General features: G+C 42.2%; 1 pseudogene; it reads right to left on the minus strand.

Moving 5' to 3' along the window:
- Positions 1-20,312: 20,312 nt before the first annotated feature.
- On the minus strand, positions 20,313-22,629 carry LOC147429911 (uncharacterized; annotated as a pseudogene).
- Positions 22,630-72,089: the final 49,460 nt, after the last annotated feature.

The raw sequence follows: 72,089 nt of genomic DNA on the forward strand, positions 1-72,089 counted from the left end.
AGTGGCCTCTCTGAGTGCTAACCATGGGGTTCCAGACAAGGGGCTATCTCAGGCGCTCCTCCGTGCAAGTAGGCTGACGCTGCTCCAGGCCTCACTGCGGTTGCTCCCAAGATCGGAGCAAACTCACAGCGAAGCAGTCCTCCAGTCTCCTGCTCAAGCCAAATCTGCACATCTCTGTGAAAATCCATGGAGTCGAGGGTCTCCAGGGGCCTCCACCCTGAGGCACCCTAGCACTAAGCCGTTGAAGCAAGAACTCCTTCCAGGGCTCCTCACCTGGAAGAAGTCCTCTAACGATGAACTTCCCAAGAAGGGCTCTGCTATGCTATGCTGGGTCTATGATCCCCAGCCTTCCTTGAGAACAAGGAAGAGTGATGACGTGCCATGCCACTTTGGCCCGGGCTATCTGAGTGTCACTCCCTGACCAAAGGAAGTTCCACATCAGCCTCTCTACCTGGCTGATACAAGAACTCGAGAAGATCCAACAAGAAGTGATGTACCACATAGTAGCCAACAACACCTGGTTGGCCACTACAACTCTGCCTGCCAAAGAAAGTCGTGCAGAGCTCCAATGCAGTAACTTCCTTTTGATAGATAGGAGGAGGGGAGCAATCTGCTTCTCGAGAGACAAGTCCAAACCAACCTGACAGCCCAAGAATCAAACTACAGTTCTTGGGGGAATCCACTTGAAACCCTCACCTGGCATCCAATCGAGCGTAGGAACACTACCAACCAAGAAAGACACTGTCTTCCTCCAGTTGATCAGTGCACCAGATGCACAATAGAAAGTCTCAAGAGCTTGCTCACACCCATGTAGGTTGGCCTCCTGGCCATCCACGTTCATGGCCGAGTCATCTACAAACTCAGTGTCAAGTAGCTCATCTCCCCGAATAGGGAGCGCTAAGCCACGTAAACCAACCTGCTGTGAAACCAAAAACCTGGTCATCGCCTTAGCATTGAGCAGAAAGAGGAAGGGGGCAAGAGGGTAGCCCTGTCTGACCAAACATGTGAGCATGAAACGATCACCTCTACCTCCTGACAAAAGCACTTGACTGTGTGCCTGTCTGTACAAAGCTGACACCCCTCTGATCCAAGCATCTAAGAGGCCCATCCTGCGTAGAGTGCCCTCCGAAAAATCCCAGTCACCAATAAAAAAATGTTCTCAAGGATACTACACTCCTTGACAAAACCTGTCTGAGTCCCATGTATAAGGCTCTCTAGAAGTGGCTGAATCCTAAAACTCAAAGCCTTGGCAAGAATTTTGTAGGCTAAGTTGAGGATGGTGATGGGGCGCCATTGTTGAATCTCATCCAAGGAGCCACCCTCCTTGGAAGTAAATCAGGCCCTCACTTATGCTGTCAAGCATCTCAACTGTGTGTAGGATGTACTAAAAAGCACTACAGAGATCTGAGCCAAGCAAGTCCCAGTACTCCAAGAAAAAGTTGGGAGTCAAGCCATCCTCACCTGGACAACTACCACGGGGGAGTGCTCTAAGAGCCGTGTGCAGCTCCTTTAGCTGTAGAGGCAGCTCAAGCCTCTGATGCATCTCCTCAGTCACAAGACAAGGCATCTGTGCCCACACATACTCTCTGCATGCATCCCGACGTCTAACTGGGGCTCTGCAGACAGTAAATCACGGTAAAAGTCAGTAGCAATTGCATGCATGTCCTTTGGCTCTGAAGCAACTGACCTGTCAGGCCTCCTCAACTGAATGACCTTGGCATGCGTATGTCGAGGTCCCACTGTCTCAAAGAAAGCGCCTCTCACTCTGTTATCCACCTGGTGATGGGGGCTTTTCACAAGCCAAGCTCCCATACCCCTCTTCTCTCGTCCCCACCCCATGGAAACCTCCTCTTAGGGAGGGAGTGATAAAAGGCATTGGAAAAGTAAGAAAAAAAATAAATTATGATTATGTAAATATATGAGAAAGGTAAAATAGGCCACCTCATGCCTGCGGGGCAGCCCATCCCCACCTTGCCTCCTTTTTCTTCACTGTTGCCCCGCCGTGTGTCCCTTTTCCTCTCCTCCACTCAAAAGGTCAACCCCCTCTCTCTTCCTCTTGTCCTTTCTCCTTTCTCTCTCCCCTCAAGCTACCCCACCTCTCACCAATAATGCATTCTAACTCACCAATAATGCACCCTAACTCACATGCAACTTATCGTATCTTCCAAAATAGTATACCCCACCTCCCCTTTCTCTCTCCTATCATATCCCATGACCCAAATACCCCCCCCTCTCTCTAAAGGGCGCCATGTCTCTTGTCTTGTAGCTAAATAACCTCCCCCACACTCACACACACTCAGTTTCACTGAAAAAGGTGCCCACAGACCCATCCCCACCCGGTGGTTACCTGATTTTTCTTGTGTTCACACACATCTGCACACAGATTCACCTCTGAACACACTCCCCTCTCTCCCCTCTTGTAATTACTTTATTCTCCATGTCACCTCTCACTTTTTTTCATCAACCCATCTCTCTCTCTTAGTCTCTCTCATGAGACTGCTGTTTTGGCACATATACACACAGCCAGACAAGTGGGGCCCACAGTCACATGGCCTATGTAGATAATGATTTCTTCATTTCTAAATTCTAGAATTTCTCCCCCCTCCTCCCCTATATAAAGAGGGGTCACCATCACACTAAATACACACAACATCACCAAAGAGTACACTATGCACTGTGTGTGCCTAATGCACACACACACACACCCACACCATCACCATCACCGCAATCACCATGCTTGTCTTGAGCATGACCTCTACACCCTTGGCTATGGAAGATGAAGGGCAACTAAATGAAGGATGATGGCCATAACCCTCGTGCGAGTCTTCGCCATCAACTCTCACCTATCCGCCATGTGCTCTACCACTCTCTCCCTTCTCATTCCCCTACCCTATGCTCTCCATTTCATCGCCTTATTCTCTAAATAAAGCTTGAGGTTTTGTGAGTATGTTTTCTTGCAATGTTTTTCCCATGTGAGGTCTGCGGAATCGCCACCTAGTCTTGTGTTTGGAGTGAGCTTGTGTATGTGTGAAGGGTGTGCGGATTCGCCATCCTTCTGTGGTGCCTAAGTACTAAGCCGCTATACCCCCTCCCTCACTCTCTCTCTCTCTCTCTCTCTCTCTCTCTCTCTCTCTCTCTCTCTCTCCGTTGATCTCATTTCCCTTCCTCTTCATCATTACTCCCAAGCATCCATCTCTCTTGGATGAAAAATTTGTTATGGTGGTGTGTTGTTTGCGTCCTAGCCGCTCAAGCTAGGTGGTGCCCTCTGTTTGCTTTACCATGACAGGCTCGAGGCGCGCCATTCGGTCCCCGGTGTTTTAGAGGCCGTCGGGGGTTCGGGGTTCGCTTTGCTCCCGTCATTTGGTGCCCCCACTGAGGAATCTTTTCATGAAACCCTTCAGTTTACAAGACTGAAACCCCTAAACTATTGTGAATGGATGAATGGCTAGCAGGATTTGCTAATTGGACGACAGAAGAAGAAGAGCTCCAAGCACAACTAGACGAACTCCGCATCTCCATTGAAGCTCGAGTTCTAGGCGTAACGATAATCGATTTGCAGAGGGAGAGTCAACCAACACGCCAAACCCAGTGGATATACATAGGCCAAGTGCCAAGAAGAAGAAGGAGAAGGTCGAAACCATGTCCGCAACCTACAACCAACCCACAACAACAAAATGGAAGGATCTCTACACAATAGAGAATCAACACTATTCTACTTTGAGAATCGGGTAACTCAAGTCACCGAGGTAATTATCACAGTCAGTTTTCAAGTCGCACCTGATGCTGCAGCACAGATAACGGAAGCATTGGCTCACACTCTCACTAGAGAAACTAGGGATCTACTGAGTTTGTTTCAGGAAAGAACACCACCCTCTCCCACAAGCTTGGACAGTGACTAAGCACCTCTAAGCTTCACATGAATCAGTACAACCTACCTCAAGACAGATCACACATACCAACACATGTCCGCTCAATCAAGGTAATACTGGATTTGAAGGCTCACTACCAGCACGTCATTGACACCATGCCGGGTGGGGAGCGGTTTTTGGAGGTTCTGGCATCAGATCAACCATTTGTCTTACCTTTGGTACAAGGCAATGTACCGTTTGAAGTTTTAATCTATGTCCTAGTATAAGAGGGTATACACGCCTCCTTGTAAAGAAGAAAAAAAACTTTTGCAAGCTAAGCAGTGTGTCTTTCTAGCTCTCTCTCAGTAATCATGGCAAGTGTAGCATTTCCAACATTTAAAGGAAAGAAGGGAGAGGATTTGGTAACAGACTTCCTAGATGACTTTGAAGTAGCATGTGTAGTGAGCAACAAAGATACGGATGAATCCCGGGTTAGAATCTTTAAGCATCTCATGAAGCTAGAAGCTAGATCATGGTACAATGCACTTCCACAAGCAACCAAGGATGACTGGGAACCCTTAAAAACCGCTTTTAAGAGGCGCTTTGGGGGAGGTACCACTTCAGAAAAGTTGTGGGACAAGTTGAGAGACTTGAAGCAGGAGTGTCTTTTAGAATATGCCACCTATGAATCCAAATTTGTGGATTTGTGGGAACGGTGGGTTGAGTCACTGGCTAGGGGGGAAGCTGCACCCGATTTCCTAAAAAAAGATCGGTTCACGCATGGCTTATGGCCGCTTCTCAAGGAGAAGGTGAAAGGTAGATTCCCGGTTACGTACGAGTTAGCCGTTGAGATTGCTCGGCTCAAGGACAAGAAGCTGCGAATGAAAGCCAAAGAAACCGAGTCAACAGAATTAGGAACATCGCGTCGACCAGCAATTATGACAACCACCATTCCACCACCACCACCACCGGCTCTTGGGGTAAGAGATGACCAACAAGATATGTTGGCCCATATTACTGACCAACTGCAGAATTTGTCTGTCCACTTAATACAGCAAGGGAGGAGTCAAGAAAGAGATCAAGACCCTGGAAGAGCACGACGACAAAACAGGGAGTATCACTGCTACAACTGCGGAGAAGATGGTCACGGTATGTACTACTGTCCCAAACCACAACAAAACTATAATAGAGGAGGTAGGAGAAACCAATTTTTACCCCCTAGAGAAAGAACATCCCCACCTCGAGCACCAGCCCCACCAACACAAATTCTACGTCCGCCACAATCACCACTTACAATCATCCTACGCCCACCACCAATTGGTACCCACACACCAAGTATCATTGGTCTTGCAGAAGAGGTCAAGATGAGTGTAACAGAAGAAGGATCAAGTAAGAAGACTATTCAAAGAACTCATGCAGTGGAACAAGAGGTTAAAGAATCAAAAGATGCTACCCAGGTGGGGGAGGTAAGTCAAGAAAATTGTGTTACAAATGTGAGTACATCTTTAACCTTGAATGAAATAAGCACCAAAGCGATGAATCGACAACATTGGGCAGTAAGGATAAGAAGGTGTAAAGTGTTGATTAGGCCTCATCAGAGTAAGAGGAATGCAAAGGGCATGAAAGATACAAGAGAAGAGGAAGACCAGCATGCTAGCAAGGCTTTGCAGAAGGTGGGCAACATATCAAGCAAAGGGGAGGGCTTTGAAAACGGAAGCCTGTGCACCAACATGGACCCAGGACAGTGTAGCAAGCTAAAGGAATCTTGCATCAAGGCAGTTTCACATGAGGACCATAACGAAGAGGTAAGTATGACTGAAGGTTTGGAGTTGGATATTTCTCCAGAGGCTTGGCAGCCGAGCAAGACTTTATTGTGTAGTGTTATAGACTTAGAGATGGGTAATGCCTCTAGTCTACTGAAGGGTGTTATAAACTTGGAGATGGGTAATGCCTCCAGTTTATGTGAGGGTGTTCAGAGTAAGTTTGATGATCAATATGCTGCCAACCTTTTAAGGATGTTCCAAACTCCTCCACAACACAGCATTGTGTTTGCATGGGATGCATCAGACCTATCCCTATGGCTAGCCGCTATAACATATAGAGAGAAGATCGGCATGGAGATAAGAGCAAAGGAGCCATGGATAGACAAAAGCCTGATAGAATGCAAGAATGAAGACCTCCTTCGCAATTTGGTACAATTTTTTACAAATAGTGCATCCTCTCTTTGGAGAAAGGTAAGTGGATTACGCTTGTATTTAAGCCGCAAGGTAGGTGTCTTGCTATTAGCATCAGTAAAGGAAGCTGACATGTTTGAGCACACCCAAAAGAAGCATGATATGCTTGCAGTTTTTTCTAGTCATGGCAGTAAGCAGGATTCTGAAGACAACTTGAGCTCACCACACCAACAAGGCGGCCATATATGGTGGATTCTTGGTACACTCTTTGGAATCATAATTTTCAGTTCTGTCTTTGTAGGAGCCAAGATGCTCATTTCCCCTCTTGCTACTGGTGGTTACAAATTTGGTCCAATTTGGCATGCAAATTTTATTGTTCGGACACTGCAGACAATGATCCTATTTTTCACTTGGGATCCAGGAGGACACTGGCACAAAGTTATGGAAGCCATGGGCTTCCCCTTTAATCAACCGACACTATTCCAAGGAACAAGCTATCACCCGGACCTGTTACAGATTCATGAATATCCCAGAAATCTCACCAATGGCCAAATGGAATGGCTAGTTCAGAAGGCAACTCGATATCGGATCCTACAACTAAGCGGAAGAAGAAACAGAGCTAGATACATGAATGCCTCTAGCCAAAAGGGGAGGGCTAATGATGGGGGCTTTTCACAAGCCAAGCTCCCATACCCCTCTTCTCTCGTCCCCACCCCATGGAAACCTCCTCTTAGGGAGGGAGTGATAAAAGGCATTGGAAAAGTAAGAAAAAAAATAAATTATGATTATGTAAATATATGAGAAAGGTAAAATAGGCCACCTCATGCCTGCGGGGCAGCCCATCCCCACCTTGCCTCCTTTTTCTTCACTGTTGCCCCGCCGTGTGTCCCTTTTCCTCTCCTCCACTCAAAAGGTCAACCCCCTCTCTCTTCCTCTTGTCCTTTCTCCTTTCTCTCTCCCCTCAAGCTACCCCACCTCTCACCAATAATGCATTCTAACTCACCAATAATGCACCCTAACTCACATGCAACTTATCGTATCTTCCAAAATAGTATACCCCACCTCCCCTTTCTCTCTCCTATCATATCCCATGACCCAAATACCCCCCCCTCTCTCTAAAGGGCGCCATGTCTCTTGTCTTGTAGCTAAATAACCTCCCCCACACTCACACACACTCAGTTTCACTGAAAAAGGTGCCCACAGACCCATCCCCACCCGGTGGTTACCTGATTTTTCTTGTGTTCACACACATCTGCACACAGATTCACCTCTGAACACACTCCCCTCTCTCCCCTCTTGTAATTACTTTATTCTCCATGTCACCTCTCACTTTTTTTCATCAACCCATCTCTCTCTCTTAGTCTCTCTCATGAGACTGCTGTTTTGGCACATATACACACAGCCAGACAAGTGGGGCCCACAGTCACATGGCCTATGTAGATAATGATTTCTTCATTTCTAAATTCTAGAATTTCTCCCCCCTCCTCCCCTATATAAAGAGGGGTCACCATCACACTAAATACACACAACATCACCAAAGAGTACACTATGCACTGTGTGTGCCTAATGCACACACACACACACCCACACCATCACCATCACCGCAATCACCATGCTTGTCTTGAGCATGACCTCTACACCCTTGGCTATGGAAGATGAAGGGCAACTAAATGAAGGATGATGGCCATAACCCTCGTGCGAGTCTTCGCCATCAACTCTCACCTATCCGCCATGTGCTCTACCACTCTCTCCCTTCTCATTCCCCTACCCTATGCTCTCCATTTCATCGCCTTATTCTCTAAATAAAGCTTGAGGTTTTGTGAGTATGTTTTCTTGCAATGTTTTTCCCATGTGAGGTCTGCGGAATCGCCACCTAGTCTTGTGTTTGGAGTGAGCTTGTGTATGTGTGAAGGGTGTGCGGATTCGCCATCCTTCTGTGGTGCCTAAGTACTAAGCCGCTATACCCCCTCCCTCACTCTCTCTCTCTCTCTCTCTCTCTCTCTCTCTCTCTCTCTCTCTCTCTCGTTGATCTCATTTCCCTTCCTCTTCATCATTACTCCCAAGCATCCATCTCTCTTGGATGAAAAATTTGTTATGGTGGTGTGTTGTTTGCGTCCTAGCCGCTCAAGCTAGGTGGTGCCCTCTGTTTGCTTTACCATGACAGGCTCGAGGCGCGCCATTCGGTCCCCGGTGTTTTAGAGGCCGTCGGGGGTTCGGGGTTCGCTTTGCTCCCGTCATTTGGTGCCCCCACTGAGGAATCTTTTCATGAAACCCTTCAGTTTACAAGACTGAAACCCCTAAACTATTGTGAATGGATGAATGGCTAGCAGGATTTGCTAATTGGACGACAGAAGAAGAAGAGCTCCAAGCACAACTAGACGAACTCCGCATCTCCATTGAAGCTCGAGTTCTAGGCGTAACGATAATCGATTTGCAGAGGGAGAGTCAACCAACACGCCAAACCCAGTGGATATACATAGGCCAAGTGCCAAGAAGAAGAAGGAGAAGGTCGAAACCATGTCCGCAACCTACAACCAACCCACAACAACAAAATGGAAGGATCTCTACACAATAGAGAATCAACACTATTCTACTTTGAGAATCGGGTAACTCAAGTCACCGAGGTAATTATCACAGTCAGTTTTCAAGTCGCACCTGATGCTGCAGCACAGATAACGGAAGCATTGGCTCACACTCTCACTAGAGAAACTAGGGATCTACTGAGTTTGTTTCAGGAAAGAACACCACCCTCTCCCACAAGCTTGGACAGTGACTAAGCACCTCTAAGCTTCACATGAATCAGTACAACCTACCTCAAGACAGATCACACATACCAACACATGTCCGCTCAATCAAGGTAATACTGGATTTGAAGGCTCACTACCAGCACGTCATTGACACCATGCCGGGTGGGGAGCGGTTTTTGGAGGTTCTGGCATCAGATCAACCATTTGTCTTACCTTTGGTACAAGGCAATGTACCGTTTGAAGTTTTAATCTATGTCCTAGTATAAGAGGGTATACACGCCTCCTTGTAAAGAAGAAAAAAAACTTTTGCAAGCTAAGCAGTGTGTCTTTCTAGCTCTCTCTCAGTAATCATGGCAAGTGTAGCATTTCCAACATTTAAAGGAAAGAAGGGAGAGGATTTGGTAACAGACTTCCTAGATGACTTTGAAGTAGCATGTGTAGTGAGCAACAAAGATACGGATGAATCCCGGGTTAGAATCTTTAAGCATCTCATGAAGCTAGAAGCTAGATCATGGTACAATGCACTTCCACAAGCAACCAAGGATGACTGGGAACCCTTAAAAACCGCTTTTAAGAGGCGCTTTGGGGGAGGTACCACTTCAGAAAAGTTGTGGGACAAGTTGAGAGACTTGAAGCAGGAGTGTCTTTTAGAATATGCCACCTATGAATCCAAATTTGTGGATTTGTGGGAACGGTGGGTTGAGTCACTGGCTAGGGGGGAAGCTGCACCCGATTTCCTAAAAAAAGATCGGTTCACGCATGGCTTATGGCCGCTTCTCAAGGAGAAGGTGAAAGGTAGATTCCCGGTTACGTACGAGTTAGCCGTTGAGATTGCTCGGCTCAAGGACAAGAAGCTGCGAATGAAAGCCAAAGAAACCGAGTCAACAGAATTAGGAACATCGCGTCGACCAGCAATTATGACAACCACCATTCCACCACCACCACCACCGGCTCTTGGGGTAAGAGATGACCAACAAGATATGTTGGCCCATATTACTGACCAACTGCAGAATTTGTCTGTCCACTTAATACAGCAAGGGAGGAGTCAAGAAAGAGATCAAGACCCTGGAAGAGCACGACGACAAAACAGGGAGTATCACTGCTACAACTGCGGAGAAGATGGTCACGGTATGTACTACTGTCCCAAACCACAACAAAACTATAATAGAGGAGGTAGGAGAAACCAATTTTTACCCCCTAGAGAAAGAACATCCCCACCTCGAGCACCAGCCCCACCAACACAAATTCTACGTCCGCCACAATCACCACTTACAATCATCCTACGCCCACCACCAATTGGTACCCACACACCAAGTATCATTGGTCTTGCAGAAGAGGTCAAGATGAGTGTAACAGAAGAAGGATCAAGTAAGAAGACTATTCAAAGAACTCATGCAGTGGAACAAGAGGTTAAAGAATCAAAAGATGCTACCCAGGTGGGGGAGGTAAGTCAAGAAAATTGTGTTACAAATGTGAGTACATCTTTAACCTTGAATGAAATAAGCACCAAAGCGATGAATCGACAACATTGGGCAGTAAGGATAAGAAGGTGTAAAGTGTTGATTAGGCCTCATCAGAGTAAGAGGAATGCAAAGGGCATGAAAGATACAAGAGAAGAGGAAGACCAGCATGCTAGCAAGGCTTTGCAGAAGGTGGGCAACATATCAAGCAAAGGGGAGGGCTTTGAAAACGGAAGCCTGTGCACCAACATGGACCCAGGACAGTGTAGCAAGCTAAAGGAATCTTGCATCAAGGCAGTTTCACATGAGGACCATAACGAAGAGGTAAGTATGACTGAAGGTTTGGAGTTGGATATTTCTCCAGAGGCTTGGCAGCCGAGCAAGACTTTATTGTGTAGTGTTATAGACTTAGAGATGGGTAATGCCTCTAGTCTACTGAAGGGTGTTATAAACTTGGAGATGGGTAATGCCTCCAGTTTATGTGAGGGTGTTCAGAGTAAGTTTGATGATCAATATGCTGCCAACCTTTTAAGGATGTTCCAAACTCCTCCACAACACAGCATTGTGTTTGCATGGGATGCATCAGACCTATCCCTATGGCTAGCCGCTATAACATATAGAGAGAAGATCGGCATGGAGATAAGAGCAAAGGAGCCATGGATAGACAAAAGCCTGATAGAATGCAAGAATGAAGACCTCCTTCGCAATTTGGTACAATTTTTTACAAATAGTGCATCCTCTCTTTGGAGAAAGGTAAGTGGATTACGCTTGTATTTAAGCCGCAAGGTAGGTGTCTTGCTATTAGCATCAGTAAAGGAAGCTGACATGTTTGAGCACACCCAAAAGAAGCATGATATGCTTGCAGTTTTTTCTAGTCATGGCAGTAAGCAGGATTCTGAAGACAACTTGAGCTCACCACACCAACAAGGCGGCCATATATGGTGGATTCTTGGTACACTCTTTGGAATCATAATTTTCAGTTCTGTCTTTGTAGGAGCCAAGATGCTCATTTCCCCTCTTGCTACTGGTGGTTACAAATTTGGTCCAATTTGGCATGCAAATTTTATTGTTCGGACACTGCAGACAATGATCCTATTTTTCACTTGGGATCCAGGAGGACACTGGCACAAAGTTATGGAAGCCATGGGCTTCCCCTTTAATCAACCGACACTATTCCAAGGAACAAGCTATCACCCGGACCTGTTACAGATTCATGAATATCCCAGAAATCTCACCAATGGCCAAATGGAATGGCTAGTTCAGAAGGCAACTCGATATCGGATCCTACAACTAAGCGGAAGAAGAAACAGAGCTAGATACATGAATGCCTCTAGCCAAAAGGGGAGGGCTAATGATGGGGGCTTTTCACAAGCCAAGCTCCCATACCCCTCTTCTCTCGTCCCCACCCCATGGAAACCTCCTCTTAGGGAGGGAGTGATAAAAGGCATTGGAAAAGTAAGAAAAAAAATAAATTATGATTATGTAAATATATGAGAAAGGTAAAATAGGCCACCTCATGCCTGCGGGGCAGCCCATCCCCACCTTGCCTCCTTTTTCTTCACTGTTGCCCCGCCGTGTGTCCCTTTTCCTCTCCTCCACTCAAAAGGTCAACCCCCTCTCTCTTCCTCTTGTCCTTTCTCCTTTCTCTCTCCCCTCAAGCTACCCCACCTCTCACCAATAATGCATTCTAACTCACCAATAATGCACCCTAACTCACATGCAACTTATCGTATCTTCCAAAATAGTATACCCCACCTCCCCTTTCTCTCTCCTATCATATCCCATGACCCAAATACCCCCCCCTCTCTCTAAAGGGCGCCATGTCTCTTGTCTTGTAGCTAAATAACCTCCCCCACACTCACACACACTCAGTTTCACTGAAAAAGGTGCCCACAGACCCATCCCCACCCGGTGGTTACCTGATTTTTCTTGTGTTCACACACATCTGCACACAGATTCACCTCTGAACACACTCCCCTCTCTCCCCTCTTGTAATTACTTTATTCTCCATGTCACCTCTCACTTTTTTTCATCAACCCATCTCTCTCTCTTAGTCTCTCTCATGAGACTGCTGTTTTGGCACATATACACACAGCCAGACAAGTGGGGCCCACAGTCACATGGCCTATGTAGATAATGATTTCTTCATTTCTAAATTCTAGAATTTCTCCCCCCTCCTCCCCTATATAAAGAGGGGTCACCATCACACTAAATACACACAACATCACCAAAGAGTACACTATGCACTGTGTGTGCCTAATGCACACACACACACACCCACACCATCACCATCACCATCACCGCAATCACCATGCTTGTCTTGAGCATGACCTCTACACCCTTGGCTATGGAAGATGAAGGGCAACTAAATGAAGGATGATGGCCATAACCCTCGTGCGAGTCTTCGCCATCAACTCTCACCTATCCGCCATGTGCTCTACCACTCTCTCCCTTCTCATTCCCCTACCCTATGCTCTCCATTTCATCGCCTTATTCTCTAAATAAAACTTGAGGTTTTGTGAGTATGTTTTCTTGCAATGTTTTTCCCATGTGAGGTGTGCGGAATCGCCACCTAGTCTTGTGTTTGGAGTGAGCTTGTGTATGTGTGAAGGGTGTGCGGATTCGCCATCCTTCTGTGGTGCCTAAGTACTAAGCCGCTATACCCCCTCCCTCACTCTCTCTCTCTCTCTCTCTCTCTCTCTCTCCGTTGATCTCATTTCCCTTCCTCTTCATCATTACTCCCAAGCATCCATCTCTCTTGGATGAAAAATTTGTTATGGTGTGTGTTGTTTGCGTCCTAGCCACTCAAGCTAGGTGGTGCCCTCTGTTTGCTTTACCATGACAGGCTCGAGGCGCGCCATTCGGTCCCCGGTGTTTTAGAGGCCGTCAGGGGTTCGGGGTTCGCTTTGCTCCCGTCACTGGGTCCACTGAGATGTCTATCGATAGAAAGCAAACTCATGGTGCCTCTCCTCTGTGCTGACGAATTCCTAACAAGCCTGCTATAACTGCTCCTCCAACCAAGGACTGTCTGGATGCTGCTCCTGCATCCTGTGCAAGGAAGCAACGCCTTGTTGGAGGCGCTCCTCCTCCTCTCTCGCTTCAGCCAGGTAAGCCAAAGACTCCTGAAGAAAGAGTCAACTAAGCTGAGCAAGTCCTTAGGCCACTCTGTCAGCAGGAGACTCCTGCATGTTTAAGATCTCTGTCCAAAGAGCCTCCACTTGCTCTGTAAGCGTTGAGTCCCGCAGGACCCTCTTTGGGATGCGAAGCATCTTGCTCCCCCTCCTCTGGCTATCAGTCACTGTAAGGATCACAGGAGCATGGTCTGAAAAGGAGGTCCCTGCTATAATGCCAACTGTCCCACCCAAGTCATAGAAGTGGTCACTAGTTTAGAAGCGATCTATCTGAGATAGATTCACGCCTCCCACTCTGCGGTCCGAACAAGAGAAGGCCAGGCTGTCTGGGGGCCTCACAAAGCTGGAATGCTACCACACATTTGAAACCCGCAGAGTCATACAAAACCTCTCCCAAGCTGCCAGCTCAACTCCATGCACAGTAATATGGCTACCACCAATCTTGTCAGAAGGTTCCTCCAACATGATGAAGTCACCCCTATGCACCATTGCTCTGCCTGGCAGAGACTCAACAATCTTAGACTAAAACTCTGCACGTGCACTCACCGCATTGGGCGTATAGATGTTCAGGAAGCCCACAAGACAACTCTGAAATTGCATAGTGATCCATTGAGCCTTGCCTAGCACAATAATCCCTCTACCCACAATGGCCTGCTGCAAAGAATCCGCAATAGTCATACATACCCCACCCTAGATGCCTTGAGGTCCAAATGCAGCTGACCAAAAAGTCTCATATCATCCATGCAAAAGCTGACCACAATGTCTAATGCGGCTCTCACACAGATGGTGCTTCTGTAGCATAAGAAGGTCGATCTCTCCTCCCACAAGGCATCACTGAAGCTCCCGACGTAGTCGGCCCCTCTGACATTGAAAATGGGGCCCACCTAATCCCTGCATGTTCCATGAGATGATCCTCATGGGGAGTGAGAGAGAACTGATGCTACTACAGTAGCTTACCGTGCTATCTTTGAGGCTGGCTTGGATGGGGAGTAATCCGCATCCGAGTGTCCTCAAGATAGACGCGATTGTAAAGAGTGCCTAGCCCAAGCCCAAGTAGACCAAGCCGTGCATAAAGCAACCTCCTCTGTCTAGGAGTCCTCATGTATGTGTACATAGCATGACGGGCACTGTGTGTCGGCAAAAAAGTGGACCACAATGTGTCTACATCCTATTGCGTCTGGAGGTGTCACAACAAACTTGGCCAATGGCCAAAGAGTCAGAAGCAAGTCTGTAACCCCTAGGTCTCCCATGTGGTGAGAGAACTCTAGGGCCTATGTCTACAGCCACTTCAACATTGAGTCTATGGTCCACTCAGCGTGGTCTCTGCCGCATAGGGGAAATGAGAAGCCAACCACTGAGTCCAAGGCCTCTATCCCCCTAGCTGCAAGGAACAACACATGAACTCTGAAGCAAGCTGCCTCAAGGTATGGTGAGGGGTCTCCAAGAAACTGTGTAAAGTCGTAGGCAAAGAAATCCCAACGGCGACAAATGTCAAAACTCGTCAGACCACGAGGAACGACTGCAAGGGAGACTTCTGCACCAGAAGAGGGGGTCTCAAGAAAGGTTGTTCCTCTCTTGCTAATCAACTTGTGGCAATGGCGTTGCCAAGAGATGGCCTAGCTACCGAGGTAGGCCCTGCCCCTTGAGACGGCCGTGGGACTGGAGCGGGAGGAGGTGAGGTAGCAAGGGGGGCGAGTGGGATCGACAAAGGTAGGAGGGAGATATGGAGAGGTAGAGGGAGGAGGAGGAGGAGGGGGAGAGGGGGAACTCGGTGGGAGGAGGGGCTGTCAAGGGTGAGGCTGAGGTGGAGGATGGAGCAGGGAACTCATCCTACTGAAGAGGATCGAATCAATTCCCGTGGGAACCCACTGCTACTGGGTAGGAGCCTGAGGACCACTTTGAGTGTCAGACTGGCGCGGTGCCCCTGTCAACGTCAACCACGAACCTGCTACCGACCCTCCTTCGCTTGAGCCCCAGGCTCAGAGGGTGGCTTTGTCTGCGTGCTCTGTGGCTTTGCCTACTACTGGTGGCCAGCCCTTGAGGGCTGGGGTTGGGCCTGTGGTGTAGGTCGGGGTCTCCTCTGTGAATAGGCCTTCGCAAGATGGCCCATCTATCGACAAATGAAGCACTGATTTGGGAGACCCAAATACTCCACACTCTGCCTGAACCAACCCCCACTCACCCAAGGAAGAAGGATAACCTTGCGGAGAGTATGGGTGTCCCTAACCAGAACTCGGACTGATGGAATGCCGGCCGCCTTGGCAGCTATTGAGGCTGCCATGCGAGGTGTCTCCAGGACAATCCCAATCATTGAGCCTATCCTGGACAAAAGTGGTAAGTACTCCCTCCTCAGACCAGGAAAGAAGACGGAGATGGGAAGGTCTGCCTCCTCTACCAAAACATCTGAAGCTGGGTCAAAACCATGTCTCCACTGTCGAAAGTGGGCTTGAACTGTTCGGATTGTTAGAGGGCTCATCGCAATGACCTTGGACACCATATCGGATGTCTCAAACTCTATTTGGTAGTAACCGCGTCCGAGGAACTGAACATCCAAAATGTTGCCCACCTCTGTGGGAAGGCGGGCCTGGAGAAGACCAAGCAGCTCTCCTCTGTTGGGTCTGGTACCGAGAATCTGGTAGATGACGGATGTCGCCTGCAGGCATTCCACCTCTGCGGCTAGGCTCACTTGCTCTTTCGGTCAAAGAGCAATTTGAATGGTGGGCTCAGTGGGGTTGGGTGAGGGGACTTCATTGGAGTTCCTCTGTGTTGGATCATGAGCCTCCATCTGTGTTTGCTGCTGTCAAGAAAAGGCAGAGAAGCGTTGACGAAGGGGGGAATTCCTGTTGGATCAAGCACGTCAAGGATGCTGGCAAGGCCCGACAAGCAAGAGTGGTTGAAGGTAACATGGGGGCGGGAGGGGCAATGGCTAAAGGTAGTGCAAGAAGGAGGGCAAAGCAGGCGGATAGGGCAGCAGTAGCGGGGGATGGCGGGCGGGCAGCAAGAGGGGCTGGCGATGGGCAGCGAGCAAGGAGTGGGCAACGGGTGTGGCTGGCAAAAGGCAGCGGAGGACAGGCGACTAGAGGGGAGGCGAGAAGCAGGTGTGGCAGCAGGCTAGGCAAAACGCGCAGGGGGTGGGCAGGTGGGCTGCGCGCAAGAGGGCAGGCAGGGGAACTATGCGAGGGCAGTGGGGGGGGGAGGGGGGCAGTGATTGCGAGAAGGGCGATGCGAGAAGCAGCACTGAGCGCCAAAACCTGGTCTCATTTTTTCTTAGTTCGCTTAGCAAACAAATAATTTGACTCAAAGCAGTACACACACACACACACACACACACACACACACACACACACACACACACACACACACACACACACACACAGAGAGAGAGAGAGAGAGAGAGAGAGAGAGAGAGAGAGAGAGAGAGAGAGAGAGAGAGAGAGAGTTGACAGTAGACCCAACTTGATACAACATTAGATGCAGTGAATGTTTGAAAGAGACTGAGACTTGGAAACAATTCACTCAAACAATCTATCTTTTTATTAGCTAGATTGCACCCAAGGTTAGCAAGGCTAATCTGCCATGGAATCTTCCAAAAATATCTTAGGTGTCTACCTTCTAGTAGCCCTCCTATCAGTCCACTATCCCCTTTGTTTTTTGAAGGATTACAATATTTCTCAACTAAGAAGCAATGCAACCCAAATCTTGGAGGTAGAGCTCCAATCACATTCGAGGCTTTTTAGCAATTATCTCACAACCTTAACTTTTCTCCCAAGGAGTGCGACCACCTTCGTCTGTGTGTCTGATGCCCCTACGAACCGTTGGCACTACTCAACTTAAAAAGATAACAGAGAGGCTCAAGGTGGCTACAAATCCTTATACCCATGGCTTCACTCCTTCTTTTCTTCTCCATCTTCTCCACCTTGGCTGCCACCTTGGCTACAAGGCTCGGCTACCTCCCTTGAATTTTGCCCTTGAATTATGAGTACAGTGGGCCACTAGGTTTCCCACTTCTTTAATTGTATGGGTGCAGTGGGCCACTGGGTTGTCCGCTTCTTTAATCGTATCCTTGACACCATCAAGAAGCCCTTGACTTGCTGACACACCAACACTGATCATGTGCGAGCTCCCTTGAGTTGCGAACTCACAACGTCTCGCAAAGACGTGGGTGTAGAAAGAGCTTGAGGTTACTTTAAACCATCTCTCCTCAACCCATTGACCCTGCCATCAAACTGTCATTTAAGATGCCTAGCAGCTACTGTCTAATGCATAGCCATCTATTTCGCCCCACTACTCAACTGCATGTTGAGGTGACGACAGTCGAGAGATGGCTCAAGTAGATTGCACATTATTAACTATGATGGATCAAATTGGCACAACCTACAACATGGTATAATTGTAACTAGGCAACAAGCAGAGGGGACCTCTGATCACATCCATGAAGAGAATTGTAGCCAGGTTGTGCCTCTTTCCATTCATGATATAGCCATGGTGCCAACTAGCTTGCAAGGCTTTACAAATTAGAGTTGATTAGGATGGTTGACGTCCCATAAACTAATGTGTGTAGGCGGGCACACAATCAAGAGGACGTGGACTAGCAGATTACATACATAAATATTGACTTGCTTCATGGTACCCTGTGACCAAAGAGTGCATTGCATGCAACTTCGATTGTAATAAGCACCTCATTATCATTGTTCTTGGAGCTTCCATGAAGCATCAGAGTTAAGGGCCAAGGTCAATGAGACAAAGATCTGCCTACACAAAATGGCTAGCGGTTGATTTCTATTATAATCTCTCGAGGCAATTCAATCATAGAAGGGGCAAGATGGCAACTAGAGAGTTTTTATAAGATCCTAGGAACTAGCACATACACATCTCCACCCAACCATGCCATATATTGGCAATTGGCATGCTAAATATTACCTCCTTAATGGCATGTGAGTCATGGCCCTTGGCCTCATATTACTCTCCCCTTGGAGAAGCATTTTTGTCCTTGACAACACAAGTGGTGATATCTTCATAAGAACACTAATGTCGTCATCCTTCACGGATCTAGTTGTCTATTTGACCTCTACACGGTTCAATAGGAGGTTTGATGAAACCAAAACATTTTGATTTTCTACATCGTTGTCCCTTTGCAATTGTTTGTGTAACTAGCTTATATCCAAAAGAGTGTGTAGAAGCTTGATTTATAACACTTGAGCACTTTAAATGAGTTACCACACTAAGAGGTGTTTAAATGAATGACTAGGTTGCACACTTTGTAAATATACTGGAACATGCAAGAATACCTCTTCTCAACTTTCCATGAAAACGACATGCTGACATAACTCGTCAACAAAGATTAAGTCCTTGACGTGCTATCATTTCTCATCAGTAAAAAACCCCACCATAACTGATGATCAGGATTGAGAACCTGATCTAAACATGTAGGAACTAAACCTAGTTGCAACATGTTTTGCATCATGATAAGGAAAGTCCAATTAGAGAGAGGACCTTTCCAATTGGATTGGTTTTGCCTAGCATACGCTCTTAGCATATCCTTTAGCACGAGATTAACAAGAATGACCTTTCCAATTGGATTGCTTTTTGTTAACGTACGCTTGTAGCCTATCCTCTAGCATGAGATTAACACTTATACATTACGAAATGCTTCATAAGCTATAACAGTCTCAACAGTTTGAGCCGATATTATAAGTGCTTTTCACAATCTATACTAGCATGTATACATCACAATTCAACATTGCCATATGTAAAATGTGAGCTTATATCCCTAGTTTTCTAATTCCCAAACATGTGTGCCAGAGCCCTTAATGCAAAGTCAGTTGGCAATAGCTAAGCATGGTTAGAAGCCTTGCTACATAACAAGAAATCTTTTCCAAGTGAAAGGTTAAAACACAAAAAAACAAGAACTTCTTGAAATTTTCTAACCTATTGCCCCTTGGTGGCCAATTGTCCTGAAATCCAAAAGTAAATGCTCACTTAAGAGTGAATTTTCATTATGCTTTTGTCATCCTTATGTTTGAATCTGACTCATAGCCATGTATATTGCTAGGTTGAGAGTTGTTGTATGTACCATGCACGCTTGGATTGGTTTATTTTGGCACTCAATGAAATATCATTCAGACATGTTGCAAAGTCCTCCCAAGTTCATATGTTGATAGCATATTCCAAACTTTGGAAGTTCCTACGCAATATGATTTAAATTGAAGCCATGCTTCACCTAAGGGTAACATAAGAATAAAACATGATGGAGTGTTTGTGGTCATAGCTAATGGATGCTCTTGCTGAACATATTGATGGCATGGCAATAATTGACATTGGTAAGCTTTTATAGAGAATCGGCCGTGTTGAATCGTATTAAAGTACTTTAGATTGCCCAATCTTGGAAAGAGATAGCTTAGCCATCAAACTTCATTGAACTGCAAGCCCCTTCTTGACCAAAGCAACTTTTGCTTGCCAAGATGACTTTGTAAAAAATTGGCAAGATTTAATAAGTGCAAAGTTGTAAACTTGAAAGCTAACTTGCTTAACGACATGCTTGAATGACCACCCTTGGCACTGGAATTCATATCTTCACGCGGTGTGATTTGACTATGTAGGATGCATCACCTATGTAGAAGCCATGCTTCACCATGTAAAATTATCTTGATCGACCGAAGCTCAAAAAAACTTTGCCTAGGAACCATACCCTAGAAAAAATTCAAATCCAAAATTTAGAATAGAGAGAGAGATGCCTCTGCCAGCTCTTGAACAACAAAGAGCTTGCCATGCCGAACATCCTTCACCCTTCATCAAGGCTAACAACAGGGCTTGCCTTTGCATCATTGAAGCCTTGTCATGCTTCAACTTTGGAGAATTATACCAAAATTAATAATAGGAAGAACTTAGAAGTTAAAACTCTAATTTTAACGTACCACCGGCTTAGAAAAGCCCTTGGTACTACTCACTTGAACTAAGGAGTAACTTGTCTCCTTCTTCGGCTATCCTTCATGCTTCGATATAATTTCTTTGTGTATTTCATTGAGATTCCATTGAATTGAGTGGGAACCTCAGAAAATTGGAAGACTTGTGATGCAAGCTCCAGTTGCTTTGAGCATCCTATGGTGCCTTGCCCTTTGGCGGCTTCTGTAGGCAATATTTCCTTGTGGAAAGCAAGCTTCGAAGCCTTGCTGCTGTGAAATTTGGCTATGGAAATGTTGTTAAGTTAGAGATGAGAATAAAAATTATTGTGCCTTGAACTAGAGGCTTTGCAAGATTAATGATGTTAGAAAATTTCTTGTGCCATGAACTAGAGGCTCCACAAGATAACTGATGTAGAAACCCAAAGGCTTATTGTGTGTACCTTTGTTAGTCGGGGGCGGGGGGCTAAAGTGGGTGCCCAATTTAACTCCATATGTGGATGCACCGCAAAACAATAAGAATGGCCATGGAAACTTTGAAGTTAGTGAGCAAAGGGTAGATCGCTGGCCTGTACATACAAAATTTCCTCGCGCCACAAAAATGTCCCATGGTGTAGGCAATCCCACTGACATCCTTTGCAACACAATTTGTGCAAGTCCATGCTACCCACTTCCTCTATACAAGAGTACACTCCCATGCACGATACTTACTACTTCGAGATCGCCATGGAAATTCCCCTTTATAAGGGGGTGCTCATGCTGCCCTGTACTCAACTTACCCCACCATGGAAGAGAGAGAGAGAGAGAGAGAGAGAGAGAGAGAGAGAGAGAGAGAGAGAGAGAGAGAGAGAGAGAGGGAGGTTGAGCATCCAAGCATGCTAGTGCGGCTCGACCATGCTTCTTCCCCTCCTTCCTTGCTACCTTGAGCCATAATACCAATATAAGAGGTTGAGAACTAGAACATGCACATCTCCCCCCAAACATGCCATCTATAAGCCCTTGGTCTGATAAGTATAGTCCCCCCCTTAACCTCATGTGAGTCCTCGCCCTAGGCCTACCCAAGGGCCAGGACTCACAAGCTTATCTCCCCCCAACCATGCCATATATAAGCCCTTGGCCTGTTGAATATAGCCCCTTAATTGCATGAGAGAAGCCATATTATAATTAGGTCTCTTTGTGTTGTTTATAAGTTATGACCTCAAAAAGGGAGAGCAAGGAGCTTTGATATATATATATATATATATATATATATATATATATATATATATATATATATATATATATATATATATATATAGATATATAGATATATAGATATATATATATATATATATATATATATATATATATATATATATATATGTGTGTGTGTGTGTGTGTGTGTGTGTGTGTGTGTGTGTATACACACACACACACACACACACACACACACACACACACACATATATATATATATAGAGAGAGAGAGGGATAGATAGATAGATAGATTCATTATCGTCCACGGAGGTCAGATATGACCTTTGGGACCAAGAAAACATACATGGTTGGACCTCTTACCAGAGGAGTACATGGAGAATCATGGCTAAGGTGGATACAACAAAATTTGTGACATATGTCACTTAGGGGAGAGAGAAGGGGAAGATGGCTTGGGGGTTTTTGGAGCCCGAAATTCTTCAATGGTGGCTTTGCCGCCTCGATAGACGGCCCATTTGTCGGCTGCTCGTGCCTCTCGAACATTTTGGAGTTCTTGTTTCTTGACTTTAAGTTGGTCAGGTGTCAAGGCCTCACTTATCCATACTGTGGTGCCCTTGAGGAGTCGTGCTTGTTGTAGAAGTGTAATGCACGCCTCTTTAGTCTTGAAGACCAAGATGCCTTGGTTGGTGCGGTTGTCCTGGTGAACCCTCTCAATTGTGTTGGGGTCAAACTCGGTTGGGTGGATGGCTTGGTTGAGTTTCACTAGGGTTGTAGTGTAGTCGTCGTTCTCTTCCCACCAAGTAGATGGCAGGCTGCCGATATGAACAGATAGTGCTAGTCCTTCCCGTCTCGACGGCGTTCTTGCATGCACTCTTCTACTTTGGAGGAGACCGCCGCGGTTGCTGCTTGGACTTGGGTGGCAAGTTTGGCCATGCTTGCGGTGAAGGTGCTTTAGACTTCCTTTGCTTTGGCGAGACAATGCTTGCTATCATCTTTCTTTTGAGACTCCAAGGAGGAGAAACGTGCCTCAAGGGCTACAAGATGCGCCTTGAGCTCTGCGTTCTCATCCTTGAGCTCTCAAATTTGAGAGTGAAGGCGGTCCATCCGATCCACCCGTGGGGTGGGCACAAAAAGCCATGTCCGCTTGATTGGGGAGAGAGATCCTCTTCGTTGCATCGTAGGTCTGAGATTTTTTCCATTGTAGTCGAGGGCGTAGATTACCCTTGCAGTGATGAAGCACAGATTTTTTGAGTTTCTGTGGGACGGGTTGCTTAGGTTAGGGCAATGGGTAGAGTATGTTTCCTTGCCCCCTTGGTGAAATGACAAGGTGTCGTGGGACGGCGGCGCGGCTTGGCTTGGCCTGAGCATAGCGCGTGAAGCGCTCGACCTGGCCTGGTTGGGCTGGTAATGCACGGACGCAGGCCCGAACAGAGTGCACGACAACGCACAGAGACAGGCTCGACAGAGCGCAGAGACCTTGCTGGACTGGAGTGGCGCACAAAAAGAGAGAGAGAGAGAGAGAGAGAGAGAGAGAGAGAGAGAGAGAGAGAGAGAGAGAGAGAGAGAGCTAATGGAGAGTGGAGCAGGATAATGGAGACTCTTAGAATTTGCCTATTGAAGGATATGCATAGAAAGAGCTAGCTAAGGGGGCTCTGGACATTGTGATAGAGGAAATAGGGGGCATCCTTTGTATGTGCAATCATTTTGTTTGTATGCTCCATGTGTGTAGATCTATTTTGTAAAAGACCAAATGACTTAAGTCTATGAGAAAAATATCAAATTACATCCATGTTTTATATGATCTCATGAGAGAGAGAGAGAGAGAGAGAGAGAGAGAGAGAGAGAGAGAGAGATATCAATTCTTAATATGAGAACTCTATCTTATTTGACAAAAGTTTGATATTTCTACACAATTATATTTACAAAAGGGATTTTATAATGCAATTTTTGGAAAAACCTCATGAGTTTTGTAAGAAAAAAGGGTTATTTTATTGCTTCAACATGTGAGTTGAGGGTTTCCTAAAGGAATCGTTGAATGCACATTGTATGAAAAATTTCTTTGAAACCCCCAAGTTATTAACCTAATATTGAACCTTGACTTTTTAAAGTATTTGTCTTGGTATCTATCTTATGACACAGACTTGAGCAAAATCTTGAGACTAATATGCTTCTTTCCTTGGTGCAAGACTCTGTAGTAGTTTTGCCTTTTGCCTTTTGTGTTTTGGGCTTGAGTGAAGCGGAGCGACCCTGGTACCGCTCTGGACGATTTGTGAAACCTCTCATGAAAAAGGTGTGATTTGCTACAAAAAGCCTGGGTAGTTTTCCTTTTTGGCAACAAACTTGTTTTGTATAATATCCTTAACTTGGAGTAGACTTTTTGGTGCCCGTTTCCCTTCTATGTGATTGTTTTTTTATTATGTGTGGTCTCTTGTTTTGTCTTAGGCTTTTCATTGTTGCTTAATTTGACCTCCACTAAGGTCTTGATTTGATACTTGAATCAATAGGGTAAAGGAGCCAATTTAGAGATGATTTCTTTTGTGTGGTCCCTTGTTTTGTCTTAGGCTTTTTCTTGTTGGTTGATTTTAGCTCCACTAAGGTCTTGATTATCTACTTGGAACCCCCAGGGTAAAGGAGATAATTTAGAGACAAAAATTTTGAGCCCAAAGTCACGAATGGACCCACCCTGAACTTTCTGAGAATCTTGGTTATGTGTTTTATTGTGATTTGCTAAAAAGTGTTTCTAATGCACCCTCAAAAGTGAATTTTTCCAAATGGAGCATTAAAAAAAATTCTAAAAAATATCAATCTCGGGATCATCTGATTCACCTTTTCATGAGTATTCTGGCGCAATGTCTACATATTCAAAATGATTAGATTTGTAAAGGCCCCCCCCCCCCCCAAAAAAAAATAAAAACCCAAAAAACCCCAAAGAATATTAAAATGGTTAGCATTTTCACAAACTATCTTCAAACTGGCTCCTTCACCCTACTTTGGAAGCCCTTAGCCATCAAAATATCCTTGTGCCTTGGCTTCCAAGACCACTTCCTCGTTGGTTTCCAAAGGATCCAAACTCTCAAGAAAAGGGAAAAGGCCGAGTCCAACCATCACCTTTTGATGGAGCATACCTTGAGGCCTTACATGACCTTCAATACCTAGCAACACGCACTAGCACCCCATTATATGAGGACTCGACTCTTCTAATCCCCTTTGTCAAGCAACTACTCAAGTGAACCTATCAACATGTACCACTTTATGATCTTGTTCACATGGACCAAGGTTAGAAGTGACACACTCTAAGATTAGAAGTGATACACTCACCATTATTTAGTCTTAGTATCCAGGGGGTCACTTGAGTGGGGGGCATCTACGCTTGTGGCCCACAACCAACCATGTGATTAGCTTTGGCCAACATCCCTTAGTGTCTATAGAATCCCCTTGCCTCATGCTCATTGATGGAGCCTCTAGACTTAATTTTATGTCGAATTTCACTATGATAGCTCTTAAACAACCCTACCTCTGCTGCTCATACTCATCTTAGCTTACCAACACACAATGCTCCCAATGGGCATTGTGGAGTGGTTCCCTTTGCTAGTACAAGTAGGCCCCTTTACAAGTACAACTTTGCTTTCAAATTATCTTTTTGATTCTTTTGTCTTCCCTAGGTGGTTTAAGGCTCTCCTCTACTTATCGGCCAACCATGGCTGAGGCACACTAAGGCATTGCATGATTGGGAGATGATGCAATGTGGATCACAACTCATAGTCATCAAATGCAACCTATCAAACTTGAAGAGGGAGTTGATGTGAACATCCAATAAAGCTCCATCTCTATGTTTTCTAAGCCAGAGGCACCCTCCACATGATGCTATGGGGGTTCACCTATAAGAAGAAGTCTAAATAAGATGCATTTCAAAAAAGTATTTTAAAACCCCTATATCTATGTGCAATAGGATAATAAAATGACCCTTTTTCTTAAGAAACTAATTGTTTTCCCAAAATGGAATCAAAACCCCCATGGAATCATGTAAATTTCTAATAACTTTGCCAAATAAAATATGGCACCTTATTTTGAGCTTGTGCGATACACTTACAATTTTGGAAATGCACCCCTTGAGTGACGATGCCACAAATGATGGGTTAGAGTAATGGACTCTCTACCCCATTATTTTGAGACCTCACCCCTGACTTCTACACCACTGTGCACAGACCACCATGCAACACACAAATTGAGCCTAGTCCCAAGCCTCCCTCTGTAAGACTAGTTCTTTTTTTTTAGCGAGCATTTTCTAGCAAGCGCTTTTGAAATCCAACACACTGATTCCTAAAAGATTCTAGAGATCTATTCCCTTGACTCTCCCACCCTCTCTCCCCATAGAGAGAGAGAGAGAGAGAGAGAGAGAGAGAGAGAGAGAGAGAGAGAGAGAGAGAGAGAGAGAGATTTTATTATCATCCTTGAAGGTCAAATATGACCTATGGGATCAAAGTTACATGTGATGTAGTATGTGTGTGGATGATGAGTGATTCTCGATGCCCCAACATTGTGGTGATGAGAGTCATAAAGGAGAGCCCACACTATGGCTGGGAGAGGAAAGTGTGTAGGTCTAAGTCATGGCTGAAAATGTGAGAGAAGCAAGTTCAGATGTGACCAAAAGCTGAGCACTCTAATAGTGTATGGTACTCAAACTCTTAAACTTGCAATGAGTATAATGTGCACAATCAGTTTGACTCTTCTCCATTGCCCCAATGCCCTGTCTTGCATCGAAGGGAGTGGAAGCTAAGCCAAATGGTTGCAATAGTGCATATCAATGTCAAAGGGATGGGCTCAAGTGTGTAAGGGTGAGTACGGTTTCCTCTTTCAATAAAGAAAATGTTTTTGTAGTTGGGGACAATATGGGTGGTGTAGTGTATGGAGCATGACCCACCTGATTCCTCTTAAGCCGTAATACATTGGCGTTGTAGAAAAGCTTCATTCACTCGGGAGTCTATTGAAGCAACAAGTGTAATGCATCCCATATCCCAAACCACTTCTTTATGTCTGGCATCCATATGGTGCTCAAGATATTGCTTTTATGCGTCTTTTGACCTTTTTTTCTTGCTTACCATGCAATTGTAGGAAGTTGATGTGAGGGGTTTTGACTCCATTTTGATGCATCTTCATCATGTACTCCACAACCCTTTCCATGTTCATAACCTCAATTGGAAGAGATCCCGACTCAAGAAGTAGGATCATGTATGGTGTTTGTGTTTTAACTTGGATAAAGTTTGTAAGAAAACACTTTTGGACGTTCTTAAACTCTTTTCAAGTAGACTTTGAGATGCTCCCGCGCCACACTTCAACTCCATAAAGGAGAACCGGTGTCACCAATGTGTAAAAAAGGTCCTTCTTGAGAGTCCAACACACTTGATGTTTTTTGCATTACACATGTTCTCAAATGCATAGTATGTTCTCTTTCTGGCTTCCAAATGATGCATAGCAGATTCATGCCACTTGTGATTGGCCGGAACGTCAAGGCCAAGGTACTTAAATCTCTCAACAACCTCAAGCGTCTCATTATTATACGAAATGCATGGCTTCTCGTTATGATTGGCTTTCACAAGCATAACCTTTGTTTTGCATTCATTCACAATCAACTCACTATGCAAGCAAAAGTTCTCAAGGACAACCATAAGCTTTTGTGCATCCTCTATAGTGTGTGTTAGAAGCACTACATCATCCACATACAACAAAATCATGATTACTACAGTGCAGATAGTGACCTCTTCAATGCCTTCTTCTTACATAAAGTCAAGTACCATTTTTTCATATTAATCGATGCATAGAACAAAGAGAGTTGGTGACAACAGACATCCTTGTTTACCCCCAATATTGCTCACAAAAATTTATGAAATTCTCTTCTCATGCACAATTGACCCAACATCTTCTCATAGATTCAATAAACCGCAAGCATAAACTCACTTGGCACTTGGAGTTCTTCCATTCTTCTCCACAAATTGTTATGTGAAATTATATCAAAGGCTTTCATAAAGTCCACAAAGAAACAATACAATCGCTTGCCTTTCAACCAACTTTCTACAAGATGATCAATGATGTTATGGTGTTGATGAAAACATGCTTGTCCTTTTGCACACTTTCCATTCTCTTCAGCCCAATCACTCAATTTTATCGCCATTATGCACCCAAACAACTTTTCAATAAGAGACCCAATCATTATAGTCCGATAGTTATTTACATTCTTTACATCTCCTCCTTTATGCAAAGGTTTGACCCAATGAATGACCCAATCACAAGGCATATCATGTTGAAGTGCAAGGTTGAATATATCACACATCCAATCATGTGTAAAATCTCCCGTCCCTTTTAAGCATTTCCGGCTTGATACCTTGAAGATCTCCCAAAAATCTCAACCCGCTTGTTCCTCAAGTTTCTCCAAAATCTTCCACATGCATGTCCTTTTTTTGGAATTGAAAAAAATTGATGCTTCACTTCCCAAAGTCTTCTCTTCTTTTGAATCAATGCCTTGTATGTATGCAAATGACTTTGATACTTTTCTTTTCCACAGTTGTATCTAGCTTTATTAAGGAATTTCAAGCATCTTGACGTTCTTTATTAAACCACCTTTTTGTGTGATCTATCTTTGTTGATACCATGGACATTCTTTATGGCAAACCATTCTTCGACACAAGAACAAATAAATTTCTTGAAAGCTTTCAATTAGTTTCCAGTTGTACATCATATTGAAGCTTTGCCATCCATAGCATTATTTCAACCATTTCAGTATACATTGGTGCCCATTTGAAATCCATACAAAGTGATAACTTCTCGTCCATTTGGCTAAGATCAGCATGGGTAGTTGTTTCTCCACATGCAAGGTTACTACATAAGGTTCAATGGTCTTATTCTGGGGTCCATTGGTCAAGCATAAAACTTTTTATGTGATACATGATGGGGCTTTAGAGAGTAGCATATAGTCAATCACACTATCCCCATCATGTTTTCTACATGTAAATCCATCGGTTCCACTCCACAAAGAAACACCATTGGTAATGAGCACACCTGTGCTATTGCACGTGGAAAAGTAACTTTCCACAGTGATTGGGCTCTTTCTCATCTATTGAAGTACGATCATACAAGTGAACTTTCTCCAACTCCCTTGAAATGTATGGCATATCAAATTGTTGAGTATCATGTTACAATGTTTTTGTGCAAGCATTCAAATCCTCAAAGACAATAACATCACCTTTGCCTTTAAAATAAGCAATGTCTTCCTCTGAATCAAAAAATGGTTGATCTCTATCCATGCAAGCATAAGGGCTCTTTGGCTAGAAAGGGATAGTTACTTCAAAACTGCAATTGGCTCTGGCATCTAGCCTCTTTATTAAATACAAAATGGTTTGGAAATAATCAGACTCTTTTGAGTTCAATATTTACAACAATGGCGTTGGCAAAAAATAAATGAGTGAAGGAAAAAGGTTTTGCTGGACCATCTGGATAGGCGTGATTGGGCTCCTTTGCTTCAACAAGGATCCATCAACTAGGAGAGACATGAGACTAGCAAAAGCATGGCACTGCAAGGAAAAATATCGACGAGTAGCAACTCTAGGAATGAACAAGACCAAATCTATGTAAACTTTTGTGAAAGAATTCAAAGGCTTATTGATGAATTGGATGATATCAGGTGGACCTTACAAGAGCTTGCTAAGTTTATCAAAAAGAAAAGGAAAAATAAATCTAATGCAATGGTTGTGGATCTATCAAAAATTAAAGATGATGAAGAGACAATCATCTATACCAATTACAAGCTTAGGATACAATGGGAGGGGAATGGGAGCCACTATCCAAAGTGATGCTACATGGTGGGGATGGTATTAACATCCTCAGTAAGCATGTCAAAAGATGGGGATTCAAGAGATTAGACCAACTCCATTCAAAATTAGGATGGTAGATAAGAGGTTTAGGCCAGTGGATTAGTTGAAAACCTACAAATTAAGGCAAAATTAGAGAAATTTAAAACCAGCTTTCTGGTACTAGATGTGCAAGGGACTTTTAGTATTCTATTGAGATGGTCTTTGCTCAAAAGTGCAAGAGCCATTCATAACTATGCATGCCAAACATTAATAATTCAGTGGCCCAATAGGAGAATATATGTACAAAATAATAATATCTGAAGCTAGAAGAGGGAAATGAGGTTAGAGGAGGGTCTAGGAAATATGGCTCAAAGAATATTGAACAAATGCTAGTGTCTATTAACATAATTTCTATAGGAGAGATAAATTTGAATGATGTACTCTTGGATAGGGAGAGAAGAGAGCATCAAGGAAACAATATTTAGAGAATTTTAGGGAGCTGTAAATCTATGTGAAAAACTAGTAAATCTAGATAGTAGGCCACTAAAAGAACTAGATCAGACTGCAAAGCATTTCAAATGAGATGAGAAAAACATGCAACCAAGTGTAGACACATCTAGTTGGAATAGTATATAATCACATAAAGACTAAAAATTAGCAAGATTGGAAAATCCATTCATTGAATATGCAGGCAGGTATAAGGATTGATAAGGAAGTTGAATTGGTAGCAAAATGAAAATGTGGTGGAACAAATTTGTTGTTTCTAGATGATCAAGAAATCAAACAATGGAATCTTGATTCAAAAGAAAATACAAAGATGATCATAATTGTTGGAATTAGGGTTGCAAAGAAACGCACACAGCTTGGAGAAGATGAAGGAAGCTCAAGGCACACAATAGAGAGTGTGTTACTTAGTATGCAATGGAAAGATAGATAGCCCTAGAGTGATGGGCGTCTATACAATGCTCGGGGGGAAAAACCTCCTAAAGAGGGAAAAAATGCCCCAGCGGTCCTAGTCTGTTCACACACATCACTACCACATGTATATGGTAACAAATCCCCCCTGGAGTGATGCGGTGAACAAGAGCTGGCACATGAGTAAAGGGAAGTGCCATGCCCTGAGGACATGATCAGTCCACAAAGGGGAGTAAGCCCAAATCTTTGTGGAAAGCTTCAAGCTTCTCACGAGACAATTCCTTTGTGAAAAGATCTGCAAGGTTGTCCTGTGTTGGCACATAAGCCAAGCTGATCTCCCTTGCTGAGAGCCTCTCCCTGACATAGTGGTAATGCACCTCAATGTGCTTTGTGCGAGCATGAAAAACTAGGTTCCTCGCAACTGCCAATGCGCTCTGATTGCTAGTGTAGATAGTGTTGGCAGTGCCCTGTCCAACACCCAAATCAGCCATAAGGCATCTGAGCCATACACACTCAATTGTAGCTGTGAAGAATGCCCTATTCTCAACCTCACAACTCGAAGTGGCCACAGTAGGTTGCTTCTTGCTCAACCATTATATACATGAAATGCCAAGCATGAAACAAAAACCACTTGTGGACACTTGCGTGTCAAAACAACCAGCCCAATCTGAGTCCGAAAAAGCATGTAAGTCTGGCGGCAATGATCCCCCCTTGGGATAAAACAAGCCAATATGTAAAGTGCCACTAAGATAGCGGAAAATCCTCTTGACAGCCTGCCAATGATTAAACCCTGGGCTATGCATAAATCTGCTGACTTGTGAGACTGCAAAAACTGAATATCTGGCCTCGTGTTGCATACATAAATGAGGTAGCCAACAACAGTTTGGTAAAGAGTGAAATCAGCAGGATTGCCAGCATCATGTAGACTCAACTTCAAACCTGTTTCCATGGGAGTGTCAATAGGTTTGCAATGCTCAAGTCCAAACTTACATAGCAATGTCTCTATGTAACTTTTTTGACACAAGGAAATACCACCATCACACTACGTAAAATGTATACCCAAGTAATGATGCAACAGCCCCAAATCTTTCATCTTGAAAGTAGCATCTGATGCATAAGATGCATGGCGAGAGCCTAAACGAGTACGACTAGACAAAGGTGCATCCAATTTACTGTCATGCAAAGTGTGCACCATCCATTTTGGAATACCTCTAGCCTGCTCATTTTCAGCCCTGTCCTCATCAAGTACATCATGTACATCTGCATCAGTAATAGGCTGATCTGTAACATTTTCAGAAACCCCCATAGTCTGTACATTTGCCTCTTTGGAACTTACATTCGTATTTCCACCACTGAAAAGAGGCAACAAGTGTCATAAATGTCCTGTGAGCTTACATTACTGTCTCTAGTACATGACAGCAAGGGCTGAACAGAATCTTCCACAAACACTACATCCCATGAAACTAGAATACGCTTTGTTTGCCGATGATATACCCTGTAACCTTTGCTTTCAGCACTATAACCAACAAAAATACATTTGACAGTCTTATCATCCAATTTTCTGCGTTGTGTTGTGGCACCAAAGCATATGCGAAGCAGCCAAAAACACACATGTGCTCAATAGAAGGCTTTCTATCATGCCATGCTTCATATAGAGTAATAGACTACAAAGCTTTTGTAGGACACCTGTTAAGTACATAATGGCACACATGATGGCCTCAACCCAAAAAGAATGCGGCAAAGCTTGACTTTTGACCATACACCGTGCCATTTTCGTCAGTGACCTGTTTTTCCTCTCAGCAACACCATTTTGCTGAGGTGTATAAGGAACTGTACATTGGTGTTTTATCCCACGACTAGCCAAAAATGCATTAAATTCATGAGACATATACTTTCCCCCTCGATCGGAACGGAGGGCGCTCGTAGTACATTTTGAGACATTTTCAGCCATAGCCAGAAAATGTTTTAAGCACATAAAAACTTCAGACTTCGCTTTAAGCGGAAATACCCATGCATGCCTGGAATAATTATTAATGAAAGTCACGAAGTAAAGGTAATGCCCAAGGACGGAGTTTGCATGGGCGCACAAACATCACTATGCACAAGCTGCAACCTGCATGTGGCCCAAACTAAACCATCCTTTGGAAACTTAGAACACTGCGTCTTACCCAAAATACAACCTTCACAAACATGTTCGACAGGTGCTTCAAGAGGCAGAAAAGAAGCAACCATATCAGATTTCTACAAACGCAGCAAACTGGCAAAATTCAGATGACCAAAACGTGCATGCCAAAGTTTTGCATCTGAAATAGCCCTTGAATCTGCAACAACATTTGCAAAATTTTGTCCACACTTGTCATACAAAGTGAGCTTATACAGCCCACGGCACAAAAGGCCAGATGCAACAATTTCATCACCAAAACTGAGATCATGAACTGTACATCTATCATCCACAAATTTGACTACAAGTCCAAGTCTAGCAAGTGCGGATACAGACAAGAGATTCTTCTTGATCCCAGGTACATAAAGTGCATCAACAAGTGTGAAGGAACTGCCGTTTGCAACAGTAAGCACAATCTTTCCAACTCCTTGAACCGGATAAGAGGCATTGTTGGCACAAGTGACTGAATTCCCATGAGGGACAGACTCGAGAGAGGTGAACAATTCACGATGTGAGGTAATGTGATTTGTAGCACCACTGTCGAAATACCATACATGTGAATATGCAGCAACTGACAAGCATGCATCATGGACAGCAAGATTGTAAGTGCACTCTGCGCTAAAAGCCCATTGTGCATCAATATCAGCAACACAGTCTCCTTTCACAGAAGACTCAACAATGGCTACATTTGTAGTGGAACCAACAGCATTTGCAGTGGAACCACCCTCTTTCTTCTTAGCCTCTTTGGCCTTCAACTTAGGATACGACTTGATCAAGTGATCATTAGCTTTACAATAATGGCAACAAATCTTCTTTTTGCCCTTATCACCAGAATTTCCAGACGAATTGCTGCTAGCAGAAGCATTAAGAACATAAGTTTTGCCACTCGCAGCAGAACATAAGAAGTGGCTGCATTGTTGTTACCACCCTTTCTTTGAGAAGCAATAAAAGCCTGTTCAACTGCACGCTGCCTAGTCCTGTTTTTTCTGGAAAGTGACTCTTGCAACACCAGCAATGTGCATAATGCATCAAACTTGACAACTTCAAGATTTCCTTGGGTCATAAGTCTCCAAGTACTAGCAAAAGTTTGGTAAGAATCTTGTAAGGCATCAAGAACAGTTTGCACAAGGGAACTATCTTAAATGACTTCACCTGCAGAAATAAGTTGCTCATTGATATCCTTGACACCAGCAAGAAAAGTGTCCATATCATCTTCCTCATGCATAATCTTCGACTCCAGCTCTTTACGCAGCAAAGCAATTTTAGCCTCATTGCGGCTTGCATAAAAACGTTCTAGAATATCCCAAGCCTGTTTTGCAGATTTTGCTGAACGGATGTGAGGAACAATGGTGCGCTTCACAGACAATTCAATCAATGCATGAGCCTGTGTATCCTTTACATCCCAACGAGCTTGTTCTGCCATAGGCAAAACAACTCTAATACCAGCAATCCTTGCAACAAGACTTGCAACATCCTCAACATCGCCTACATCATCAGAACCAGGACGTACATCAATGCCCTGCACAATGTTCCAGACGCCCTTTGACACAAGAGCATGTTGCATCATATAAGCCCACATAGGGTAGTTATCCCCATCCAACGTGTCCTCAGCAACAAACATCTTGAACACATTTGTGTTGTTGTCCGCCATGGTAAATGCTGCACATGATGTGAAAACTGCCCGAAAATAGGAGAAACGGATCGGGAACAACACGTGCTATATAGCACAAACCGCAGAAGACTATGAGGCACTTGTTATGCAGAAAATGGCACTGATGGAAATTCTGCACAAAATGACGAAATAGCCTGTGCAGTACTGCCTGTAGTGGAAACGGAGGCCGAAATGAGCCCGAATAAAAAATCTGAGCAGATTGAGCTCCATGAGCTCACCTGAAATTTTTGTCGACCTGCGAACGCTTGCCAAAGCTCATTGAAATCAGAGAAAGTGAGCAGGCGTGTGCTGGAGCAGCTAGCGACTAAGCCCAGGAGGACGCAACCTGCTCTGATACCAATTGTTGGAATTAGGGTTGTAGAGAAACACACACATCTTGGAGAAGATGAAGGAAGCTCAAGTCCCACAATAGAGAGTGTGCTACTTAGTATGCAATGGAAAGATAGATAGCCCTAGAGTGATGGGCGTATATACAATGTTGGGGGGGAAAAACCTCCTAAAGAGGGAAAAAATGCCCCGTCCTAGTGTGTTCACACACATCACTACCACATGTATATGGTAACAATAATCAACAAATATCTAAAAATGGGGATAAAGGAGAAATCTAGGAAGTTGTTCCAAGAATAAAGGATGTATTTTCCTAGGAGCATATGGACCTGAAAGGTGTAGATCTAGAGGTATGCCAACATTGGATACCACTGAAATTAGATGCATGACAAGTACGACTTCAAAGATATAGAATGAATCTGAAGTATACCAAGAAGGTAAAGAAAGAAATGAACAATTTGTTGAAGACAAGAGTCATTACTAAAGTGCCAAGTAGTGATTGGTTGTTTCCAATAGTGTTTGTTCTAAAGAAGAATGGAAAATTGCTTAGATTGATGGATCACCGTAGGATTAGGCCATCCTAATTCCAGAAGTGGATTAACAAGAAATATTTTGAAAATAGAGATCTAAGGGATCATGTGGCAACATTTGTGCGTGTCCTTGAAGTTGAGGAAGTCCTAGACTTTCCAACGTAATTTGCAGGATTTGGACTAACCTTAGAAGAAGATGCCACCACTTGGTTTGATTCCATAGAACATAGAGATTTTGAGTCAATGGAGTAGGTATTTGACAAATTTATTGAGGAATTCTCTCAAAGAGGAATAGCTCATAACACCATCTTGCAAATCCACAAATTCAAGCAGAAAGAAGGAGACTCCATATGGAAAGCAGCCTTAAGACTGAAAAGAGATGTGAAGTTCTACCTAGTAGAAGAATGGCCAACCCAGTCAAGATTAATGCTCATCTTTATCCAAGGATTGAGAAACGCTGATCTCCAGAAGGACCTTCACATGAAAAAGAGCCCTACATTGAATGAATTGAGGAAAGAAGCTCTCTACTTGGTAGATAATTGTGTTGTCTGCAAGGAAGATAAATATAAGTATCTAGACAATGATTCCTTATCGGAGCAAAGTGGATCTAAATCCGCCAAGTTACTGCAAAAGTCTGAATCCCCAATAAATCCAGAGCAGCTCATTGAAGAGGTGCTCAAGAGGATCAATCTGTTTGCTAAGCCGCATGCTAAGCAACCCAAGTGGTGTGCAATAGAGCAAAAGTGGACAAATCATGCAATCAAGGAGTACTATTACAACAAGGGATACAAAAAGGAACACTAGTACACCCCACAAGCCCAAGTAGCACAAGCACAAGCCCCACAAGTGCCTAGATACACAACAAGAATCCGTATGGGGCCAGTATGAGTTGAAAGACCACAATTAGTCTTAGGAAAACAACCCCCACTACCAAGAACAAGGCCTGTAGGAGTCAGAGACACAACAACAGTAGAAGAACTTGAGAGGAACAAGCCTTAATGCCAATCCCAGAATATTACGAAGAGCCTAGTGGTTATATGATGAAAGCAGGATACTATCCACCTGAAGAATCGAAAGTGCCAAAACCATGGAGCATGATTGAATTGGTTGGACCACCAACTGCTACCCATGCTGTAGGAGAAGGTAGATACAACTTAGATGAATGCACATTGCTATTCATACCAAATGAAGGATTAGCACGGTCAAGGCCTTCTTAATAATAGAGGGCTACTGAAGGAGCACCACAACAACCCAAGGGACCGTGTTATAAATGTGGTGGAGACCACCTGATGAGAGATTGTCCTCATGAGGAATTCATTAGGGTGATTGCATATTTCCCAGAATATGGAATCACTCATTTGATCCCCGATTTCCCAAAAAACCCAAACAAAGGAGAAAAATTAACGTTGAGTATACTAGAGTCAATATCATCTAGTAGTGGATCAGAAAACAAAACGATGATACCAATCCACGTGATCACAAGAGCCCAAGCCCAAAAAGCAGTAGACGAACCCATCCTAGAAGAACCAAAAATCGATGCACCTAACATTGAACAAAAAAGGCAGCAAAATACATGGAAAGCTAGGAAGACTAGGATGAAAGCTAGGAAGGAATGTGAATAGACTTACTTAGCTGAAGATCTAAAGCAAACAAAGGAAAAGTTGAGAAAACTAGAAGGAGAATCAACAAGGAAAAGGGAACCCCTAAGGTAATACTAGAGCTAGACATAGTCAAAAAACCCAAGAGCGCTAGTTCAGGAGGATCCATATTGGTAGAGAAGGTCAAAGAACTATTAGACGCCCTCCTTAAAGCCTATGAAGCACAACTCAAAAATAATCAAACCCAGGAACAAAGGTGGATGACATACCCATATGCGGAGCTAGAAAAGCAAAGGCTTGAAATGTGCCAGAAAATTATTTAAACAGCCCAAGTTTTACTAGAACCTCCAATTGAAAAACTTGAGGATGTGATCCTTGTTCCACCAACACCCATAATCCCACCAAACCAAGAGCAAATAGAGCTAGATCCTAGTGACGAGCACAAACTAGAGCTCAAGGACCCGTATTGACTACCACGGATAAATCTTCCAAGGGATATCACTTAGTTATACATGAAGGTTGTAGAGAAATAGATGGTATCGACGAACTGTGGAAACAAGTCAGAGAGGCCAATGAAGCTAGTGAGCTAAGCACACACATAAACTAGACCAGTGACGGAAGAGGGATGTTTCTTCCACCAATAGAGGAATTTGAGGTTGAATTTCAAATGAATCTAGAAGTGAAAATGTATTGGGGAGACCAAGGATCTGTACAATCTATGGACAACTAATCCCAATTGCTAAGAACAATACCATCCTATACGGGAGGCCCGAGGCCAAATCAGATGTTGTTGCAATCCCATTAGAGAGACTCTCTTCCAAGCAAGTCATTGATTCTAAGGGCTTGATAGACATATTATCAACACTTGTGATATGCACAATAATGCTAGCTGGGTTGTTACGAATACGACCGAACATGTGGATGATGGTAGGAAGTTGTTTGGAAAATTTTGGTGTAAAGGATCCTTCGTCGCGACTTTAAGAGTGCGAATTTAAGAGGGAATCCGAGAGCTCAAAAAACCTTACCTTACTACCAGGATAATACCGTTGAACAAAGCCAGAGAATATTGTGAAGGAGAAGATGAAAACACGACTCTTCCTGTAGAATATCAAGGTGCCACCACCATGGAAATTCTTGACAATGGATCTGGGGTCGCCATTGCTACGAAAGAAACATGAAAAAATGGGAAAAACCGGCTTTGAGAGCAACAAGAATGAATCTGCAGCTTGTAGATGGGTATATGGAGAAAACCCCCGGGCTTCTAGAGAAAGTAATCGTCACCTCTTGTGGAATTGAATATGAGCACACATTTGCCATTGTCAATTTTGGCAAGAAGAACAACTACGACACCATAGTTGGAAGACCATTCATGAGACAATTAAAAATGGTCCAAAACTAGGGTTATGACCATATATACGTGAGAAACATGGACCAGGAAAAACATAAAAGACCATAGTTACAAGGATGTAACAAGAACACCAGTTGAGGAGTTTGATTTAGCTACATTAGCAGGATTTGAACTCTAGGTAAGTCCAAGCAACTATGGACGTCTGGAGCTTCAAATTGTGGAATCTTAAAGCGTGAGGAGTGCATTCTAGAAAGATTTAGATGACAAAGACTACATCCTAGAGTCCTTTCCAAAAGAAGATCTAGAGCCATTAGGATGGGAGCACATTCTGACAACCTTGGATGTGTGTGTTGTTGAAGATGGTCCAACAAAAAAAAATTGTGACAAGGATGGCTATGACATATTCCCATATTACACGGTCAATGTAGTAGAGAAAGAGGGTGAGGATGGAGAGGAAGAGTTGTTTTACGACTCTTGGAAGAATTTCAAGTATGATGAAGACGTAGATGATGAATGCTCAGACAACCCGAGTGATAAAGAAGAAACCATAACAGATCTCAGGCTTTATGATTTTCCAAATCAAAAACCTAGGTGGCAACAACTCTACACAAAGAAAAGAACTTTGAACATGGCCACATGAAATCCGATGCTGAGAGTGAAAGGGAAAATAACAATTTTGATGCTCGTAAAGGCAAAAGATTGTGTGAAAGACAAAATCTCATATTAGTTTATAAAAACACAAGAAACAAGAACAAAGAGAGTGCTAAGAGCTTGAGGAAGCAAGCTCAAAAGAAACAAAACAAAAGAAACCACAAGAACAAGGGATGGATGAGTTCGGAGAACCAAAATGTACCAATGTTGAGCTTGAAAAGAAATACCAAGGACTCAAAAGAACCCTGAAGAAAGTATGGACAACGGAGATAGAAAGGGAGCAAGGAGGGAGCACCGAGATGGACAATATGGATGTCCCTTCCCATTATAAAAATTTCATTATCCAGAACAAGAAGATAGCGATGACTCAACCAATCAGGGAGAAAAAAGGAAATGAATCCTATGATGGCCTAGAAAAGGCAAAATGAATAGACCTAGTAGATTCTAGAGAGGCTGCAAGATCGGTCTACATAGCAACGGATTTGAGTGCAGAAGAAGTGGAGCTGCTCATTGAACTCCTCAAGGAGTATAGAAATGTTTTTGCATGGTCATACAAAGACCTCAAGGGGGTGGATCCATCCATATGTCAACACACAATTCCCTTGAAGCCCGACGCCAAACCCTGCAGACAGCGTCCCTATACCTATAATGAGACATTTTCCAAATGAATTAAACAAGATATTGGCAAGCTTAAGGAGGCAAAATTCATCTACAAGATTGAACACACTGATTGGGTGTCACCCATTGTGGTTGGCCCCAAGGAAAATGGTAAATTATGCGTATGTGTGAATCTCAAAAAAGTGAATGCTGCAATAATAAGGGATAACTATCCCTTACCAATCACGGAACATGTGCTTTAACAAGTGGCTAGCAAACAAGCCTACTATTTCTTAGATGGGTTCTCATGATACAATCAATTGGCTATCGCGGTTGAGATCAATACAAAACAACCTTCACCATGGAATGGGGAATCTACGCTTACAGGGTAATGCCTTTCGGCTTGACCAATGCACCAGCCACATTCCAAAGGTTAATGACACACACTTTTAAAGAATACTTACGAATATTCTTGGAAATATAAATGGACGACCTTTGTGTTTACTCTATCCTTAGGGCAGAGCACATTGAGCATCTCAAAAAAGTATTTGAGAAGTGCCATTTACCCCTTGTAACTTTTAGTCTTAAAAATGCACATTTGTAAGGCCCACATTATGGGGAGAAGCCATAGTGCGTAAGAAAAATCACTCGCCAAAAAATAAAAAATAACGCCTAGGTTCACTGGAATATTCCCTTTTGTTTCGAAATATTTTGGCCGGATGCGGGCCGAAAAGGTGATCGAAAAACGGCCCGTCGGTTGGCCAATGGCTGATGGGCAGAAGTATTTGGCCGATCACCGAATTCAAGGCCAGTGGTCAAATTTTAGGCGGGCTTGTCTTCTCAAGGGCGGCCACACATGGGTGCATTGGAGAGTCCAACTTGGAATTGTTTACACAAGGGCGACTACACACGACTGCCTCTCATGAGAGAGGGCAACCCTTTTGGCCTATAAAAGGAGGCCTCTTCTACATACAAAAGGCATTGTGAAGTTGATGAAACAAGGTGTATGTGAGGTGGTGGTAGTAAAGCAAGGCGGGAGCTCCATTAAGGTCATAATCCCTTTGTAACCTACGTCTAATTTGAATACTAAAGCCATTGAGTGGCTTCTTTCTTGTGGACATAGCCACATTGGGTGAACCACATAAATCATGTGCTCTCTCTCTCTCTCTCTCTCTCTCTACTCTATAATCTCTCGTGTGTGAAAATTATCTCTCTCCATTAAGTAAACTACTTTAATACCTACTTAGCTACATCCTATTTCCTAACATGTAGAACTTATAGAATCTGCCAAAATCCTAAAAAATGTGTCATGGATAGGGTAGAATCTTGGGACACATTGTCTTTGAAAATGGTATCTCTACGGGTCTTGATAAGATCAAGTGATTGTGGAAATGCCAAGGCATTAATGGCAAACATGTACAATCTTTCATGGGACACTATGAGTACTACCGACAATTCATATACATGCATGCAGTTATTGCACAGCCCCTTTATAGGTTGGTAGTTATCTTTTTGATTGGACAAAATAATGTGAGGAGTCATTCGCAAAACTTAAGGATGCGCTTATATTAGCACCAGTACTTAAGGCACCAGATTGGGATAAAATATTCCATGTTCACATTGATGCCTCGACGTTTGCTATAGGCTGTATCTTGGCTCAATCAAGAGAAGGGACAGTGGAATTCCTAGTCTTCTATGCTAGTCGACAACGGAACAATGCATAAAAGAATTATGCAACCACAGAATGAGAAGGGTTAGGAATGATATATGCCGTAAAGAAATTTAGGCATATCTTTTGGCCAACAAATTTGTCTTCTTTACAGATCATCAAGTCCCCTTGTATCTAATAAACAAACCTTGCAATATAGGAATAATTATTTGTTGGTTCATCATATTGCTTGAGTTTGATTTCACGATTGTGTTAAAAAAGGGAAAAACACATCTTAGAGAAGATCATCTCTCTAGATTACCCAATAATGAAGCACTCAAAGGAGTGGGTGATGATATACCCGACGCTTACTTATTCAACATCAAGATGATTTCGAAGTGGTATTAAAAGGTAGTCAATATTTTGACTTACGATGGTGAGTTTGATAAGACTGCACAAACCCATAAGCGACAAACAATCAGGCAAACAAAAAACGTTTAGCTAGTAGGTGGACGCTTGTACCATCCAGGCTCCGACAGAATACTACAACTATGGATTAGTCTAGAAGAATATGAGTTTTATCTCACGGAATCCATGTACAAGACATAGCCTTCCATTTCTCTCAAAAGAAAACACACTAGCACTTAAATCAACTAAGAGTGTATTGGCATATTATGCATGTGGATGTACATATTTATGTTCTAAATTGTGCGACATGCAGGAATAATCCACATGTGAATTATGCCACGTTATTTCAGATTATAGTTGCACCGCAATGGAGCAAATATATGGTTTGATTACCTAAAAACAAGGACATTCCTTGAAAATATCACATGATCCAGAGAAAGAGCCATTGAGTTGGAAGCACGAGACTTCACACTAATCAAAAATCAACTCTACAAGAGAGAAAAGGATAACCAACTTAGGATATGTGCTATAGAAAATGAATATTTGCCTATCTTAGAGCAAGCACACAGAGGAATTAGTGGATGCCATTTTTTGAGAGATAAGGCAACTAAAATTGTCTTAACTACTAGAATATAGTGGCCTACATTGCATATGGATGTAGATGAATATGTTAAACGATGCGATGATTGCCAACGTACCAAGATATCTATAAAAAGAGATGAGATGCCATTACGGCCAATGATGGGAGCAAGGACATTTGCTAAGTGGGTCTAGACTTTGTGGGACCAATTTACCACCCGCTTACAAATCGCATGCACAATATATCATTGTCGCCACGGACTATCTCACAAAATGGGCTGAAGCAAAGGCCACACAAAAGGTAGGTGCTAGGACTACTGCGCAGTTTCTATATGAAAATGTCTTTGTAAGATATGGATTACCCATAGAAATTGTCAGTGGCAGAGGCACACATTTCATAAATGAGGTTATTGAAAATCTTCTTGACGAATTCATGGTTATTCATAAGAAATCTGCCCCATACCATCCACAAGCCAATGGACAAGCATAAGCCACTAACAAAACACTTTGCACATTATTGACAGAAATAGTGACGGAATCACAAAAAGATTGGGACTAGAAGTTACATTCTACCATATGGGCATATATAGTGACCTATAAGACATCAATTGGAACGACACCTTACAATATGTTGTTTGGTCTTAATGCCATTCTATCGGTTGAATTCTTAATCCCAACTCTGAGAGTAGCTAAGCAACTCGAGTGGATTGGTCATGAATTGTCATCAAGACTAGATGATTTGGAAAAGCTAGATAAATTATGCCTTCAAGCGGTAGCATCTATCTATGATAAGAAAAGACGCCAAAAGGAGTACTTAAACAAGCATGTGCGGTCAAAAGAATTTAAAACAAGGAAGTACGTCTTGGTTTATACCTTGAAACAACATGCTAAGAAACTCAAAAAGCAAGGGATGGGACCATTTGTGATCAAAAATTTGTCACCAAGTAGTGCCATCAAGCTTGCGACTTTAGACGGAGAGGAAATGCCTAACTGGATTAGTGGATGTAGGCTCAAGAAGCATCATCTATCACTAACCTAGGAAATGCAAAAAAAATCCATAGCAAGAAACACCGAACAAAATAAAAGCAACGGATGGTGGAAGAAGCACAGGCAGAAGCTAAGGAATACATGGCTAAATGAAGGCTTCTATGACAACAACAACATGGGAGATCATTGCGAATCAACGCACCTTCCATAAACTACTTCAAAGAAGATAAAGTGGATCCAGCGATCAAAGTCAATATTAGTAACAACCAAGTTGAAACTACTTCTCTACTCGATATAGGAGCCCAAGGAAATATCGTTTCCCTCAACTTGTATAAATAGATTGGTCATGATGTAGAGCTTCAAAAAATATCACATGAGATGCAGAGCTATATTGGCCACTAGATATGAGCATTAGGGTTGGTGACCTTGTATGTTCAAATCAATCAATATGTCTACCCACACAGATTCTATGTGGTAGAGGACACTCAAAACCAACACAAACTATTGCTAGGACAACCATGGAAAAGGATGTAAAATGTTCAGATAGATCACCAATCTGGTACAAATTCAGAATGAAGCAGAGAAGCAAACGATTGCATTGGCCAAAGTCACATAACCAAAGCCAACAATGGAAAAGACTACTGACAAGGGCAAAAGAACCTTGAACACATGAACCATGAAATGGATTCGCAAAAAGGCCACACAAAAGCCAACACACCAAGTCAAGATGGCATCAACCCAATCCTCACCATCACCGACCAAAAATCCTGCAAAAGAAATAACAAACAGGAGAAAAAAATGGATACCAAAGCAACAACTCAACACAAAGCAGGTTTGGGCTAGGAAAGATAAACTACATGCCAAAGCATCACTCAATACCCAAAAGCCGGCAAGACCTTTTGTATCATCTAACAGGCCCATATGAAACACCACTGCATCTATCACACAAACATGGGTACCAAAGAAGCTGGTTCAAGATCAAAAACCAATGGAGTTTATTTGGATTTTGAAGTGTAGCAAGTTGAATCCCTATATGAAGCGAAATAAACCAACCAAGCACCACTTGGAAAACCTACGACCAACCAAGTCAACCAAAAAAATCAGGATAGCCAAATAATTATGCCAAGCACAAAGAAATCACCGTTGGATCTAGAAGGGAGAGTAAGAAGATACTGGGTTTCACATATTTGAAAAGTTCTTTCCATTTTGGTCCACTTCACAATTGGCCATTCCCATTGTAAGTGTGAGGAGGCACCTCCACTTGACACATATAGAACACTACCATGGGATTATGTGGAGACATTAACAAAACTCTTTGCTAGCAATACTATGGCTCCTACCACTGTAGCTTACCTAATGCCTTACATTAAGGAAAGTGGAAAGTCAAGATCACTTACAAGCAATGAGGTTAAGGAATCTATGTTGAGTACATACTCTTATTGGATTATATTGGGTCTACATTATTGTGTTCCTTGTCTCTTGCTCTACAATTTAAGTATAAACATTCTCAATTCTGTCGTGGTTCATGACGCATTGCTTGTGAGCTAAATACATTGATTTGAAGGATTAAATGGTTGTTTTTTTAATGTTTTGACCATGGATAAGTGTTTCTATGCTTAAGGAGGACCTTGATGCCTTCTTTGATAGATTTCATGTTGGAATTCAGTCCACATCTTTGCTCCACAATGTGTCGGAAATAATAAGGTGTATAGAGACTCATGCAATGAAGAAGTTTCCTTTCTTCATGATATGGAGTCAAGAAAATTTCCACAAGCACTCAAAGACCGTCTTATATTGACTCAAAAGGATGAGGGTGGAAGCAATGTTCAAACCTCTTGCGTATAATTGAAATCAATTTGGAGATGTTTGCAAGCGTACAAGGGAAATGCTACTTGATGATAGCATGTACAAGGGATGTCTAAATCTAGTCAAGAATTGGATCTTTCCCAACTCCTTTGATGCTAATGTTTTTGATATAGGTTTGATTGATTGAAGAAGTTTTGTGATACTTTTGGTGCAATTAAGCCAATCAAGTGATGCTTATGGGGTTGTCAAATTTGATCGCTATGATCAAGAGCATATTCAATTTGGACATGCATTGTATGAGAAATTTAGAGGTGCTATTGATGGGTGGACTAAATCCAGTGATAGTGATGTCTCAACTTCCCGATCAGCTCAATCCAAACATCTTGGCAACAAGCATGGAAGATTTATTTAATCCTCCATTCCTCTTGCTTTAAAGGACCTTCTCTATCACAAGGATTGGCTTCATCAGTCATGACCACAACAAAGCATACTCCTTTTCCATAGAATGGTTTTTAAAGATCAAAGCTACATAAATTTCCTTTGACATTGACTTTAAAGGACATGGAAGCTATTCACATAGTGCAAGAGTTGGGCTATAACAAGAGTTACACAAATGGAGAATCTACTAAACGTTCCATAGATAGCTTACAAAATATGTATTCTCACCAAGGATGATATCAAAGCCCCATCATGTAAATTCCACTGTGATAGAGTAAACAACACTATGTTGTAAAAAACGTGAAACTTCACACAATAGCTTTTCATCAATGCACCTTCGACAACAGATTTCAACATTAATTACTTTGTACTTTTGTTATTTCAAGTAGATCTATTTGTACATAAAATTATTTTGTGGATGATTGTTTGGTGTTTCTTAACACCACCTCCTAACGAAAAAATAATCTACTCTTATGCCCAAGAAAAATCTTTACTTAAGAACTTGTCACACTTGATTGCACCCTTTTGGATTTACATGTAATTAGAAGTGACCTAGATAATGTGTCCCCATGATTCATGGCAAACACAATTGTCATACACGTTGTGTTCACCCAATTTATTGGAGTGTAAAACTCTATGTGTATTTGTGCATTTACTCCTCAAGCATTTTAAAGCTCTATGTACTCAACACAATTCATTTTCTTATCTCCAAAGATAATATGCAAGACTTGAATTTGAAACTAGATGTGATAATCGTGCACATGACCTATTCCAATTAGATGAAATCTCTCTCTCTCTCTCTCTCTCTCTCTCTCACTCTCTCACTCACACACACACACACACACACACACACACACACACACACACACACACACACACACACACACATTGTCACACATCAATAGTTGTGTATTGTTGCCATCATTTGTTCTTGTATCTTGCCTCATTAGTGAACTAAATAAGTAAACAAGCATGTACCTTCCTTTTTGCTTTAGATAATTCACAAACTTGCTAATATAGTTTTTTGATGATTTTGGGACAATATGAAAGGTCTATAGTAAACAATATGCATGTATTAAGGAGTCTAAAGGGACATGGCATTCCATTGATCAAATAGTTTGGTACAACATTTTTGCTCACAATGTCAAACCTACTCAACAGTAGATCTCATGGAGTTGAGGTGATCACTCAAAAATTAATGCATTTTCAATTTTCCATATTAAATCATCATAGATTAATCTAAATATCTATGCCTTTTCTAAAAGTTTTCTCTACACAGTTATCCACATTTACGACAATAAGTTAATGTCATGATTCAAACATACAAGACATACTATCTCATTGATAGTTTTTATGGAAAGGAAGCAAATTATAATGATTGAAATGCATAGTGGATAAAACTTCACCACATTTATAAAGTGGGATTAGGAGATTCCCATAATTATTAATAAGGTATTTATCCTCAAACTAAACTTTGCAGCAATTACGAACCTTATAAGCAAACCACATACACATACTTTGTTTGTTCTCCATAAGTTGTATCATCACATGGACATTAGTACTCTGATACCATGTTGAAATGTAGAGAGAGACAAGAAAAGAGACACACCACGTATGCTCCCAAAGACTGATTCATGTTGAAGATAAGATACATATAAATAGGTGAGACCAAGTTGAGTAGAATGAGCCATATATAGCTCCAACAAAAAATAGACTACTCGTACTCCTACACCATATTGCATAGAATTTACTCAATTCTATCTTTGAAATTGATTATATAACTTTTTTCTATGTTATAGTGTCTTTTCTTTAGCTCTATGTGGTCAAAGGGTCGACACTTGTGTACACGCCACATAGACGAGTGTCAAATTACCATGAATTGTGGCATCATGGAAAACTTTGACAAAAATAGTGATGAGGTAAGGTACTCTAGGACTATTTTGTTACCATATACATGTAGTAGTGATGTGTGTAAACACACATTTGGACTGTCGACGCATTTTCCCCTCACTAGGAGGTTTTTTCCCCCTGTGCATTGTATATGTCCATTACTCTAGGGCTATCTATTTTTCCATTGCACACTAAGTAATACACTCTCTATTGTGTGCCTTGAGCTTCCTTCATCTTCTCCAAGATGTGTGTGTTTTCTTGGAACCCTAATTCCAACAATCAATATCAGAGCAGGTTGCATCCTCCCGGGCTTGGTCGCTAGCAGCTACAACACACGCGTGCTCACTTTCTTCGATTTCTTTGAGCTTTGGCGAGCATAAGCAGGTCCTCAAATACTTCCAGAAAGTAGGTTTCTGAGTCGGGCTCATTTCAGCTTCCGTTTCCACTAAGGAGAGTATTGTGCAAGCTATTTTGTCATTTTGTGCAGAATTTTTTTCAATGTCATTTTTTGCATAATAGGCCCCTTATAATCTTCTACGGTTTGTGTTATATAGCACGTGTTGTTCCTGCTTTGTTTCTCTTATTTTCGAGAAGTTTTCACATCAGGTGCAGACATTCACCATGGCTGACAACATCATAGATGCATTCAAGATGTTTGCTACTAAGGATAGATTGGATGGCAACAATTAGCCTATGTGGGCTTATATGATGCAACATGTCCTTATGTCAAAGGGTGTATAGAATATTGGGTAGGGCATTGATGTACGTTCTAGTTCTGAGAATGTAGGCAATGTTGAGGATGTTGCAAGTTTTGGTCCAGGATTGCTACTGCTAGAGTTGTTTTGCATACGGCTGAGCAAGCTTGTTGGGATGTAAAAGATGCGCAGGCTCATACATTGATTGCGTTGTCTGTGAAGTGCACTATTACTCCTGACATTCATTCAACAAAATCTACAAAACATGCTTGGGATATTTTGGCTGGTCTTTATGGAAGTTGCAATGAGGCAAAAATTGCATTGCTGCGTAAAAAGTTGGAGTTGAAGATTATGCATGAGAAAGATGATATGGACACTTTCCTTGCAGGTGTCAAGAATATCAATGAGCAACTTATTTCTACAGACGAAGTCATTTCTGGCAGTCCCTTGTGTAGACAGTTCTTGATCCTTTGCTAGATTCTTACCAAAATTTTGCTAGTACTTGAAGGCTTACGACCCAAGGAAATCCAGAAGTTGTCAAGTTTGATGCATTATGCAAATTTTTGTTGCAAGGGACGTCACTTTCCAAAAAAATAGGACTAAACAGCGTGGAGTTGAACATGCTTTTATTGCTGCTCAAAGAAAAGGTGTTAACAACAATGTAGCCACTTCTCATGGTTCTTATATGAGTGGTAAATCAGATGTTCGTAATGCTTTTGATGGTAGCAATTTGTCTGGGAGTTCTGGTGAAAATGGAAAAAAGAAGATGAGTTGCCATTATAGTAAAGCTAATGATCACTTGATCAAGAAGTGTCCTAAGTTGAAGGCCAAAGAGGCTAAGAAGAATGGGTTGGTTCCACTACAAATTCAGCTAATGAGTCTTTTGTGAAAGGAGATAGTGATGTTGATGTTGATGCAAAATGGGCTTTTAGTGCAGACTCTACTTATGATCCTTCTGTCCATGATGCATGTATGCTAGTTGTTGCTGCAAATTCACATGTGGTATTTTGATAGTGGTGCTACAAAGTACATTACCTCACATCGTGATTTGTTTACCTCTTTTGACTCTGTCCCTCATGGGAATTCATTCACTTGTGCCAACAATGCCTCTTATCTAGTTCAAGGAGCTGGAAAGATTGTGCTTACTACTATAAATGGAAGTTCTTTCACACTTGTTGATGCATTTATGTACCTAGGATCAAGAAGAATATTTTGTATGTATCTTCACTTGCTAGATTTGGTATTCTAGTCAAATTTGTGGATGACAGATGTACAATACATGATCTTAATTTTGGTGATGAATTTGATGCATCTGGAATTTTATGCCGTGGGATGTATAAGCTCACTTTGTACAAGAAGTGTGGGCAGAATTTTGCAAATGTAGTTGTGGATTCTAAGGCTATTTCAGATGCAAAACTTTCGCATGCACGTTTTGGGCATCTGAATTTTGCCCATTTGTTGCGTTTGTAGAAATCTGATATGGTTGCTTCTTTGCCGCCTCTTGAAGCACCTGTCAAACATGTTTATGAAGGTTTTATTTTGGATAAGATGCAACATTCAAAGTTTCTAAAGGATTATTCAATTAGGGCCATATGCACATTGCAGCTTGTGCATAGTGATGTTTGTGGGCCCATGCAAACTCCGTCCTTGGGCAATTACCTTTACTTCGTGACTTTCATTGATGATTACTCTAGGCATGCACATGTGTATCTACTTAAGGCAAAGTTTGAAGTGTTTTTATGCTTCAAGCAATTTTTTTGGCTCTGGTTGAAAATGTCTCGAAATGTACTATGGGCACCCTCCGTTCCGATCGAGGGGGGAGTATATTTAATGCATTTCTAGCTAGTCATGGGATAAAACAACAATGTATAATGTCATATACACCTCAACAAAATGGGGGTAAAATAGGCCACTTACGAAAATGACACAATGTATGCTCAAAAGTCAAGCTATGCCGCTTTTGTTTTGTCTTGAGGCCATCATGTGTGCCACTTATGTACTTAGCAAGTGTCCTACGAAAGGTTTGTAGTCTATGACTCCATATGAAGCATGGCATGATAGAAAGCCTTCTATTGAGCACATGCATGTTTTTGGTTGTTTGTATTATGCTTTGGTGCCACAAACACAATGCAAAAAGTTGGATGATAAGACTGTCAAGTGCATTTTTGTTGGTTACAGTGCTGAAAGCAAAGGTTACAGGTTGTACCATCCGCAAACAAAGCATATCTTGGTTTCACAGGATGTTGTGTTTGTGGAAGATTCTAATTAGCCCTTGCTGTCATGTACTAGAGACAATAATGTAAGCTCACAAGACATTTATGATAGGTTGTTGTCTCTTTTTAGTGGTGAAAGTTCAAATGTAAACTCAAATGAGGCAAATGTACATCCTATGGGGGTTTCTAAAAATGTTATAGATCAACCTATTACCGATGCAGATGTACATGATGTACTTGATGAGGAAAGGGTTGAGAATGAGCAGGCTAGTGGTATGCCTAAATGTCTGGTGCATACTTTTTGTGACAGTAAATTGGATGCACCTTTGTCTAGTCGTACTCATTCAGGCTCTCTCCATACATCTTATGCATCAGATTGTTATGCTTTGGTTGTGTCTAGTTTATGTGATGTTGAGGAACCTCTGTCTTTTGATGAAGCCAAAAATTCAAAAAATTGGATGGCTACCATGCAATCTGACTATGATGCACTTATAGAAAATGACACATGGACTTTATGTGATTTGCCTCTTGAAAAAAAGGCCATTGGTACGAAGTGGTTTACAAGTTGAAATGCAAGCCGGATGGTGAGATTGATCGCTATAAGGGTCGACTTGTTGCAAAGGGTTATGAACAACAAAAAGGGATAGATTATGAAGAGATTTTTGCTCCCACTTGTTGTATGACTCATTTGTGTTTTCTATGTGCATTGCTAGCTCATTTTGGTTGGGATGCACTGTGATGTCCCTGCCCCTTGTCGAGAGGAGCGGAGTACCTTTGATAGGTCTCCAATCCTGAAAAAGAAAAACCAACGGACATTGCCTTAGCTTCGACGTAGCCACGGACATGAACCGTTAGTGAAGGATTGGTCCTATCTCACTATGGTGGAGCGTGACCACCATAACCCTATCTAAAAACTATCTATAATCAATTATACCTAAAAGTATAAATCTTAGAGTGACCAACCTGTGCGCTTTTTTCTCCATGTTTTAGAAGCACAGCCGCCAAGGTTTGTCTCTTTTAAGATTTATGACTTAAAAAAAACAATTTCTAGCGTTTGAAAGTTACCCGACTCATCGGGTCCACCCGTCCATAGAATGATACCGTCGGGGTATCATTCTCCCACTTTTCACACCACACTCACCCTTCTTTTGTTATCTAATTACTACCACACTGTATAAACATACATGTTCCTTTACTTTATTTAAGATACTAGTTCGTTAAAACAACCCTTCAAACAGTATTACAAACAATAGTCAAACAAGAAGTCGTCCAATTTTAAACCAACAACCCTTGGATTAGGTTCACTCAAGAATCTCTACTGGCGCTATTATGTCCGATCGGTATATACATTATTTATAAAAACCCTTATCCTCATGAGCGTCCCATACCGCTCGACAAGTACTTGTTGTGCTAATCTAGACGTACTCCCGCCACAGCAACAACGGTGCCAATCTGGGCATCATCCTCACGCCACGGCAAAACAAAACTGCAGTATCCAGCTGGGCTAATCTGGGTGTACTCCCACCACAGTATCAGCGGTGCCATCCTGGGCGTCATCTCACGCCTCGGCAAGTGCCACATAATACCAGCGCTAATAAATAGAGAGACTTGAGAGAAATCATACCGAAGGTTTTGGACAAACATTCTTTCCTATAGCAACCAATTTAACTAGACATTCTTTCCTACTTGTCAAACATATGCCAAGTTTCTTGGGTTTAAGCCCCGTGGTTTCGGTCCGTGTTTTCTTTTCATAAGGTAAATAATATATTCCTATGGTTTCGCATATGCAATGATGCATAACTTGAAACTGCAATACTAACCTGTACCATAGCTCCGATTGGTCCGATTGGTGGAGACATAACATGTTCCGCAGGAGTTTCATCATTACTTGTACCGGCTTCATGATCATTAGCGCCTTGTGTTCAAGCACGCTTTGGAGCCATTTTTTTGTACTACACTTATGTTATACACTTAGAACTTTAAATTGGTCATTTTTCCTAGTAATCTCTTTGTTTCCAAAGAGAGTCTGTAATTTGAACCCTTGCCAACTTGGATTCACACTTAATGTTGTTTTTCTTCATCTAATTTCTATACATCAAATATTTGTTAATCTTAATTAATCAAAAATTAAGTGTGTAAACTACGAGTGAAAGTTTAGGACTGCATTACTTTTATGCATGACATTTCTAATCCAATTCTAACTTCCATTTCTATACTTCAACTAAATCAATTTTTAGTATTATTCAAAATTCTACTAATCTAATTGACAATAAAATTGGTGAATGAGAATTTCATCATGTATAATAAGAATATGATGAGTTCTCTTATGTATTAACTTTCAATTAACTATGCATAAGTTAATAGTGAAGATGTACTAACTAGAGAGAGTAGGTATACTTAGAGAGATTAGAGTAAGAGAAAACCATACACACACATCTTTTTTAAAGTTAATTGAATCTTACTAATCTATTAGAGAAATTAGAGTAAGAGATAGCACACACACACACACACACATATCCTTCTTTAAGCTAATTGAATCTTACTAATCTATTAGAGAGATTAGAGTAAGAGATAGCACCCACATACACATAGCTAATTGAATTTTACTAATCTATTAGAGAAATTAGAGTAAGAGATAGCATACACACACACACACACACACACACACATAGCTAATTTAATCTTACTAATCTATTAGAGAGATTAGAGTAAGAGATAGCCCACACACACACACATATCCTTCTTAAAACTAATTGAATCTTACTAATCTATTAGAGAAATTAGAGTAAGAGATAGTACACATACACACACATCCTTCTTAAAACTAATTGAATCTTACTAATCTATTAGAGAGATTAGAGTAAGAGATAGCACACATACATCATTCCTAAAGTTAATTGAATGTTTAATTAATATGTACCTTCTTAGTCCATTAGAGTTTTTGCTCTCTTAGTGGTTTGTGGACGCCTTTTCTCTAAGAGAAGTGGCAACACTTCGTGAGCACTATAGAGGCAATCTCTATGTCTAAAGTGTGAGCATGGATGCTCTATTTATAGCAAAAAAGAAAACGTCCAAATTTTTTTTTTCAAAAAAAAATAAAAATAAAAAAAAAGTAAAAAATTTTCCCCAAAAATTATACCCGCATTTTTGGTACCCTTGTGGTACCCATCAGCTTGACCACTTTGTCATTATCATCAAAAGATAAGGCCACACAGCCCCCCCTCATTAAGATTAGTCAAGACTAGCCTCTCCTTTTCATGTGACAGTGTGTCCCACTTTGTCCCCTCCTATGTGAGTCCAGGTGAGTCCATGTGCCTTCATTTGTCATCCCTGTGTATTCTTTTGTCTTTATAATTATTTTATTTATTTCCTTAATGATAATTTACTTTACATTTTTAAGTTAAACTTTACAGTAGTAAGAAAAATTCTACAATCAGTAAATAAGTCTTGCAATAAGTTAATTAGTGATTCATATATCTAAACATGTCAGAATTTTGTAGCGTAAATTTTAAATTCTAGGTTTTCTCAACCTACGATTCATAATTTGAACTTGAATAACTTAAATAATGAGTGATGGTTAAAGAAAATTCAACTGCGTAATAGAACTTGTGTGAAATTCGAAAGTAGAGACCTTACAATCTCCCCAACTTAGAATTTGAGATGCCCTCATCTCAAGAACAGTGAAGGGTAATCCTTAAGAAGGGATGTCTCATCTTCCCAAGTAGCATCTTCTATAGGGAAATCCTTCCATAAGATAAGATGTTCTTTGATGGATCTATTCCTAAGATTTCTCTCCCGAGTTTCTAGGATAGTATCAAGTTGGAGTTGTAGAAGATCTTGAGTAGGTAAAATGATTTGCTCATCATCAAGGACATGGTCAGGGTTATATACATAAGGTTTTAACAGACTTACATGAAATACATCATGCACTTTGAGATGAGAAGGGAGTTTTAGTCTATAAGCTTGATCACTTATAACCTTGATTATTTCGTAAGGTCCACAATATCAGTAGCTAAGCTTCTTATACCTTCCGAGAGACAGATTGCTCTTTTTGGGTTTTACTCGTAAGAAAACTTTGTCACCTTCTTTGAAAATCCGATCAGATCGTTTTAAGTCGGCGTACTTCTTTTGTCGATCTTGAGTCGCTTGAATATCCCTTCGAAGAGCTTTGGTTTGAGCTTCCATTTCTTCAAGCATTTTCTTTGAGGCTTGTACCCTTATAGTGGGGTCAGAAAAGTTAAGAGGTGATAAACATTCTTGACCATAAAGAGCATTAAAAGGTGTCATTCCAATACTTCTATGAGTAGAGGAATTATATGCATACTCTACCAAGGGTAGGTATTGAATCCACTGGCGAGGTTCTCTATTGTAGTAGGCTCTGAGGATGTCTTCAATTACTTGATTAACTCTTTCAGTTTGCCCATCAGCTTGAGGATGATAAGCAGTACTAAAACATAACTGGGTTCCAATAGCTTGAAACAATGATACCCAAAACTTTGAAGTAAACTTGGCATCACGATCACTGACAATCCTCATGGGTAAACCATGAATTTTGAAAACCTCCTTCATAAGCAGACGAGCAATATCTGAAGCTGTAAAGGTTGTCTTGACTGGGATTAAGTGAGCCACTTTAGTAAGCAAGTCGACTATGACCATGATTGAATCATAGCCAGCTTGAACAGAAGGAAACCCGGTGCTAAATTCCATGCTAATACATTCCCATTTCATTTGGGGAATATCTAAAGGATGTAATTTACCTGGCATCTTTAGTCTTTCCGCCTTAATCCTTTGACAAGACAAACACTGCTTGACATAGCGAAGGACATCACCCTTCATACCTTGCCAATAGTAACTTCTGGAAATTGCATTGATGGTTTTGGTGTAACCTGGATGTCCTGAAGTTGGGCCATCATGTGCTTCATATAGGATAGCATTCCTTAGGGTAGAATCCTTAGGTATGCATAGTCGATTCCTATAGTAAATTTTCCCATCTTCTAAGGAGTAATGTAGAGGTTTAGGCTGATTTGATGATACCCTCTCTTCACGTAGGATACTAGCAAGCATCTGGTAATCTGCATCTCTGACAGCAGCATCCGAGACCTTGTCTAAAATAGGGTTGTTAGCCATGGAAATCGCCCCCAGAAAAGCTTTACGTCTTAGGGCATCTGCCACAACATTATCCTTACCTGGTCTAAATTTAATATCAAAATCATATTCGTGCATGAGCTCTATCCATCTCCTCTGTCTCATGTTAAGGTTAGGTTGGGTAAAAATCCACTTAAGACTCTTGTGATCTGTTACCAATTGGAATTTGCGTCCCAATAGATAATGTCTCCATAGCTTGAGAGCGTGAATAACTGCTAGCAATTCTAAATCATGTGTAGCATAATTCACTTCATGAATCCTAAGCTTTCGAGAAGTATAAGCTACAGGCCTTCCTTCTTGAGTAAGGACTCCTCCTAATGCAAGGTTACTAGCATCTGTGATCACCTCGAATTCTTGGGTGAAGTCTGGAAGTTTTCAGAGAGATTCTGAAGCAAGATACTCCTTAAGCTGTTTGAAGCAAGATTCATGTTTTTCTTCCCAAAGTATCGTAGCTCCTTTCTTTAGCAAGTCGGTTAGTGGTGCAGCTTTAAGAGCATAGTCCTTTACAAAGATCCCGTACCACCCTGTGATACCTAAGAACCCTCTGACTTCGGTTTGTGAAGTGGGTTGAGGCCATTCCACAATATCTTTGACTTTGTCAGGGTCAACAGAGACTCCTTCAGGTGAAATGATAAACCCTAAGTAACAGACCTTAGGGGTAAAGAAGGTACATTTGCTTTTCTTTGCATACAGCTTATTTCAGCGTAAAAGCTCTAACACTTTCCTAACATGTCCTTCATGCTCTTCTTCTGATTTGGAATAAATTAAGATATCGTCAAAGAATACTAGGACATAATCGTCCAAGAATTCTCTAAAGATATTGTGCATCAGACGATTGAAAGTTCCAGGAGCATTCGTAAGTCCGAAAGCCATCACTGTAAATTCGTAATGACCATAACGAGTGTTGAAAGCTGTTTTGGAGATATCAGCCTCCTGGATTCGAATTTGATGATAGCCAGATCGAAGATCAATCTTAGTGAATATTTTGGCTCCATGTAATCTGTCCAACATCTCATCAATACGAGGAATTGGATATTTATTCTTGATGGTAACCTGATTTAAGCCCCTATAATCTATGCAAAGTCGAAGAGAGCCATCCTTTTTCTTTTGGAAGAGAACAGGTGCACCCCATGGAGATGTACTAGGCCGGATAAACCCTTGCTCAATCAACTGCTTGAGCTGCTCCTTGAGTTCTATAGCCTCTGGAAGTGACATCTTGTACGGCGCTCTTGAGACTGGTTCACTACCTGGAATTTTTTTGATTTCATGGTCTACCTCTCTAGGTGGTGGTAGTTTAGAAAGTTCAGTGAGGAAAACATCCGAAAATTCTTCTAGCCACATTGGTTCAGGGTTAGAAGAAGATTTTTCTACTTTGTTTAGCTTGACTACAAAAATTTGTTGACCCTTGCGTAACCCTTTCAAAAGACGATTAGCTTTGACCAAGTAAGCTTTTGGTCGTCCATTCTGGCCTTGAATAGTGACTTCTTGACCTTGGTTGTCCACAAAAGTAACACTTCCTTGGGCACAATGGATATTGGCATTATGACTGGCTAACCAATCCATTCCAAGAATTCCGTCATAGATTCCTATGGGTAAGGTTCGAAAAGTAGCAGAAGTAGAGTATTCTCCCAACTTGAAATCTATTTTTCCTACAATGTACTGAGATAACACCTCCTTTCCATTGGCTAATTCAACTCTCATCTTTCTTGCAGGGTGTTGATTAAGTCCTAACTCCTTAAACATTTAGGTGACAAAAAAGAATGAGTACTACCACAATCAATAAGAAGCTCAAATTTTTCACCTTGGTGATTTGCAGGTGTTTGAATGACAACATATTGTTGTTTTGCTCTTGGGTTATCAATTGCAGCATGTAGAGTTGCTCTTTCCTCTTGTTCTTCTCCCAATGTTGGTTCTCCTATGATAGCATTGACTCTGGCAGCCATTCCACGCCCTCGACCTCGTCCTCCATTTCTTCCTCCACGATTTATTATTTGGCCTCGTCCTCTAGCTCGATTAGGTGTATTTGTTGCGGAGACTCGCCTAGGACATACATTCCTGAAATGTCCTAGCTCGTTGCATTCATAGCATCTAAGATCTGCATTTTGAGCTCCATTTGCTGAAGCTGCACCTATTGGATGAGTTTGGTGAACTGGGTGAACTTGCCTTTGGTTCCACATCCTAGGCCGTCCTCTCCTTCCAGCATTCCTTGTATTTCCATTTCGTACCCTTTGAGAGTTTGACATCTCTTTAGCTAAGGGTTTAGCTCTTAAAAGAGCATCTTGCAAATTTACAGGCCTCATAGCTTCTAGACGTGTATTTAAAGGAGCATTTAGCCCTTGGAAAAAATGGGCTACTTGTTGATCTGTGGTCATTGGCGGAGCATAGCGCCTAAGAGTTACAAATTTGGAGTAGTATTCTTCCACTGTAAGATGAAACTGACGTAAGTTGAAGAATTCATTCATCTTAAGGGATTCGTGTGCAGGTGGAAGATAACGTCCTTTGACAACATACTTAATATCTTCCCAAGTTTGAGTGTTTTGAGCTACTTGATTATCTTTGCAGTGTTGTTTCCACCAAATCTTGGCATCCCCCGTGAGACGAAACATAGCCAACATTGCTTGGTTATCGGGAGTAGTACCAGCACAGCAGCAAAATAATCCTCCATCTCTTCGAGCCACACTTCTGCATCGCGCTCAACTAGGGCTCCTTCCCCTTTGAAAGAGGGAAGTTTAGCTTGCTTGAGAAGTAGCTTTTTCTCTTGAAGAGATATGTACACCGCGCTCTGTACCATAAAGATTAAGTGAAACTTTATTGGATACTCTAACTTTAATCCACTTTAAGGCAAGAATTGATCAGACAATAATACAAACAAAAGATAATATTAATCCAAAATTTATTTATATACACATTATTTGCTACCAAGGTTGGTAGTCTTTAGGTACAAGGATTGTAATGTCTCTATATTTTGAGTTTAGTGACTACAAAAGGATAGGCTAAAGGATCAAAATAATAAGTTTCTTTTGACCCCTGAAAGCTACGAGATACACATATGGGTCGAATCCTACCACCATGGATAACTTTTGTAACTTGGTTATAGACCCATTGATTCTCAGATATCTTTTCTCCTCCCAAGGTAATGGTAGCATCCGGATTCTTAGTACCAATGAAAAGATAAACTTTGATGACTTTTAATTTCTCTGCCCATCGAAGTTTCTTGAGGTTGGTATCCATGCACCATATCTTGTCAGCATCGATGGTATAGATTCCTCCAGATGGACTCCAGTTCATGCCCCATCCTCTATGCACCCTTGGGAAAGGTGGTGCAAACACCCTATCCAAAATCATCATCACCCTTTTTCGAAACTGATAATTTGGTGATTGGCATGCATTTTCAAACATGATGGTGAACACTTGGAATTTTTGGTAGGCTGAATGAACATTTTCCTGTACTAGGAAAGTTCAGTCTTCAATACCATATAAAAACTCAAAACAATTTTTCTAGGTTCTTCTATTATTTCAAACATTTGCATCCTTCAATATCCAAACATCAATCTAAAAATCTTCCCAAGATTTAACCTAGGCTCTGATACCAGTGTGAGGTCCCTGCCCCTTGTCGAGAGGAGCGGAGTATCTTTGATAGGTCTCCAATCCTGAAAAAGAAAAACCAACGGACATTGCCTTAGCTACTATGTAGCCACATGCATGAACTGTTAGTGAAGGATTGGTCCTATCTCGCTATGGCGGAGCGTGACCACCATAACCCTATCTAAAAACTATCTATAATCAATTATACCTAAAAGTATAAATCTTAGAGTGACCAACCTGTGCGCTTTTTTCTCCATGTTTTAGAAGCACAGCCGCCAAGGTTTGTCTCTTTTAAGATTTATGACTTAAAAAAAATAATTTCTAGCATTGGAAAGTTACCCGACTCATCGGGTCCACCCGTCCGTAGAATGATACCGTCGGGGTATCATTCTCTCACTTTCCACACCACACTCACCCTTCTTTTGTTATCTAATTACTACCACACTGTTTAAACATACATGTTCTTTTACTTTATTTATGATACTGGTTCGTTAAAACAGCCCTTCAAACAGTATTACAAACAATAGTCAAACAAGAAGTCGTCCAATTTTAAACCAACAACCCTTGGATTAAGTTCACTCAAGAATCTCTACTGGCGCTATTATGTCCGATCGGTATATACGTTATTTATAAAAACCCTTATCCTCATGAGCGTCCCATACCGCTCGACAAGTACTCGTTGTGCTAATTTGGACGTACTCCCGCCACAGCAACAACGGTGCCAATCTGGGCGTCATCCTCACGCCACGGCAAAACAAAACTGTAGTATCCAGCTGGGCTAATCTCGGTGTACTCCCACCACAGCATCAGCAGTGCCATCCTGGGCGTCATCTCACGCCTCGTCCAGTGCCACATAATACCAATGCTAATAAGTAGAGAGACTTGAGAGAAACCATACCGAAGGTTTTGGACAAACATTCTTTCCTATAACAACCAATTTAACCAGACATTCTTTCCTACTTGTCAAACATATGCCGAGGTTCTTGGGGTTAAGCCCCGTGGTTTCGGTCCGTGTTTTCTTTTCATAAGGTAAATAATATATTCCTATGGTTTCGCATATGCAATGATGCATAACTTGAAACTGCAATACTAACCTGTACCATAGCTCCGGTTGGTCCGATTGGTGGAGACATAACATGTTCCGCAGAAGTTTCATCGTTACTTGTACCGGCTTCAGGATCATTAACGCCTTGTGTTCGAGCACGCTTTGGAGCCATTTTTTTGTACTACACTTATGTTATACACTTAGAACTTTAAATTGGTCAATTTCCCTAGTAATCTCCTTGTTTCCAAAGAGAGTCTGTAATTTGAACCCTCGCCAACTTGGATTCACACTTAATGTTGTTTTTCTTCATCTAATTTCTATACATCAAATATTTGTTAATCTTAATTAATCAAAAATTAAGTGTGTAAACTACGAGTGAAAGTTTAGGACTGCATTACTTTATGCATGACATTTCTAATCCAATTCTAACTTCCATTTCTATACTTCAACTAAATCAATTTTTAGTATTATTTAAAATTCTACTAATCTAATTGACAATAAAATTGGTGAATGAGAATTTCATCATGTATAATAAGAATATGATGAGTTCTCTTATGTATTAACTTTCAATTAACTATGCATAAGTTAATAGTGAAGATGTACTAACTAGAGAGAGTAGGTATACTTAGAGAGATTAGAGTAAGAGAAAACATACACACACATCTTTTTTAAAGTTAATTGAATCTTACTAATCTATTAGAGAAATTAGAGTAAGAGATAGCACACACACACACACACACACACATATCCTTATTTAAGCTAATTGAATCTTACTAATCTATTAGAGAGATTAGAGTAAGAGATAAAATTCCAAGGAATCAGAGGTTGCTTGAGACAAGCCGGCTTAAGGATGACCAATCATTCTTTCCTAAATCAACCAGCTTTAGCCCAAACAATTCCTTCTTAATTTACAAACAAATTCACATTAGTTTTTGTTGGTGGATATGCCGGGACGTACGTCAGCACAACTAGAACTCACCTAACAAGATTTGTCAGCTAAGGACGAAGCTCGACCCGCAGGCGCGTGGAAGCAAGCATAGGGTGTCAACCTACACTCGACCGACTATTGACTACTTCCTACAAAGGTCTCTACCCAATGTCTAAGTTACAGCCTTCAAGAGTACACAAGAGGAGACTTCCTACAACACTTTCAAGAGCCAAATACCCATCAAACGTTCTCGAAACGCTACGGAACTTGAAGGAAACCCTATTAACACCAATAGGTCGCTCTCCTTAAGGTCCGTGATCCAAAACCCAAACCCTAAACACCCGGTGCAAAATCACGTAGGATGTCTGACAGGTTTTTGCAGGTCTTCGTTTCTGAAAACTAAAGTTCCTAATGTGTAGCTCTACTCATTGCGAACGCGTGGATTTGCTGAAATGCAAAAATAGACAACATATGCTCACCGAATCACCTGATATAGCTCGTGGGTCGATCTCGCAAAACCGGGCCATACACCTGCAATGTAGGTGTTGGCGCGTAGCTCTCTTCGGGGGCAACACAGTGCACTTCTCCGCACTTGATTCCGACCACTAGTGCGCACGTAGCGTCAAGATAAACTCTCACTCTCTCTCTCGTACACAGAGTATGCTCAACTCACACAGACAAACTTATAAAAATGACAAAAGGTTTTTTGCATTAAGGTCAAAAGTGGTATAAATACCTTACAATCTCAAACCCTAATGTTCCAATTTAACCATTTACTAAGTCTAAATGACAAAAATGGGATACAATTTGGAAGCTTCTGCAAGCCCCACTATTTCCAAAGGTGAAATGACGGTTTCTTCTCAATTAAAGAATGATTACAAAGGAAATTAGTATCCCGCCGGGCAATCATTCTCCGTTGGGTGTGTCCAACCGCTAACACTTCCCCCCTCCTAGATCATGTCGTCCTCGACATGACAATAGAGCTTCTTCTTTAGTGGAGGCTTTCGCGCAACTTCAGAACAGACTCATACCGTGCATGCTGGGCCAGTAATGTAGGGCCGAATATATCTGTATCAATGGTGAAGAAACCGGTGTAGAAGGCTTCTTCAAAGGCCTGGAGATGGTACGAGGGCAAAAACATTATTGATAGAGGGCATGTATCACCTCATGGGAAGGTTGAGCAGACAGTTTATACGCACATCTATATGTGTCTTGGAAGAAGAATATGCTATCTGTTGCCTGTCCAGGTTTAAAGATCTCAAAAACTGCCAGAAGGGTTTTACATATTTTCCTGAGCATAATGCAAGAGAGGTCAAGCGAGCCAATGAACAATTTAATGGCGCCCGTTAGGGTTTTCACCATGTATTGCTCACTCATTCTCTCGCCTGCCTTCAAGCCTGGCAGCTTTGGGTAGTTGAGCCATGTGGGGTTTCTTTTCTTTAGCAGTTCTTGTTCTTTCCAGGTCCGCGTCCTTGGTAGAGGGCAAAAGCTAAGGTTGTCTCTGATTTTTTTAGGCGCCTCTACCAGATGTACTAAATACTGTGGGTATTTAGTTAGCCATGCTTTTCTCCATTTTGGCTGAGAGTCCACAATAAGCTTAACACCTTCTGGTTTGGTGATATCTTCTTCGTATAGTGGCACTATCGGCTCCTCTTTAATCCTCTTGTTTATTGTAGCAGCTTCATACTTGAGAAGAGGATATGGCAGAGAGGGTTGTAGCCATTCATGTCGAACGACATTTGCATCTAATTTTTAAATGGTCATAGACTCAATACCCTCTGCTCACACTGCATGGCTTCTTTGGCGGTGTCTTTTATTGCTGCTTCTATTGCCTTATGTAGATTGTCTTCTTCTTCTTGTGTCAGATCCCGAGGCTCTTGGGATGGTCCCACAAGGATGTCTCTTGCATTGTCGTGTCCATTGGGGATCTGACACATTGTCTATATCAATTCCTTCCATGGCTGCTGGCCTTGTGCTCAAGTGTGGCTCATCAGTCTGCTATTGGCCTTTTAGCTCATCAATCTGCTTTTGATATGCTCTCTTTTCCTGTTCAACTTAATCCCCCATGGTCACTAAAAGGTCGTTCAATTCAGCATTGGCTTTCTCAGCCTCTTCTAGCTTCCTCTTGGTGTCTTCATTTTCAGCTTGCATCTTCTTGAGATCCTCATCCATCTTCTTTTTCAAGGCTACTAGCTCATCTTTCATGGCCTTGTTCTCATCCTCCATACGGATTTGCATCTTTAGGGAGCCCTCGGCCATCATCAATCTTTGTCTCTTCTCTAGTGTCAACTCCTTTTGGAGTTCCTTCATCTGTTTCTCATATATATCCTTCTCTGAAGCAGTGCTAGTTGAGGTAGCGGCTCTGAATCTGCCCGGAGATGCCCTTAGCCTCTGGATTGTCTGATCTTTCACTTTTATTTGATCTTTCAGCTCTATAACTTTGACCTGGCTGGCCTCATGTTCTAGCTCAGCTTTTTCCTTATCATTCCTCAAAGTCTCCACTTATTTGGACTCTTCAGCAAGCTGGAGTGTCAAGTTGTCTCTTTCTTTCTCCGCATCCGTCAATGATTTGCTGATTTTCTTATACTCCTCATCTGCTCTTTGAAGCTTTTGGTATGCTGCCTGACTCTGACTTTCTAGCTCTTGGCATCTTTTTAGTGCCGCGTCTAGATCAGCTTGCAGCTTGGCTTGCTTCTGTGTGTTCTCTTGGTCCCGCTTTTGCAGTGAGTCCACTTTGGCTTTGATTTGAACTTCATTTGCTTTGAGATTATCACACTCAATCTTAGTGGCCATAGACCTTGCTCTGAGCCCAGTGAGTCTTTGCATCACTTCATCCCAATCATTGGCTTGTGGTTGTAAATCCATTGTATCTGTGGCCATTTCCTTCAACTCCACCAATCGGGGGCTCAACATATATTCTTTGAGCCTAGTGCTAGACAACTCAAAAGCTGCATTAGCTGCCTATTTTTGAGAGTATCCAACAGCTAGTAGATCAAGGAATATTCTATAGTTTTTTTCTTCTGGATCTGGCTTCTCATCTTTTGGTTCAATTTCTGCCTTCTGCTCTTTCTCTTTGTTCTCCTCTTCCTTGGAGTCTTGTTGCCCATCAGATTTGTTCAACTCCTCAATTTGTCGGGGTTGAGGAGGACTAGGAGGAGGTGGTGATGGTGGAGGGCTGGATTCTCGACTTGATGGTGGGGTTGGTTGCTTCTTCTTGAAGTCCCAACCAACCTTTGTTTTCCTCTCTCTTTCTTGCCCTTCGTGCTCTTCTAGCAGCTGCCGTCTCACATCATCAACTTTTTTTTCGGTAAAAGGTATGTTTGGGATATTCTCAGATGTAGCATCTAAGATCTCGAAATTCTTTATATAATCTTCAAAGCGATCCCTTTGAGTTCTTCGAGAAGATCCAGACATAGCCTCAAGTGAGGGCTTCCATAATTCGCTCAGATCCCCTTTTAGCATCCTCTCAGCTCTGAAACTCTCCATTAGTCTTTCTAGCCTTGCTGCTTTCTATGACTTTGTTTCCTTTACTGGCACCTATAGAGTTTCTTTCTTCCTGTTCTTGGGCTATGGCGGCTCTTCTGGCACTGTCTCTAAACGGCGCTTCAACCTTGTGGCTACCCTTGGAGCCTTAGGAGGCTCTTCTTCTTTGTCTTCCTTCAGCTTGAGCCAATCATCTTGGGAGGGAGGTAGAGGCCAATTTCCCTTGGCATGCAATACTCCATAGATGACTTTGGTTATCTACTCACTAGACACAATATAAGTGGGATTTTTGGTCCCCATTTTCACAAGGTTGTCGTGAATGTAAGCGGCATAGTTTATCTCCCTCGGGTGGATCTTCTGCATCGCCCAAGGGAAAGTGGTGGCAATAGCTCCAGGCGGCATCCTGTATTTCTGTGGCCGCTTGGTACACATGTGGAAGTACTGATTGTATAATTGGCTCATGATGCCACCTTCGGGTTTGCAATATCTACAAATGTATAGCTATTTTTCTTCTCTGAGTAGACCTTAATGTCATCCCGCCTCTTAGTGACACTGTCTCCTTTGTTAGAGAGGTCAAGTGCTGCTGCCACCACCTTCTCTGTGATGACACTAATCATCGTATTAGGCTTGCCTTGCAGATCTGTAACTCTGGCTATGCCATCCTCTTTGATTGTGGTGACAAACTCCCACACTCTTTTAACATCAATCCCAGCTGGCAAGGCTTCAAAGTAATTGTGGAGATCCGGTTTCTCCAAGTAGTCCCCCATCTTGCTCCTGACAAATTCATTGAGCTCTTGAGGGATCATGGGTAGGTCCACTGCATTTCCCTCCGGATCTTTAAACACTCGTTGGTAGATTCTCAGATTATTGGTTTCTAGTAGGTCATCTTGAATCCAAGTGCTTGTGGGCTTCAGGGTTCCCTCTGGGATAACAAAAGGCTCCACTTCTTCTAAGTATAGTCATCCTCTTCTTCTTTGCAGGCGAATTTGTGGCAGCCATGGATCCTGTTGCACTTAGTAGTCCAAAGTTAGCGTTTTTTATAGATTAGGTGATAAACTGAGTTTTGACTACCCAAATGACTTGAAAATTGAAATAAGAACTCAAAAGGGACTAGGGAAGCCATGCGTGTGCCCAGAGTAGGTTTTTGGCTGAAAAATAAGCATGTAGACATCCTACGTGTAGAATGTCTACTTTCTCTGATTTTGATGAAACTTGACATGCTGGTGGCCCTTGACCTGTGCAACATGGCTATGTACTTGGAATATGGTTTGGACATCAAAAAAGTGCAATTTTGAGCAGATTTAGGCTTTTGGCTCACAAAATGGGTAGGATGTCCTATATGGATGGGCAAATGATATCCAATTGGATTAAAATTTGATATATAGGCTTCTTATACCATGTAAAAGACTCCCATGATGTCAATTCCTGCACAGAAGGTCAATATGACCCTGGAGTAGGATGTCTCTTTTCCTAGAATGACTTGATTTTGGTTCTTTGGGTAGCCCTTAGCATGTAGAACAATGCCTTGTTCTTAGATTTTGATTTGGATAAGTATTGGTGTTGTTAGGAGCATGTGTAGTGTTTTTAGACTCAGAAAAGTGCACCTTTGAGGTTTTGGGGGCCAAATGTGATGGCTCTGGCTTGAAATTTGATATATGAGCTTGTGAAGATGTTATAAAGATATGTGGAACTCAAAAACACCAGTTGGAAGTCAAATAGGGCATTTAGACATCTTACGCGTTGGATGTCTATTTCATTATTTTTCATATCTGACTCCACAATTAACTTGGCAATGTGATAATAAGTATATTGTGCAAGTTTCATGTGATTTGGACTAGTTTTGGTAGGTCTATGACCCTTTATTGCCTCTATGCTCTGACTTTCCGTTTTTTTGATGCATATGAGGTCAACTCTTGTCCAAATGTGATGAAACTTGATGGCTAGCATGTATAAGCTATGTAGAAGCTGTGTATAAGATGAGATATTGAGTTGGGTGCCCAAACATGGCCTTGAGACATCCTACACGTAGGATGTCTCCTGATGAATTCTTTTGGAGAAGTGTTACTAGTATGTGCCCTTAGCCCCCTTGAGTCCCCTCCTTGTTTGGCTTTCAGAGCCTCTGAGTCGTTTTCTGACTCTTCGGGTGCTTTTCGGCGATAAAAATTCTTGATGTTAGTCTCCATAGCTTCATGGTTCCTTGGGGAACCTTGCCATATGGTTTTTGTTGGCTTTGGCTTCACCGAAGCTCCGTTTGGCGATTTGTCGCTCTGGATGCGCCCGTGGTTGCATTTGCATGCTCGACATCCGGTTTGGCTGTGAGAGCCAGTTGTGACGCTTTGTGTGTCCGATGCCGTTTCTGAAGCTTAGTTCCGCTTCGGGTCACCTTATGGCCATGTGGGCTATATAGCCTTGTAGAGCATGTCGAGATGCTCCTACCCATGAGTTTTGGTAGCAATTGGGCGACTTTCCACCGATTTACAACTTGGTGGCTTCTTGCAGGGCTCTAGAAGTTCGGGCTTTTCCCGTTGGTTTTTTGCGCCTTTGTGCATTCAAGAATGGTCTTCTATGCTAGGGTAAACCCCCTATGAAGCCTTATCGCTTTTGGGTTAGTCGACCGTTAGGTGGCTACCTCTACCTGTAGCTCTCTACTGCCCGTTCCCCGTGTGAACCCTCCACTAGTTTTCGCGATAAAACATCAAACATACGCGAAAAGCTCAAGGTGCTGAGCCTACCTCTCATATCTAGAGCCTGTCGGGTGGTCGTGCGCGTCGTAGAAGCAGCTGGAAGTCCGGTTCGTTCTAGGTGGCTAGAGCTCTCTCTCAAGAAGGAAATAGTAGAAATGAGCTCTAAGTGAAGTGAAAAAATCTTATAATGGGGGTCTCTGGACCACTCTCTATGAAATTTGACATGTGCTCCTAACTTCTTGCAAGATGCAGTTTAGGCTCGAAAAGTTCCTGATTTGGACTCCGTTTGCCCCGTTTTCGAGAAATTTGACGTTTCGGTCAAAATCTGGCCAAAACACGCCTCCCGCTCCATTCACATAATTGCACCCCCATTGTACCATAGGTTTTCCTATAGTCACTGATTATCTCCATATTTTTTGTTTTTCATTACGACCATATTTCACCTGCTTTTTGTATTTTAAGTTTTTTTGCCAATACTTAGTAAAATTAAAAAGAAAATAGCAAAATAAATCCAAAAAATCCCCAAAAATCACAATAACTCAAAAACATCACTGCAAAACACTATGTACACTCACATGGAATTTTTATGGCCGGATTTCTCTGTTTTACCAATATTTTGCCCGAAAAATGGCTATTTTACATATATACACACACACCTAGAGGCCTAATTTGGTGTTTGGTCCCATATACTTGTTTCCGTGGTTGTTTTCGTGGATGGAAGTGTCATTTCCGTTGTAGCTATAATCTTGTTCGCTGTTAATTGCCCTTTGGAGTTTTTTTGTGGAGGCTTTTGTAGGTTTATTGCCTCGTCCTTGGTCGTCATTGCTGTTCTGTTGATCGGCACCCACATAGATCGGTTTGCCGGTTTCATATGTAGTGAGTTTCTGGCCTGCTGGTGTTGCTTGTACTGAAGGGAGTTCCTGTTGCTGTGGTTTGGGGATCCAAATGCGTGTCGCATTTAAGTGGTTACTGAGCATTCTCTTCGGGATCCATATCTTTTTTATTCCCTTGGTTGTTGGTTTAACTGTGTTCTTCTATTGACTTCTACTATTGTATTGTGGTTTTTATGCCAGGTTGCCTCTATCCTTCCGTACCCATACTTGTTTTTCGCATGTTGCTAACCTTGATCTATTCACTGTGGTCGGTGTTGTCTTATTTTTGTAGTGAACATGATTGGCAATTCCCTGGTTGTTCTCCATGGGTATCATGTTGTGCTTTATTGGCACCCATCCTTTTTGTTCTTTATCTAGTGATGGTGGTGCTATTATCTAGTTCTTTCGGGTTGGCTGAGCAAAGGCTACCACCCGTTGTTCTTGTGCATGCTGAATTTTGATTGTATCCGAATTCCAATCTATCTGCACATTATTCTCTTTCTGCCAAGGTTGTCCCAACAACATGGGGTGTAGTGTGCTCGCATCCTGAACCACATAAAACTTGTGGGGATAAACATTCTGGTGTACTTGTATATGCAATATCGTCCAGCCCAATGTGCTTAATGAATTTGAGGTACTGCTTTCCAGCACTTGTTGAGTAGGATGTAGTTGATCTTTGAGCTTGAGCTGTTTGTATAATTTGTAAGAGATCAGATTTGCTTGAGCTCCGGAATCAAGCAATGCCGTCGATTCAACTTGATTGCTACCCACTTTGACTGCAATTATTGGTTCCCCTGTGTCTTCATCAAAATTCGTTAATCGAATAGCATTTATTCGCAACGGTGATCCACTTTGTTGTTGTTGTCGTAGAAGCCTTCTTTTTGCAATGCGTTCTTTTGTGTCTGCTTGCGCTTCTTCTCGTATCCTCTGTTTCTCCTTCATTTGTTGTTTTTCTTGATGGATTTGTTGAAGCATATCCTATGTTAGTGGTAAATGATACTTTTTTTAACCGATACCCACTAATCCAATTTGGCATTTCTTCCCCTGCCAATGTAGCAAGTTTGACAGCTCCACTTTGTGATAAGTCACTAATCACAAAGGGTCCCATACCTCGCTTTTTAAGTTTCTTGGCATGTTGCTTCAAAGTATAAACAAGTATATAATCACCTGTTTTGAACTCTTTCGTACGCACATGCTTGTCAAAAAACTCTTTTTGTCTTCTCTTTTTAGCATAGATCGAAGCTACAGCTCTCAGTTGAAGTTTATCTAGCTTTTCAAGATCATCTATTCTTGAAGAGAGCTCATGGCCTGTCCATTCTTGTCATAATAATCAATATCTAATTCTCCTAAATGATTTTCTCATATTAAACTGATCATTTAATGTGGGGAAGTGCCAGGGGAGAAAAAGCTAGAATATTGGTTAAGCTAGCAGACCGGCCACAGTAGGGATCCAAAGGAGGGAAAATAGGGATCCAAAAGGGGGGCCATCTGCAAAAGAGCCGTGTGCAACAATGGGTTAAAAAGACCCTAAGGTTCAGCCCATTAAGACTTCCAAAATGCTAAGGTTCCAAAATTCAAAGGTTATATCCAAAGGTCAACCCTAGGGAAATTGGATGCTTTGTGTGTGACCAAAAAAGTCTTTGAATATCCCTACATAGGAGGGGCGAGCCTAGCAAGTAGGGGATGAGAGAGAAGGCCACACACACACACACACACACACACACACACACACACACACACACACACACACACACACACACACACACACACACAATCTCCCTTTACACAAAGGGAATGAGGGACACATGTCAGCTCCCTAGGCCCTATGCCCACAAGGTGTACCCAATGGGCTAGGGGAAAGGAGGACACATGTCAGAAGGATATCAGTTATGCTGCTTAATAGCCATTGGCTTGATTGGGGAGGTCCAATGGGGAGCCTGCAAGAGCAAATAGCAAGAGGGCTCGCCCAAGAGAGAGAGGGGGCTGATTTTTGCAAGGCATTATCACACACACACTCACACAATCTCATGTGTGAAGAAAGAGAAGACTATCTCTTCCCAAGCTTTAATGGAGAGCTCATCACCTACTCCAAGCTTGTGAGATAGAAGCCTACATCGACACACTCTTGGCTTGTGGATGCAAATCCAACCAAGAGCCAAGCTTCAATGCATGCTCATCTCCTCTACCAAGCTAATTACTAAGCTAAAGCTATGCTAATATGAGTGATTATGTGAGGAGATGTACATCTTTCTCGTAAGATACTCCTTCTTTCTCTCAATCTACTCTCATACCCTGCTAGCTCTCACCATCTTCGAAGGTGTGTGAGGTCTTGGGTCTGAGAACGGGGATAATTAAAGTTGTGTTTGCTAAGTGTTTTTCTTAGTGCATGAAGCTTTCATCTTCATTGCACTAGCTAGTCTTGAAGGAACACAAAGAATTGTATTGTACAATGTCTCTCTTGATGGGAGAAACCATAATACAAAGCCTTTTGGAGGGGGGACCGGCTCCATGCAAATCCGGTCCTCAACTGTTGTCAATAGCTTAATTTCTCTCTCTTTTGAAAGTATTCTTGATGCTATCTAACTAGGTATTATTCTTTTTGTTGCTCTCTCCACCCAAGCACTCTTGTAATTCTCATTAGGAATCTATTCTAATGAAATGCCCACTATGTTCATGCTAATTTCCGCTACACACAAGTTATTAGGCCATTAAATGTTACATTGGTATCAGAGCACAAGGTTTCTCTTTTCTTGCTCAAGAAGGGAGGTCCTCAAGCTAGCTATAAATGGTTGGTATTATTAATTGCCTGTGAGTAAGTAGAATAGGGATTTTTAAGCCTTGCAGTGCGCCCGCCTTCGTGCAGTTAACGGGGCATCACCGTCGAGAGCTATGGTCTTAATAGTGGAGTCCTACGGGGCTTGCCTACGGCTTAACCACTATTGAGCTATTAGAAGCTTGACAGGAGCCGGTGCTGTTTTGGTGTCGAAAGACCCTCTCTTCTATTCCTTGCAATTAATGGTATTCCAGCCGCGGGTACAGTAGCTTGAGTGCTTTTTCTAAATGGGTAAAGAGGAGTAGCAACTAGGGCTTGAAGTGCCAAAGTACACCTAAAAATTTTACACCTAAAAGTTGTTAGAATGGCTGACAATAGTAAAGAGAGTGAAATTAATGTTGATAACTTTGATTTTGCTCATGAGCAAGCTACTAATGATGCTTCAATGCTTGTTAACTATCTTGTTTCTAGGCTTCAACAAGCCATGGGAAATCCATCTCTCCAAAGTGAAGTGCAACGGCAGCTCCGTGCTCACGGGATTCTCCAAGCTCATCACCATGACGAGAGAACACCTAGGAAGCCTCCTTGTGAGACTCCCAAAAGAGGTCTCTCTCCGATTTGGGAAGAAGAAGAGAATCCATACGAAGGGCTCAAGAATTTACTTCTTGATGATGCATCTCCCTCCCAAAGGAGAAGTCAAGAGCCTCCACCAAAGGAACGAGAAATAAGTGAGTCTCCTGCCACCTCGGCAGAGATGGCTCCACGAAGATGGCGGGCTAAACGCTCTCCATCACCACCAAAGCGGAGAAGACCATCACACTCTTCTCCACGCCATAATTCAAAGAGGGATGATAAAAAGCAAGAGAAGAAAAAGGCGAGAAAGAGGACTCCCTCTTCTCCATCTTCTTCATCCTCTTCCTCTTATGAAAGTGATGGTGAAGACAACGAAGATCAAGACAAGAAAAAGGCGAGAAAGAGGTCACCCTCTTCTCCACCTTCTTCAAATTCTTCACCTTCTGAAGAAAGTGATGGTGCAACCTTTGAACCATCAAAAAGAAGAGGCCATACGAAATCCTATGCCTCATGGAAGAGGTCATCCAAGCTGAAGAAGTTAAAAGAGGGAGGGAAGAGCATCTCTTTCCTTACCTATGATGGCACCTTTGGTGCTACGGACAAAGTCTTGGCCTTTATCCAGCAATTTGATGCGGCGTTTGGAGATGAGGGCTTCACGGAGTCCTCTAAGCTACGCCATGTAGCTATGCACTTTCAAAAGTCCGCCAAGCAATGGTGGTCTAGCCTACGAGCCAACGGTGAATTTCCACGAACATGGAAAGCTTTAAGAGCTTCCATTATGAAGCAGTTTTTTGCCACCGATGCCAAAGACAAAGTACTCACCGAATGGCGAAGCTTAAAGCTCTCTCCCAATGAATCCATCCACAAATATGTAGACAAGTTTTGGGACCTACAACTCAAAGCCACTGTCTTTAAAAAGTTGGATTTTGGAGAGCAAAAGCAACAATTTTGTGCGGGCTTAACCAAAGAAATGGCGGAGTATGTCAACTCCCAAAGGCCACGTACCATATCGGCGGTAATACACCATACTATGGCGGCCTCTCGAATCAATTTCCAAATGGGGGCTAAAAGAAATAATAAGCCCTCGGAAAACAAGGGTTCCAACGAGCCTAAGGGGAAGGACAATGTCCAAAAGTCTCCTAAGGGCAACTCCAACAAAGCTAAAGAGAAGGGAGTTTACAAAGGTAAAAAAAAACTCTCTCCTGAAGAGCTTGAGCGTTATCTCTCAAGGATAACCGGTG

The sequence above is a fragment of the Adiantum capillus-veneris genome, chromosome 22 (assembly GCF_014529385.1).
Source record: "Adiantum capillus-veneris isolate H3 chromosome 22, ASM1452938v2, whole genome shotgun sequence".
Classification (NCBI taxonomy): Eukaryota; Viridiplantae; Streptophyta; class Polypodiopsida; order Polypodiales; family Pteridaceae; genus Adiantum; species Adiantum capillus-veneris.